The following is a 71,494-nucleotide window of genomic DNA, read 5'->3' on the forward strand; positions in this document are numbered from 1 at the left end:
CCCTAGCAGCCAGGAGAGGGAGAGGCAGGAGAGCATGCTTTGTATAAGCAAATTCCTGTCTCCCAGCAGCTAGGAACTCTTTTAAATGGAGAGAGAACCGAAACTCTCTGAAGTGCCATAGGAAACAAAGGATGCTGGGATGTGGGGGCTGTTGGAGGAAAAAGTGCCTGCATATAAAGTAGCAGAAAGGGAATGGCTGAAATATTATCTGTGGCACAGTTGAAAATAAGATGAAAGAGCATTCATTAGTACCTCCATTTAGTGAAAATATGGGCTCCTGAAAAATATTAGGCCCCATAAGAAAGTCTGAGTGAATTAATCACATTTCTTCAGGAAGTCTGGTAAAAAGTCAGTGCTGCTGTATTAAAAAAGCAAAAACAAAACCTGTCTCCCATAGTCTGAATCCCCAGAGTCTTGACTTTCCTAATTTAGTGCATACAGCCCCATGGTTACTCTGCAGAAGTAGGGCTGTTCTGAGAAATAAGCCGTCATCTACTGTGTATGGATGTGAAATGAATGGACTGAGATCTCCTTTTCCCATCTGTATTTTTCTTCTCTTCTTTTATTTCTATTTCTGAGTAGAGACGTACATTAAAAAGGAAATCGATCACAGTTCTTTAGCCCTTCCAATTCTAACAATGACCACAATGTGCGTTTACCTTCACTCTAACTGTAAAAGGGCATTATTGAACCAGATATTACTGTGTACGTGAACATCCTATTTTCACAGGTAAAATAAAGCAACTACCAATTTGACTCACCACAAGGTGGCACAATTCTATAACATTGCATTTCTTCACTATCATAGAAGAAGTTTTCGGGGCTGTTGTTATGTCTATCACATTCATATCTTATGACTATTGCAGTGACACAAATATTTCATTGATATATAACCAAACCAACCTCGCAGCAAAGCTTTTGGATGGAAAAGGGCACACCCTGGTTCTCTGTCGTAAAGCCATTAAGCAAGGAATTGTAGTCAGTCCAAACTAAAGCTTATGAGACTTGGCTAGCAACAAAAACAGGAATTCCAAGAAAAGTTTATTGGTGGGGGTAACAAGGATAAAATGTTGGCCAGATCCATTATTGTCAATGTACTTTTTTTCCCCCTGTTAACAACGCCTTGTACAAATGAACATGGCAAAAGAGATCTTGATATGCAGGATTTAAGCAGTCATGTTGTTGATTCTTGGTATAATCCTGGGAGTTCCCAGTCCTTTAGTGACTAGTACAGCAGAAATGCCCTGGGAAATGCCAGTGGTGGAACTGAAAGAATTTGTTTTTGAAAGAGAAGTGGGAGAGGAAGGTCTGCTGCTGATGACTGCTGCTTCCTCTATTATTCTTTGGGCATTTTCTTCCAGTGCCACACAACTGCCATCTCTGCCCATTCTCACACTAATTCACCAGCCCTGGACTATATCACTGCTATCATTTTCTGTACCCTCCATCTCAAAGGCATCCCCCTAAAAGCAACATGGGCTGACGATGAAACTTGAGGTCCAAGTCAGACAGTGTCCATGAAGGCTGCTTTTTTCATCTTATGAGACCTCCCATGTTTTAGTAGACATGCCCAATGTACATTTAGACTAATGAAGAGCCTCCCCCTACCCCTCTTAGAGCTGTGGTAGCACATAAGCGTGGTTCCTGTGGCTAGGTGCATTCTCTTCTCTTGTGGACACTCCTGCCCAGAGCAACAGATAACTTTCTGATGAACAGGGAATTGACAAGGCAGAAAGAAGAGAACAACTGAGGGAGGGAAACAAAACCAAGAAATGGATAAAAAATGAAAGCAAAAAAAAAATATAGAGAAAAACAGAAAGACAAGAAAAGAAAAAGCAGAACAGACAAGAAAAGAAGAGAGGGGGAAATGGAAAAAAGGAGAAATGGCAGCATGTCGGGAGAGGGATAGCCTAGTGGTTTGAACTTTGGCCTGCTAAACTCAGGGTTGTGAGTTCAATCCTTGAGGGGGCCATGGAGGGATCTGGGACAAAAATTGGGGATTGGTCCTGCTTTGAGCAGGGGGTTGGACTAGATGACCTCCTGAGGTCCCTTCCAATCCTGATATTCTATGATTCTATGTGTCCTAGGGAGTGGCAGGAGGAGATGTTGAGGGAGGAGAGGTTGCCCTGTTGCTTACTTTTCACAAAAGGATAGGGCTCAAGAATATAGGGAAACACAATGAAAAAATCAAGAAATAATGAACACAACAGTACAGAAAACTGGCTTCCAAGAAGTGCAATAAATGCCCCCAACAAATATCCACATTTACTTACTGTTCCCTACCCCATATAGCGCTGCAAGCTTTCCATAAAGTCTTAGAGAAAGGGGCTTGTATGAACTGCATGTGAAATTAGAAGTTAAATCCAAAGAGAACTACTTCCTTATTAAAATTAGCATTCTGGCTACATTTCACCTTGTTCAGACTCTCCAAAACAAAGTAATTGCAGTAACTCAGAAATGCACGAAAAGCAGCACACAAGACAATATTTCAAAACTTTTCCGTTTCCCGTTTCCTCATCTGTCACAATACAGACTAGCTTGGCAGTGGCTTTCACAGCCTTCCTTATCGAGTATCAAGGTTCCTTCGTGCACTCTGTTATATAAAGTGACAGCAATACAGCTGTTTTGCTGCATAAAGTAGGAAGGAGACAGGAATATAAGAAAGTTGAGATGTGTTGATATAAAGCCCTCCGAAATCTTAATACAGTGCTATGGTAATCAATATGTAGCAGAGGGGAAAAGGAGAGTGGAAATGTAGATAAGGTATTATTCATTCTTCACCTCTGTATTTCTTCTTAAGGCCTTAACAATGAGTTTCACATAGTGTATGAGGACTTCTCTACATGGTGCTTTAGTCCACACCAGAGAGGTGTACATCTTTGTCCACACTCGCATGTCATGCGCTAACTGGTCTGTATGGACTCTTCTGGTGCATACTAAGAGTTCCCTAAATTACAGGGCACACCAGCATGGTCCACACAGGCCAGTTAGTGAACGACATGCGAGTGTGGACAAAGATGTACACCTCTCTGGCGTCGACTAAAGCACTGTGGAAATAAACCCTCAGAAAATGACGGGTGGAGGGTTAGATTAGCTTTTTACCCCTATTACCATCATGAGCAGTGGGTTGGGCAGCCTCCCTTTAAACATTTGTGTATATCACAAGCCCACTTCAGTTTGGTACTATTGTTAGTCTCACTCTGAGCACAGTATAGCAGCTTATCATTAACCAGAAACAGCCATTTAGTGCTGGATCTTCCACAGGGTCCAGAACTCTCAAGAATACCCTGAAGGCTCATTGCTTAGGATGAGAGTTGAGGGCCCTCAGCACCTCCCAGGGTTGCACTGCTAGCATTTGAATTTAAGCACTGATCTAAGACATACCATAAAATATGAAAAAACAATTATTAAGTATATACCCACAGAGTGAGCATCATTAAAATATTGATATTTACTTGTTACTCTAATAAATACATTTCTGCTATATTAGCAGTATTTACACAGTACTGTATATCTTTATTTCACCATGGAATAACTCTGTATCTATTTGGGGCCTTTGGCCTCCATATCTGCACTGCACCCGCTCCTCCATCTCAACCACTGCACACCTCTCAGCAGCTTCCTAGCAGCTCAACTTTTAAATAAAAATAACCCACCACAAAAATGTTTTCTTTTCCCCCTCACGGGTATGCATCCTCTAAAAGCAGGGACTAAAAATTACATTGGTCAAGGGAACCCCATGCATAGGAACCCTATGGTTCCCCACCATAGGGTTAGGGTTCCAATGGATAGGGCACTAGGAGCTAGGGTTAGGGTGCCTACAGGTAAGGTTCCCTGCCATAGCGTTAGGGTTCCTATGGGTAGGTTGCTTGGAGCTAAAGTTGGGGTTCCTAGGGGTAGGGCATTCACAGCTTGGGTTAGGGTTCTCTGTCATGGGGTTAGGGTTCCTATGGGTAGGGTTCCCCACCTTTGGGTTTGGGTTCCTATAGGTAGGACACTTGGAACTTGGGTTAGGGTTCCCCACCATAGGGTTAGGGTTCCTACGGGTAGGGCACTTGGAGGCTGAGCTAGGGTTTGGGTTCTTATGGGTAAGGTTCCCTGCCATAGGGTTAGGGTTCCTATGAGTAGGGCACTTGGAGCTAGGTTTAGGGTTAGGGTTCCCATGTGTAGGGCGCTTGGAACTAGGGTTAGTGTTCCTATGCAAAGGGCAGTTGGAACTAGGGTAAGGGATCCTAAAGGTAGGGCTTCCCGCCCTAGGGTTTGGGTTCCTAGGGGTAGAATTCCTATGGGGAGGTCTCCTTGCCCTAGGGTCAGGGTTCCTATGTTTAGGGTTCCCCACCCTAGCATTAAGGTTCCCATGGGTAGGGCACTTGGAGCTATCATTAGGGTTCCCATGGGTAGGGGTCCCTGCCGTAGGTTTAGTATTCCTGTGGGTAGGGTACTTCAAGCTAGGGTTAGCATTCTTATGGGTAGGGCTCCCTACACTAGGGTTAGGCTTCCTATGGGCACGGCCCTTCAAGTTATGGTTAGGTTTCCTATGGATAGGGTACTAGGAGCTTGGATTAGAGTTCCTATTGTTAGGGCTCTCTGCCCGAGGGTTAGGTTTCCTATGGGTAGAGTTTGGGCCAACACAGAACTTTCCAGATGGAAGAATATGAAAAATAGCACCTAGGAAAATGTTGAACTCTCCAGTGCATTAGTAAAAATGCTAAACTCTCCCACATATAGGAAGCATTGTCCTGGGGCTAAGCTCCACAAGTGAGCATCATGTTGGGGTTCATTTTCTGGCTTCTGTCCCATGCTCACATTGTGATTTTGGACATGCCAATTAACTTCACTGGTCTACAGATTCCCCATCTGTTAAATGGAGATAATAGCATGATTCTTCTTTTGTTAAGGTTTATAAAATACTTTGAGATCTTCACATGGAAGGGGCTAGAGAAGTTCAAAGTATTATTATTTATGATAATTCCCCAAATAGTTTACCGTTAAAATAGACGGCATAACAAAATTCAGGCTGAAATGTGAGAGAGACAAGGTAGGTGTCATGATCAGGACATGGGCAGGCTGACTGGTGGCCAGAGCAGGAGTCAGAGCAGATCAGACACCAGGAGGTCAAAGTCCAAGACAGGCCAGAGGGCAAAACCAAGAGTCAGGCAAGATCAGGTTACCAGGCGATCACAGTCAGGCAGTGGGAGCAGATATGGCAGGGCAGGCAGCCCTAAATACAGAGAATCAAGTTGCATGGACAACTTCCTGTTATGTGCTTGGTTTAAATAGAAACTGGGAACCCAGCACAGCCCCCAATTTTCTGCCAATCAGCTCCGAGGACTGGAGTCCTCTTCCAGAGTTCAGGTTCTATTCTGACCGCCATTAGCAGGTCACTGGGTGTGAGGTTAGCACTTATTAGTGCCTAATAATCCCGTGAACCAGTGTTCAAGGCCTACAGTCCCTAAAAGTAGGTGAGGTAATATATTTTATTGTACCAACCTCTGCTGGTGAAATGTGCAAGCTTTCAAACTTCTCAGAGCTCTTCTTCAGGTTTGGGGAAGAAAACCAGTGTATCCCACAACATGTGTTAACCCCTTCTGCTTAATAATCCGTCCCCACTTGTATTTAGCTCTGACACTCTATTTTCCTTTTTCAGACTTGAAGAAAAGCTCTGTGAAGCTCAATAGCTTGTACCTTCCACCAACACCACCTCTGCAAACAGGATGGAATAGGATGTTCATAAAGACTTTATTACCATAAGTCTGGGTTGACCTTCAGAAATTGCCCATGCCTTTAATGCTCATGAGTAATGCAGCCATCCCAGACTGCCATCAATAAAACCTTTATAACACCCCATGCTGTCATATATTCTCTCTGTGTTTGCATACACATAAAAGAATCATTTCCCTTTCCTCCCTCCCAATTCAACTACAGCTGCTTTTGGGGGGAGGTGGAATATAGCAGCTATTTAATAGCACACAGCAAGATACAGAATTAACATTACAAGAGGGAAATGATTATTTTTTAATAGCATGTCTCACAAAATGTTAGGAGAAGGAATTACAGAAGTACAAGCTGCATTCAGTTTCTTAACATGAACTTCATTGTTGTGTCTCAGATTGGCCTGGTAAGCCAGGCTTTGAAATACTGCATTTGTTCCCCATGAAACACACTCTATTGTTCCAAAAATATGACCTAGAAAGATTTTAATCAACAAAAGTTCAAATTATGAACTTGGGCATGATGTTCTTTGGATTCGGAGGCCTCAACACATTACCAGCCTCCAGCTATATGCCACCTACATCTAGAATGATGCATTTGAATGTCTTCATAAGAGTTTAGCAGGGTTAGGCTGCAATAAACCCAGGGTCCTGCAGCGTGTAGTGTTCAGATATGTCTACACAGCTAGTGGGAGTGAGCCTCCGCACCTGGGTAGACAGACACATGCTAGCAGGGCTCGAGCTAGCAAGCTAAAAATAGCAGTGTGGACATTGTGGCTTGAGCAGTATTTTGGGCTTTCAGGCCCACCCAACCCCCTGGCTCTGAGCTTGGGTAGCTAGTCTGAGTCTCCTCTGGAGCCACAACAGCCACGCTGCTAGCATGCTAGCTCAAGCTCTACTAGTAACTGTTTGTCTACCAGGGCTGGGAGGCTTGCTCACAGCTGCAGTGTAAACATACTGTTAGTGACTCAGAGCCAGGCAGTGTAAGCTATCCACAGCCCTGTGCTAGGGTGGTGCTGAGCCATACCAGCCCATAGGGAGTTCCAGGAGGGATTGTACCTTTTTGATGCCAAGGAGAAGTGTAAATGCTGAACCATTTCTCAGGGCAGAGTAGCATATCCTTGACCACCTCTGCCGGCTAGAGCAGTGGGGTGTTTGCACTCTGAAGGGTACTAGGAAGGGCTCTTAAGTGCAAGGACCAAGACTGTGTCTCACACTATAGGGAGGTGTTAAGAGAGGAAGTTCCTTGCCCCCTGCTCTCCTTTGCACACTACTACAACTCAGGTAAAACTGCTCCCTCTGAATCAGCTACTGGTGTCCAGGCATAGGTGGTTGCTTTCTTTTGGATCATACTTAAAGGCCTGAAGATTTGCAGAGATTACAGAGTCTATCTGCTAACATAGGGGTAGTCACTCTTATGTCTTGGCTGAAGTACATTTGGGTAACTACTTAATATAGCTTATTTTTGTCTGGTACGGTTGCTAAGTGGTGTTTAATGGCTGTTGCCTTCCACCCAAGTGGGTCTTTATTTCACTAAGGGATAAAATAATTCCTGAATAATTTAAAATGGGTTTTCACAGACTGTGGAACTTTTCAGGATCCTTGAGTTAAAGTTGCTTTACAGATGTCACATATTGCTCTGAAATAAATGCAATCCACCAGATGCTGAACCAAATCTTATACACTACACCACAGTGGAGGTCCTTAAACACTTGCCAATTTTAATCCAAGGTAAACAAATATAGTTAACTCATCATATCAGTACTCTTCAGTTGTACTTCCTTATACTCACTATAGGACAGTGGTTCCCAAACTAGGGGCACCACTTGTTCAGGGAAAGCCCCTGTCGGGCCTGGCTGGTTTGTTTACCTGCTGCGTATGCAGGTTCAGCCGATCGCAGTCCCCAGTGGCCATGGTTCACCACTCCAGGCCAATGGGGGCTGCGGGAAGGGCGGCCAGGGGGAGCTGCGATTGGCCGAACCTGCAGATACGGCAGGTAAACAAACTGCCCAGGCCCAACAGGGGCTTTCCCTGAACAAGCAGTGCCCCTAGTTTGGGAACCACTCCTACAGGAAATAACATGATTCCTGCACACTGAAGTGAGCAAACTGATAGTCTTTTCTTCTCTACTGGTACGGCAACTAGCAAGTCTCTAAAATCATCACTGCATCAGAGCTCTGGGAAATACATCACTGATCTGTTTTCAGAAAAATGGACTCTGATCTTCTCCTTAAACCCAAGACTTTAGAATTTCAGTGCAAGTGGATCTGCTTGTCCTGGTACAGTATGAGAAACTATCACCAGCTGTTGCAGAGAAACAAGACTGCATTGTGACAGCCACTCACGGATCAATACGCTGAATTACAACAACAAAACACAAGAAGCAGTAAAACAAAGAATTATTTACATCTACAGCTTCTGGCAAAATCATAACTCAATTGTGTTGTATGAGGTCACAAGAAACCCTCCAAAGGAATATTCCTATGAGTGTCTCAGCAGCCTATCATGTATTATTCCACTATGAGTGACTTGGCTGTGTACAAATGCCGCAACCTCATCAAGAAGAAGAGCTTGATGATAAAAGATATTACCTCACCCACCTTATCGCTCTAAGATGCTGGGGCCAACATGGCTAGAACAACACTGCACAGGTCTTCATCAAAATCTGTCTTTTGGAATTACTCACTGTTAACTTGAGTGTTTTTACCCCTTTCACTAGAAGTGAAAATAAGTTTTCAGTGGGAAAAAATAGCTTTTTGTTCTTGTAATAATAATTTGCACATTGTCCGAATGCAGACCATCTAACCTGATTTACCTGTCGTATATCCATCACAGATACTTTATCAGCATCTAGCACCACATGGTTTTGGCAAGAGAGGGGTGTTTGTGGGTCTCAGGAGAAGAAATAGAGGAAACTAGAAATTGAAAATATAGTTCAAACCACAGCATTTGTTTTTATAAATTCTTCTGCTTGTACTCCACTAGTGCGTATAGTACATTAGCTTTTGTCCGTGAGAGAGAATAGACAGCAGAGTGTAACTGGGGGGAACGTATAAAAGATAGATGGGGAAAAGGAACAAGACATAGGGAGTGAGCCAGTTGAGGAGGGAGGTAAATGCCAATCCACCAAGGTTTCCATAGAAAGGAAAAATGCAAAATACAAGGAGAGGCATAGTTTCAGTGTCTGCTTTGCCTCCCATTATATAGATAGCTCATTCTTCAGGAAATGGGATGCAGCACAGGGCAGAGGCATTCACTTTAATGGGCTTTGGACTGGGCCCCTAATTTTTTCATTTCCTCTGCAAGCCTGGGACAGGCAAAAGGGGCCTGTTACCTTTGCTATGTAGGCCCCACCAGCAAAGCTGCTTAGACTCCCCAAAGAGGGATATTTAATCTCTAGGTTTCCCCCTCCCAACTCCCATATTCTTCTGTAAACTGGTATTCAAACATGTTGTGTAATAAACAGCCTCCCTACCTCTCAGGCACTTTGGGTTCATCCTGATAAAGCACTGTTATATTTCCTCATTGTAAAAAAAATTCTGTTTTGGAATAATGAGTTGGTGGAAAATGCCTTTCCCCCAAAACATCATCTATATGCATCTGAAAGGAAGGGTCTTATAATGGAATTATCAGCTCTCACTATAGCATTGTTAGAGCAACACTAATATCCAAAGCAAACATAAAAATCCAGTATCAGGCAATCTTTCCAAATCATCACTGGATATGGTACTGCACTAGTTTTGTTCACTTATGCCAAATGGCCACTAGAGGGCCATGTTACATCTATCAATTCAGATGGAACTTTGTCAACCGAATAGGCCCTGTTCCCGAAAACACTTGGCCATCATGTGCCTTGCACTCAGGCTAGGCAAACCTTTGTAATAACCTTGTGGTTATTATAGATCCTATGACACTTTTGGCAAAAGTTAGGGGTCCTACAGAGCCATGTAGAATTTTCATGAGGGAACTTATGACCTGCAGGGTTGCCACCTATCCAGGTTTTCCCAGCATTATTCCTTTTTTTGAGGTAGCTGCACTGGGAAATCAGTAAGAGTGCTCAGTGCACACTACCAGCTGTCAAGTTTTATGGGGTCAAGATCATTCCGGATACCCCATTTTTTTGTACCTCAGAGGCAGCAACCCTAATAATCTGGGGGAAATGCTCTGACTTGGTTTCTTCTCAATTTGAAATACAGGACATATTTACCAGCGTTTGGATGCCATACAAAACTCAGTCATTCTGCATGGTTTCAGATTGCTATGAGGCAAAACGCAGCAGTTTGGGCTCTTTCTCTTTGGAATTTGAAGCTTGTATTACAGCTGGTTAAAAAAAATTGAAATGTTTTGACAAAAAACATTGACAAGTGAAAAATTCCTCCCAGTTTTTGGACCAGCTCTAGCTTGTCTGTACTTTTATACTGAAAGCAAGGAACACCACAGAGCAAAAATGGGATTTGCAAGGATTTTTTACAGACTGCTGCATTTCACACAGTTCCAATGTTAACACTCGTATGGTGTCCTGGCCAATTTCCTTCTTAGGTAATTATGTTCTGCCTCCCTAATTCCCTCCTAATTTCAATTGGATATTGTATTCCTCAGTTTTACCCTAATCTGCTGTGCCTTCTACTCCATAAGTGGCTTCGTTTCAGGAATAAGTAATGTAATCCTTTCACCGTGACTGCAAGAAGCTCTGACAGACGTGCTGCCATATGTTTGGAAGTGCAGTGCGCCCCATCTTCCTTGAAATAGTGGTCACATTCCCAGCCACCCTGTTTGGGGTGCAGTTTGTACCACAATTCAGCCACAGGTGCAAATCAGAATATTTGTGCTTTAGTTACATAGTTGTGGTGCAAATCAGGCAGTTAGAGGTGGAAGTACTTTGATTTGCACCTGCAATTCATATTTACAGGTTCAAGATCCAAGAACAAACTTGCAAACACAAACTCCACAGCAATCAGAGAGCTAGGCCAGTTCTAGAAAATGTTAGCTCTGGGGAAAATCTAGCCTAGTATCTGCAGTTTAATTATCTCTGCAGTGGGTGTTTCTAGCTACATCCACTACAGACATTTTTCTGTTAGGTACATGGTTTGATACACATTGACATATGCAGCTTGTTTCTGTCATGATTATTTTTTTGTGTCTTTTCGCCTGTTCTGTACATTGTTATTACAAGGGGTGCCATGCTCAGAATCTCACAGAAGGCTTTTATAATTGTTAATGATTGAAATGTATTAGTGCATCAGACACTGCAGCTAAATTACCATTGTCTCTTCATTCTCTCCTCTGGCTCTTTTTCATTCACCACAGCATTCTGCATCTGGAACTAGATCATCACCCACTGCCAGGAGGATCCTCTGCGGCATAGAGCTAGCACAGAGGCTCTTAACATCAGCCCACTCCCTGCTCTCAGCATAGCAGGGTAAGATCCTGTGGTCAGAGCAAAGGGAGCAATGCATGGCCTGGAGGCCATGGCTGCAGGTTTAGCCTCTGGGGGTGGTTTTACATTTGGTATAAATTTAACAGCCTTTAGGTACTAACATCTGCCAGGGGACTGGCCCTGCACACCGTAGGCCCAGGCTTAATCCTTAATGGGAGTGCAATGGTGAGCTTTTCTCCCTCCTAACTTGCACCGTGCACAGCTTGGCTGTACAACAAGATCTGACCCTCTGTCTTTATTTCTTTGAGATCCCATCCTAGGTTATAGATGTGGCCCTTTTACCTCTCTCATGTCTCCTTCACTCCTTTCTCCTACTCAGCCTCATCTCCCCCCTCCATTTCACATCCTCCTTCCCATCCCTCCTCTACACTCTTTCACCCATGACAATCAGCGAGTTATCTCAAGTGCCTATACACAAATGCAAAAAGCCTGGGAAACAAGCAGGGAGAACTGGAAGTTCTGGCACAGTCAAGGAATTATGATATGATTGAAATAACAGAGACTTGGTGGGATAACTCACATGACTGGAGTACTGTCATGGATGGATATAAACTGTTCAGGAAGGACAGGCAGGGCAGAAAAGGTGGGGGATTTGCATTATATGTAAGAAAGCAGTATGACTGCTCAGAGCTCCTGTATGAAACTGCAGAAAAACCTGAGTCTCTGGATGAAGTTCAGAAGTGTGAGCAACAAGGATGATGTCATGGTGGGAGTCTGCTATAGACCACCGGACCAGGAGGATGAGGTGGACGAGGCTTTCTTATGGCAACTAACGGAAGTTACTAGATCGCAGGCCCTGGTTCTCATGGGAGACTTCAGTCACCCTGATATCTGCTGGGAGAGCAATACAGCGGTGCACAGACAATCCAGGAAGTTTTTGGGAAGTGTAGGGGATAATTTCCTGGTGCAAGTGCTGGAGGAACCAACTAGGGGCAGAGCTCTTCTTGACCTGCTGCTCACAAACCGGAAGAATTAGTAGGGGAAGCGAAAGTGGATGGGAACCTGGGAGGCAGTGACCATGAGATGGTTGAGTTCAGGATCCTGACCCAAGGAAGAAAGGAGAGCAGCAGAATACGGACCCTGGACTTCAGAAAAGCAGACTTTGACTCCCTCAGGGAACCGATGGGCAGGATCCCCTGAGAGAATAACATGATGGGGAAAGGAGTCCAGGAGAGCTGGCTGTATTTTAAAGAATCCTTATTGAGGTTACAGAGACAAACCATCCCAGTGTGTAGAAAGAATAGTAAATATGGCAGGTGACAAGCCTGGCTTAACAGTGAAATCCTTGCTGATCTTAAACTCAAAAAAGAAGCTTACAAGAAGTGGAAGATTGGACAAATGACCAGGGAAGAGTATGAAAATATTGCTCAGGCATGGAGGAGTGAAATCAAGAAGTCCAAATCACACTTGGAGTTGCAGCTAGCAAGAGATGTGAAGAGTAACAAGAAGGGTTTCTTCAGGTATGTTAGCAACAAGAAGAAAGTCAAGGAAAGTGTGGGCCCTTTACTGAATGAGGGAGGCAACCTAGTGACAGAGGATGTGGAAAAAGATAATGTACTCAGTGCTTTTTTTGCTTCTGTCTTCAAGAACAAGGTCAGCTCCCAGACTACTGCACTGGGAAGCACAGCATGGGGAGGAGGTGACCAGCCCTCTGTGGAGAAAGAAGTGGTTCGGAATTATTTAGAAAAGCTGGACGAGCACAAGTCCATGGGGCTGGATGTGCTGCATCCGAGAGTGTTAAAGAAGTTGGCGGATGTGATTGCAGAGCCATTGGCCATTATCTTTGAAAACTCATGGCGATCGGGGGAAGTCCTGGAAGACTGGAAAAGGCTAATGTAGTGCCCATCTTTAAAAAAGGGAAGAAGGAGGATCTGGGGAACTCCAGGCCAGTCAGCCTCACCTCAGTCCCTGGAAAAATCATGGAGCAGGTCCTCAAGGAATCAATTCTGAAGCACTTAGAGGAGAGGAAAGTGATCAGGATGGATTCACCAAGGGCAAGTCATGCCTGACTAATCTAATTGCCTTCTATGACGAGACAACTGGCTCTGTGGATGAGGGGAAAGCAGTGGACATGTTATTCCTTGACTTTAGCAAAGCTTTTGACATGGTCTCCCATAGTATTCTTGTCAGCAAGTTAAAGAAGTATGGGCTGGATGAATGGACTATAAGGTGGATAGAAAGCTGGCTAGATTGTCGGGCTCAGCGGGTAGTGATCAATGGCTCCATGTCTAATTGGCCGCCGGTATCAAGCGGAGTGCCCCAAGGGTCGGTCCTGGAGCTGGTTTTATTCAATATCTTCATTAATGATCTGGAGGATTGAGCTGATTGCACCCTCAGCAAGTTTGCAAATGACACTGAACTGGGAGGAGAGATAGATAGGCTGGAGGGTAGGGATGGGGTCCAGAGGGACCTAGACAAATTGGAGGATTGGGCCAAAAGAAATCTGGTGAGGTTTAACAAGGACTAGTGCAGAGTCCTGCACTTAGGACAGAAGAATCCAATGCACCACTACAGACTAGGGACCAAATGGCTAGGCAGCAGTTCTGCAGAAAAAGACCTATGGGTTACAGTGGACGAGAAGCTGAATATGAGTCAACAGTGTGCCCTTGTTGCTAAGAAGGCCAATGGCATTTTGGGATGTATAAGTAGGGGCATTGCCAGCAGATAGAAGGACGTGATTGTTCCCCTCTATTTGACATCGGTGAGGCCTCATCTGGAGTACTGTGTCCAGTTTTGGGCCCCACACTACAAGAAGGATGTGGAAAAATTGGAAAATGTCCAGCAGAGGGCAACAAAAATGATTAGGGGACTGGAACACATGACTTATGAGGAGAGGCTGAGGGAACTGGGATTGTTTAATTTGTGGAAGAGAAGAATGAGGGGGGATTTGATAGCTGCTTTCAACTACCTGAAAGGGGGTTCCGAAGAGGATGGATCTAGACTGTTCTCAGTGGTAGCAGATGACAGAACAAGGAGTAATGGTCTCAAGTTGAGGTGGGGGAGGTTTAGTTTGGATATTAGGAAAAACTTTTTCAATAGGAGGGTGGTGAAGCACTGGAATGCATTACCTAGGGAGGTGGTGGAATCTCCTTCCTTAGAAGTTTTTAAGGTCAGGCTTGACAAAGCCCTGGCTGGGATGATTTAGTTGGGGATTGGTCCTGCTTTGAGCAGGGGGTTGGACTAGATGACCTCCTGAGGTCCCTTCCAACCCTGATATTCTATGATTCTATGTTTTCCCAGATCTTGGGCTGGCAGCTGGCATTCATGGCCTCATGTTTCACACTTCCTCCCAGGCTATGTGCCAGAAACACCACACCATCCCCTCAGTTACTGAGGGCTGCTTCCCTCTGCAGTCCAAACAGCAGCACAGCCCCAAAGAGCTCACTGCAAGGGCAGGTTGAGGAAAGGCAGGCTGAGGAGGCCTTAAAACAACTTCAGCATGGTAGCTCAGAAACCAGCCTCAGATTCCACTCAGCCCTGCTCAAGAATGGGGGAGAGTTAATCTCATGATAGGGCAAAGAAAAGTTAAAGCAGTCACATGTTCCCCTAACTCACAGTACCCCAATGGCACAGGGAGTACAGACAATGTCCTCATTCAGTGCTAGCTGTGCAGTATTACAGCAGCGTGACTGTGCTCCTGTAACAACCGTGTAATACCCTTCTGACTCAGGTATTCTCCTATCTGAGCTCACAGCCGTCTGCTATTCATCTAGCTTGGAAACTGACTTGCTTCAGTGATGAATTCCCTTTCACAGTTATTTTAGCTGCTTAGGATGTATGAAAATCCAGACAAAGTCATGTCATGTGGCCTTCCTCAGATGGTGTGGTTGGATGCCAATCAGAAACACTCAACAGCTTTGAAAAAGCATTGATGGTATTTGCCTTAAAGTGCAATAAGGACATTGAGTGTAGGCTGCAGATTTGGGTAAGACAGATAAAGGCTGCTGGAAGGGGACAGTTGGCTATTACTACAAGGTTTTATAGGCCCAGAACTCTTTTCAAATTGCTCAGGGAGATGACAGTATCCTAGAGTAGGGAGAAGAGAGAAAGTAGCTGTGTTCTGATTCCAGGACAAGAGGATGGAATTTGGGAATACATTTAATGAAGAAAGCCATTATTTAAAATCTCCAAGGCCTGTTACACATCACATTAATTCAAATCAATGGGAGCTGGATTGTTTAGAGCCTCTGAAGAAAAAAAATCAGACCCTAACAATCGTGGGGCCCTGTTGTTTCCTCCCAAAGATAAAGTTCACAGGAGAAAAAAATGGATGTGAATGTTTCCATGGCTTTGCAGCTACACAAAACACAGGCACCAGATGCTAAAGAGGAATGACTTGCTGGCCCTGAAGAGTGCCAAGGGTTTAAGGTGACTGCCGGTCACCATAAAGAATACAGGAGTAGTGTGGAGTGCAGTCCTGCCGCATCTCCTCTTAGGGGAACTGCAGCAGTCTATGGATTTCTGGGGTACCTACCTGTGCAGGCACATAACTGTCCTGCCAGACTATCTCTGGGCAACCAAAATCACAATGAGTAGAAAGCTCTGTGTAACTCAGTGCTTTTACACCCAGCATGAATTTCTACCTATATTGTAAAAAGAAAAGGAGGACTTGTGGCACCTTAGAGACTAACAAATTTATTTGAGCATGAGCTTTCGTGAGCTACAGCTCACTTCATCTGTGTTTTCCAAGGGGATAATGCTGCACAGAAAGGTCATGCTCTGACACTGCTCTCTCCTTCCCTGGGCAAGTCCCACCCATGGAATACCAACTACATGGAAGGAAGGGGAGGGACAAAGTGGGGTTTCATTAGTTTTTGAATGCAGATTAATTTATACATGACTTACAGCATGTTAAACCCAACAAACATACTGTATGTGCCACTCTCTAGTTCTAGTCTTACAGCACTGCAGGAACCCAGTGACGATGGAAATTGAGATTTACGGAAACTTGATGGAGTCCCATTATTTGACTGCCTAACAGCTGGCGGAGATCTAATATTGAATGGCGCCAGGCTGTAGTTCGTTTCTGCAATGTGTGATCTAGTAAGAAAAACTCATCTAAATCTATATTTCATATGGCTAAACTCTGTCCTTACTTATACACCAGTAGTGTAAGCAAAGCTCCGACTATTCGCAGCTAGCATATGGGCCCTAGGGGACCATAGCCAGCTGGTACAGTTTAGAACAGCTCCCACACTGCTCTAAACTGCAACTGGCTGATTCGTTGGCCCCTCCTCTGCTGTGCTAAGTGCATTCAGGATACAATAGAAAATGTAGTCCATGCTCTATAAAATAAATAAAGAATTAAAACAACTTATGTCATGCACACAAAATTGCAATATCAGAGTATTTCCAGGGAGCTCCTATGCATTTTACTTGAAAAAATAAAGAGCTGTATGTTATTAATGGCATATTTTAGGTTTCTTTGCAATCCAGGAATGAGGCAAAGTCAATACAAATTGGGGGGCAGACATTTAGTGTAGGTGACAATATTCATTAGGAAACAGATCCACCTCAAAATATATCTTGAGCAAAGGTGCTTTTGTTTAAGCTATGTGGAAACAATTGAATAACAACATAGGAACTACCAGACTGGATCAGACCTGAGGCCCATCCAATCCAGGATCCTGTCTTTGACAGTGACCAGCACCAGATGCTTCAGAGACAGGTGCCAGAACTCCATAGGAGGGAGCTGTGGGATGATCTGTCTCATTATGATGGGCTTATTCAATTTGTTAATAAAAAAAACAAAAGTAGTAATTGAATTACCACGAGCCAGATTTTGTTTCACTTGTGTTATTTGAAAAGTACAAAGTACATTTTTAAAGAAAGACGCTTATCAACATATTATGGGCACTCACCTAACTGCCAGCTACAACCTGTATTTGGCTGCTAAGAACAAACTCTCCAAACTCAGACCCTCCCAAGTGTCAATACATTTCTTTTATTTATAGTTAGCAAATGTTTGCAGCAGAAATAAAGGAACAGAGTTTGCAGAGATAAAGAAAGTGATTCATACAACAACAAATTTTCCTGCATATCTTCAAGGTGAACTGCAAAAGAAAAATCTACCATTTACTTCTCCTTTAGGAGATATAAAGGCATTCTCAGAATGGTTTCTTTTAATCTTCTGCTATTTTTTCTATTGTTATAAATATCAGGTCTTTCTGGACTTATCTATTTTTGATGGAGAGCTCTTTGGAGGACTGAGGGAATATTGATATCACAAGCAAACACTTACTACTTTACCAGTCCTCAGTAAAGGAGTGAGGGGAAAGGTTGATGAGTCTTAGGCCTGTCTGCATTAAGGAATTGATCCCTTCATAGTGGACTGTGTGATAAAACTGGTTTAAGTATTAAGGGGTACATTATGGCCCCTTTGCCATGCTGATTTGTGATCTGACCTGTGCTGTTTTGCTCTTCCTTCTAAAACATTTTAGAACAGCAGTAGATTCTGAACGGCCGCAGGTTCACCGTAGGACTGTACCAGGGGAATTATTTGAATTACCTATGCTATCACCCTACCTACCTTAATCTACGCCAAAACTGAAACAGTTGAGATTGAAACAGCTTTGAAGCCAAACGATACCAATATCTGGCATGCACATCAAGTGTTGGGGGGCACTTCTGGCTGTTGATACAAAGTGCTTTACAAGCATTCTAACAGGAACAAAAACAGTAAATTTCTCTAATTCAGACAATGCTTCACACTGCTAACAGATTTTTCCTTTGCAGTTCACTTTTAATGCAGTTTTTTTTTGTAGGAGAACAGCATTGTGCCTCATCTGTTGTTACCAGATACAGGAGCAGTCTGAATCTATCTGGAAATGTAGGTCTAATATTTGCAAAGTAGTCAAAGCTACAATTTAAGGGCCCACTGAGGATTCCCCGTGGGTGCTTTGGGACTTCTATAGCAATTTCACACCACATCCTTACATGGTCCCTGGGGAAAAGGGACCTGGGCAGGACATCCATAGGCCTGATAATCCCTGGCTGCTGAAATGACCTCACAGCTCCTCTAATTTAAACATTCAAGATATACCGAATTAAACCAGGAGCTGGACCAGCCTCCAGCTGGTTTTAGGATAATGGAAATGCAAAAGTGACATTAATGGTCCCTGGTCCTACACTGAGCACAGCTTAGCCAGACCAGCACATCTGGGTGAATTCCTGTTAATGACAAGAATTAAAAAAAAAAGAGGAGGAGAGGGGTTGCCATCACAATAAAGTAATGTTATTAAGTCAAAGAAGTCCATTCAATTCATGGTGATGTAGATCCTGATGAAGCTAAAGCTGTTTGGATAATTCTTTGAACAGTTTGTTTCTTTAGAACAGTTGACATATTTGATAGTCAATGGACAGCTTGTGTATCTGGTATTTTATATGCCGAGATGCAACATGAGCACGCTTTGATCTTGGCTTTTAATCCCAAGGAATTCCCACCCCCCACCTCCATTTGCCCCTACAGTGTTTTAGAAAATAAGAATGGACATACTGGATCAGATCAGTGGTCCATCTAGCCCAGTATCCTATCTTCTGAGAGTGGCTGGTGCCAGATTCTTCACTGGAAATGAACAGAATAGGGCAATTACAGAGTGATCCCCTGTCATCCAGGCCCAGCTTCTGGCAGTCAGAGGGTTAGGGACACCCAGAGCATGGGGTAGCATTCTTGACCATCCTGGCTAAGAGTCATTGATGTATCTATCCTCTATTAACTTAATTAATTCTTTTTTGATCCCTGTTATAGTTTTGGCCTTCACAACATCCCCTGACAAAGAATTCCACAGGTTGACTGTGAAGTAGTACTTCCTTATGTTTGTTTTAAATGTGCTATTAATTTCATTGCGTGACCCCTGCTTCTTGTGTTATGTGAAGGGGTAAATAACACTTCCTTATTCGCTTTTTCCACACCATTCACGATTTTATAGATCTTGAAGATATTCCATCTTAGTTGTCTCTCCTCAAATGGAAGCTGTTCCATACCTATATTCATTTTTGTTCCTTTCACTGTACCTTTTCCAATTCTAAGATATCTTTTTTGAGACAAGGTGACCAGAACTCTATACAGTAATCAAGGTGTGGGCATACCATGGATTTATATAGTGGCATCATGTTCTCTTCTGTGTTATTATCTATCCCTTTCCTAACGGTTCCTAACATACTGTTAGCTTTTTTGACTGCCGCTGCACATTGTGGATAGCTCTCTGAGAACATCTGCTCAATAATAACTCAGTCTCCTTCTTAAGTGTTAACAGCTAATTTAGAACCCATCATTTTAGTGGACTTCTTGATGAGTTCTTTTTTTCTTGGAAGTTTCTAATGTTTCTAACTCTTGTAACACTTTCCTGCTTTCCTTTTCTACAGGTATAGGATTGGAAATTTATAAAAATGTATCTGTAAAATGGTGAAGGAAGATTCTATAGAAAAGGAAGCAAGGCTCTTTCTATTTCTAAAAATACAGCATGATGTGATTTTTACCAACAGCTGCTGACTTTCCCAAAGTTCCTCCATTTTCTCATGAAAGATGAGATATAAGGTGCAAGGGTTCCCTACTTTGTAGCCATGGGATATTTAGGTGTCATTGACCATTGATGGGAATAGTAATCATGTGGTCAAACTCTCCCCATGCAATGCTTTCAAAAGGTCTCTCTGAAAATCTAAGATATCTTGTAATCAATTATGACCGGTATTGTCAGTATTCTGTATTGAACTGAAATTTTCCTTGTACTAAAGGAAGACTAAATGTTTGCAGCTAACAGTCCATGAGACGAGTGCAGGAAGTTTGGGTTCTATGAATCACACTCAAGGGAACATAACCACTTGCTGAGAAACAGGCCAAATCTTCTGATCCAATATTTTCTAGTTCTTCAAAACATTTTGATTTGTTCTATTAATAGAAAGGTAGTCAAGACAGCAGCACTTCAGTCTGACGATTGCTCCGATATACACCACATCCTGGAGAGTGCTCAGACGGCGTTCCTGTACTGCTGCCTGCACGGTGAAATGGGAAGATAGTCAACGTGTACGTCGGGCCCTACATGCTCTGCTCCTTGGGGTGTGTTCCAACTGTAGCGAAGTGGGTAAGATGCTACTTGCGGGTGTTCCCAGGGAAATGACAGTGTGTTCCTCCCACTGACTGCCTATTGCACAAGAGAGTGCTTCAGGACTGATTCACCACACATCAGTTCTTCATATAAAGTCTTCACAGACAGCTTACGCTTTCAGCTAATGATTCCTTCCCCTCCTCCTGCCCCCATCCAACAGAGCAATGACGTTTTGTTTCCTGGGAACTCTCCTTAGGTGAATCTTATCTGCCAGGAGTTTGTATTTTGGACTTTGAATTCACTCAGTGCATATTAGGACTCTCTTGAGGATTTAATCTCTTAAATCTGTAGTATAGGTTCTATCTCCAGTTTGGGGGATATTCTATCCAGAGAACTGAAACCCAAGACAAACCTTTGTTGCTTTTTTTTAGTGCGTGTGTCGAAGCATATTTTACAGCAATAGGCTTGAAAAAAAAAGATAGGTCAGACTAGTTCAGAAATGTGCAATACTTTGGATAGTGATGTAATCTGCCTGCCAGAAGACAGGGTAGATATTTTGGTACCTGTCTCTAGCTAGCCAATTGTGCAGATGTCTCACTCAGATGCATTACCATGGGTCTGAATTTGACATAAAGAGAGATTCAGAGAGACTTCTCAATGGCTCAGAGAGTCCTCAGTTGTATCTCTGAGTTCACAGATCTTGTGGCAGTAGTTCTGGTTTTGTTTGAGCATGCAGAGTCAGGCAAAACTTTTCATATGGAAAAACATCCAAGAAGTGAACAACTCACAAGATATATAATTAAACAATAAAAAAGGCTCCCAAACCTGAAGTCTTCTTTACTTCATACTTAAGGCTTGTCTACACTTGAAATGCTACAGCAACACAACGGCACTGCTGCAGACGCACTGCTGTAGCACTTCAGCATAGACACTACGTATGCCAGTGGAAGGGGTTCTCCTGTCTGCAAAGGTAGGCCACCTCCCGGAGAGGCAGGAGCTAGGAGGAATTCTTCCAATCAACCTAGCACTGACTACTGGAGAATTTAGCTCAGCTCAGGGCTGTGGATTTTCACAACCTGAGCGACAGAGCTGGGTCAATTTAATTTTCTGGTGTACAACAGCCCTTACTTGGGCAAAATTGATGGACTTCAACTGGAGTTGTGCCTCAGGAAGAACTGAATGAAGAACTGAGGTTACACATACAGATTTAAAAGAGTTAGTGTTATGGGAGCAGACTCTCAGCTGGTGTAAATTGGCTAGCTCTACTGAAGTCAATTCGAGTCACCAGACTTGTGCAGAGCACTGAAATCAATTGATCTGTGCTGATTTACACTAACTGAAGATCTCACCGATTGTGTTCTGAAAAGGTGGATAATTTTGGTCTAGGGAAAAGGTACAAACTCCAGCTCACAGATGCTGTTAGCTGGCTATCTGAAAGGTGATGCTTAGAGGTCAAGAGGGATAAATAGACTTGGGGGTGGAGAAACCCTCAACTCCATCTTTTTCTGGCTGTTACTTATCCTGTTATTACAACAAACAGCACAATATAGCAGGGACTGCAAAGCACCTTCTTCATATTCTTCTCTGTGTACTGACTGGGAAGAGGTTTTTTGTTCATAGTGGAGTTACTGCAGCAACCGAAATGGCAGTGATACCGTGTCCTCCCACGACACAACAGTGTATGCAGAACACCCATTCACACCACCCAGGTGTGAGATTCAGATCCATTGTGTCTTACTTTCTCCCTGTGCAGTGCCACTGGCTGTCCAACCAAAAGGCAAGCGGAAGGGCAAGTGCTGCTGTTGCTCTGTAGAACACTGGCAACGTGAATTAACAAGAGTTTGTCCTGGCAGCAAGGGAAGGACTGGCTGGTCACATTCTCCATTAATTGCACAGCCTTCAAATAAGAGGAAGGGTGGGGTGTTCTTCTCATTTGTTTACTTGCTGTTCAATTCAGCTTCCTTCAGATGCTATTTAAAAAAAAAAGAGAGAGAGAGAGAGAGAGAGACAGAGAGAGAAATGAACTGATTTGTGAAGGTTACATAGCAAGTACCCAATTTCCCTGCCTGAGGTCCCATATGTTCATGTGCTTTATTTCACAGTTACAGCACAGATAAGTCAGCAAGGGGAGCTTAACTGTGTCATTCCTATTAGAGAACTGGATAACTTTGTTTTGCCATTTTAAAACTCTCTTTGAAGAAATACTTTGCGGGCAAATTAAGGGCACAATTCTGCAAGATGCTGATTGTCCCTGGGGAATGAAGCAGCTCAGCACCTCTTAAGACCAGGCCTTACATTTCCCCCTTCTCTAAGACACTGAATGACATAAAAATGTAATACAATGTAACGGACTTACACTTAAACATTTATATGTGTTGCAAGGCTGCCTGTAACTGCAGCCAGTTTAAATCTCTCAGTAAAATTATAAAATAAGGTTTGAACATTTCCTTTTTCAAATCAGGACATTTGCAAACAATTGATATTTTTACTGCATAAATCTAATTCAACAATCAGATGGCTTGCTTGGCTCTGCGCTGAGAACACATTGTACTATAGGTGAGCTAGGGAACTTTAGCTCACCTTGAATTATCTTCAACAACTGCCCAGCCTAACAGTTGTTCCTGTCTTGTATTCTTCACTTTTAATCAGTAACCTCCCAGTTGTGTTTTGTATGTTGCAGCTTTTTTCTCATACCCTGAGCACAGACAGAAAGGAGAATGATGCTATGAGAACACACGTCTGGCCTTGGTTTTGAAAGTGTCCTCAACCCTGCTCACACATTCAGACCCCCAATTTTGGGCGCTCATGTTTTCTGACATATCTAACCTCAGCGCTGTATGTGAAAATAGCACGTGTGTAGGCACGCTGATCTTGCTATTCTGAATATTTTGGCACCCAAAATGTTCATGTCCAATGTCATCAACATGAAAAATTATAAGTACAGATTTAAAGGCCTGTTCGATAATCTGCCTTGATAAAGTTCTGCTTTCTAAAGTCGCTTATTCTGTGCAAAGTTAATGACCAGCCAGACTGAATTCTTTGCTAATGCCTAAACCCAAACAGCAGGTGTGGATGGCCTCAAGGTTATATTTACCAACATTCAGACTGCAGGAAAAAGCTTTATTTGTGCAAGAGGGAGGGAGGGAGTCTTAGGGCTTGTTTACACTACAGACACTACAGTTGCGTCTCTAAGTTAACCTAAATTTTAGATGCAGACCAGCCCTATCTCTAGCTTTTCATGAGACTTCCCACCTTCCAGGCATATACAAGAACAAAAATCAGTGGTCCCTGACTGCTGAGAATTGTATAACTGGATCAGCCTAATGCTAATGAACATCATTGCAATTTCTTAAGCAAATGCCTTTCAACACCAGTTTCACTTACCCACACTACCCACTTGGGAACCAGGTGGGATGGTTTTTATCTACGGTATTTTTAAGGTGCTAATCACAGTAGGATCTAAGCACAGACATGTCAAAACCATGGTTGTCAAAGCAGTAGTGTACCCTATGAGTCAGAATCAAGTTCAAGGCCAGACACCAAGGCTATGTCTCCTTGAGCCTTTTTTCCCTTAAAAATTTCCACTGTTGCAGCAGGGCTAAATGACATAGTTGGTGGTGAAAACACCTGCTTCAGGTCTTTACGAGCGCTTCCACGGGTACAGGGCTGCTCACTGGTAATAAAGGGTAAAAAAATTGCTAGTGTAGGTGACTCCCATCTCAACTGTCAGCCAGTACAGAGCTTCAACAGTAAGGTAAAATACTGAGGACAAAAATTGTCCCAGTGCAGCTCGTGATTGGTCCTGAGGGTACAACTTAAATGGTCTTACTCAGATACCTCAATGAAGTCTTGTGCCTGCTTACAGGTTTTGATTCCACGCATAGGGACCTGGAGCTGTTTGTTGAGGTTTTGAGAGTATACAAGGCAGGTTGGGTTACCTCAAACTGCCTGTGGTGTTTCTGTGACACCTCAGTTTGCTTGCATACTCACAGAAAAGCATGTGAATAAGTTTATTTGTGAATAGCCTCATTGTCATATGCATACGTGTTAGCAGGATTGTGCCTCTAGGTAGGGATGGGTGTAAATACCGTAAGCCTCCAGGATTCAGATAAGTTACATACCTTATCTAAGTTACATCCATACCTTTTGCATCTGCTGGAGTCATGTAAGAAAAGGCTTCCTCCTTCCCAGATGTCCAGTGGTTCCAGGCAGGATGCAAACACCATGAGAACAGTCTTTCTTGCAATAATGTGCTATTTCTGATTGAACCTAGATAGTCAGAGACATGTGAAAATGAAAAACAAAGGCTAAAACCAGTATTCTAGCCTCTTTAGACCTCAAAACAAAATTTGGGGGGCAGCCCATTTTAACTCTTTAAAAAAATCAAAAAGCCACTCAAGGGTTAAAAGAAAACACAACAAAGCCACAGTACATAGTGTGCAGGTGTTTGTTATGGTGACATTTCAACAAGGAAATCCTTTTCACTCTGTAGTGCAGGAAACAGGCCTCCTGCAGAATAAGCAAATGAAATGAATACAGACAGAATATTTCACAACAGGGATATGTTTTTCTTTCTCTTTAAGGGCTCATCAGCCTAGTGCAGTGGGAGATGCCCATGGCTGAAATGAGACACTTACCAGCATGATTTATTCTGTGTGAAGTAAAATTATAAAGAGTTGTGCCTTAATGCATTAGCTCTGTAATGAGTTTTACTGAAGCATTATTAACTTGCAGGATAATCACAATTCTGACCACATCATTGTCTACTTCACACATTTTGGCCTGGAAGAAAAGCTCAGTCCCTCAAAGGTTCAGTTACAGATGTTGCCAATAACAATACGGATTGTTCTCTCAGTTGTTCTCTCTGGCATTTTTTCCCCCCCTGATACTGTGTGATGTGTTTGCATAACTGAAGCTATGGCACCGGTCTTTGTTACTGAAATCATTAGCTATTTTCCTTAGAAATGAGTCCTCTATGAATCATGAGGTATGGCTAATAAGCTTGGCAGCAATAATGCTCTGCACAATTGCCTTTATCATTCTGCTATATGCAGTGTAGTTGTAGCCATGACAGTCCCAGTATGTTAGAGAGACAATGTGGGTGAAGTAATATATTTTACTGGACCAGCTGCTGACTTTCCCATCTTCACCCCCACCTTGTGACATATATTTAATATTATGTTTCCCCGTGCTACAAAATGTTGCCCCAAACAGCTGATTCCAAAGGCATTTGTACTGAAAGGCCTTTTTTTCCAGGCAGTTTTTGCATTCACTTCATAAATACTGACATGAAGAAGCCAATGATTTACAAGAATTTAGGGGTTGACATATGGAACAGAAAACTGGTTCATCTAGGCCCAGATTTAGATCTCACTTACAGTGGTGTAAACTAGGCGCTATTCCACTGAAGTCAATGGACTTACATCAGTGTTGAACCAGTGTAAACAAGATTGGAATTTGGCCCCTTGTTTGATGTCCTGTCTTCAACAATGGCCAGTGCCAGATGTCTTAAAAGAAGGTGTAAGATCCTCACACAACACCTAACAGGGCATTACTATGACATGGAAGAATTTTCTTCCTGAGGACTCTGGGGAATCAGCATGTGCCCTGAACCAGGAGGGTTGGTAGCAATGATCATTATTATTTTAGCTAGTATAACTGCAGATGTCATTCTTTTCCTATAAATGTTTAATCCTTTCTTGTGAAGTACTAAGTCACATGTAAGCCATTCAAACACAACCACAAACCTCCATTTGTATTGCTATAAGGCATAGTAACTAGTCTAAGGCATACTGACTAGTCTGTTAGTACGCCTTGGAGAGGACAGTTGAAGTAGCTAATATTAAATTTCAGGAAATAATCATCTTCTCACACAGTTACTTTAGAAATTCTGCATTATGAATAGAGCTGATCAGACTCTACATTGCAAATAAACCACAATACAAATATATTCCTTTTTCTGTTTGTGAATCATTGCCAGATCAAGTCTGTAGTTACTATACATAAATATGAACCAAATAACGTGATGAACAATTTTCACACTATAGGTTGTTCATGAACTGTTCATTTACACTATTTGCTGTTCATTGTCAATGGTCTATGAGCAGTCACCTAAGTGCTGAGAATATGGCAATGTTTCTGGACTAGTGGATAAGACAATGGGAGTTAAGAGACTGAGTTCTATTCCTCACTCCTCCACTGATCTGCTTGGACAAACCACTTCACTTTTTGTGCCTCAGTTTCCCAATATTTACTATCTGTTGTAAAGCACTTTGAGATCTACAGGTGAAAAACGTTATATAAGAGCAAAGTATTCTTCTTTTCTGTGCTGTGCAAATGTAACGTTGAACCTCCAACTAACACATGACAAATAATGAATGGAGATGGCAGGAAAATGGAATTTTCATCCTGGGGAAAATTCCATCATTTTGACATTTGTTTTTCTCTCAGATCATGATGAAAAGAAGAAATACTGAAAAGTTCCCAAACGTTTCAATTAAGAAATGTCTAAACAAACAATTTTGACATTTTGAAACAGAATAAAATACAAAATGTTGATTTGGAACAAAATGTTTCATTTCAAAATGTTGCTTCTTGGAATATAAAAATTTAGTAAGCACTACATTTTCCAGTGAAAACACTTTACAATGGAAAATTTACAACAAGTTTTAATAATGAATAAAGGACAGCAAACACACAATCTGGTTTATTCGTAAATATCCTATCTGCATATGAAGAAAGGCCATTTCTTACACATTTTTGTAAACAAAAACACATTCAGAAGAACAGGTTTGAGAGTAGCAGCCGTGTTAGTCTGTATCCGCAAAAAGAAAAGGAGTACTTATGGCACCTTAGAGACTAACACATTTATTTGAGCATAAGCTTTCGTGAGCGACAGCTCACTTCATCACTTCATTCAGAAAAAGTTAATTATGAAGACTTATGAAGGTTATCAAACCAAAACCTATTTGGAATTCAAATGGATGTTCACAAATACTGTTTGTTCCGTATCTGATCAGCTCTTATTGTGAACTTAAGCGGAAATGATCATGAACACCTGAAACTGGTGGTTCATAATAACCCCAGGATGCTAAACATTGATGCACTTGTTGACAAACGACTGCACTCCAGTTACCAGACTAGCAGACTTTCAAGTTCTCTGTCTCACCTTTCCAGAAAAAAGGAGGTGCTAAACGGTTTTAACGAGCTTCAGCTGTTAAAGACTCTTCTGTCTTGCAGCTCTTGCTGAGGGAAGGGGGAAAATAATGGAGTGGAGGGTGGACTGAGAGAGATCTGAGTGTGCAATGTGTGTTGTGCAAAAGGTAGGAGGAGGAGAGGATTATATGTTCAAAATAAGAGACATATGCAGCAACAGGTCCAGATTAATGCACCTTCCCCTCGGTGATTAAGAAAGTCCCCAAAATGGAGGACCTCCTGAACCAAAACCCTTCAGTCAAACATCCCACATTTAGGATATATCCCATAGGTAGTGGGTTTAGACCTCTGAGGTAGGTGCCTTTACATTTTGGAAACCTTTACTCAACTTCATGTGTTTTGCTTGTGAATGTATCTGGGCTCCAGCAGCTGCTACTTCACACTGGAAGCATGTGGTGCTGTTTGCCCAGCATGTTTAAAATATTTGGTGCTTTGTAAATAGTAAAAAGGTTTTAACAAAACATTTAATGGGTGGGTTATAGGTAGGGTGTCTGCTTTTGGGTTTTAACTGATAAACAAACACCCCCAATTAATCAATAAATAAAAATGAAATTGGTGTTTATCCAATAAACACTGGAGAAAGAATGAGAATGGTTACTCAATTTGTGTTGACTTCACCCCTTTCCCAGGCCAGTTTGTTTATATGAGCAACGTCTCTGCTCCCGAACTTGAATCTAGGGGCTTGTTGACATGGAGCAATAATAAGCAGTACAGGGGTGTAATTTTTAAAGCACACTAACATATGGGCTGTCTCTTTAGCATGACCACAATCCATGGTACCTCGGGGTTACCCTTGAATGGACACTGAGCTATTGCCAACACCATGACAACACCAAAAAGAAGATAAAGACAAGGGTTATCACGCAGAAGATTGCTGACACATCCTGGGGACGTGATGCATGCATGCTTTGATCGTCTGTCCAAGCCCTGGCCTTGTCAACAGTGGAGCATTGCACACCAGTTTGGTGCAACAGCTCCCACACCAATCTCATTGACACTGGAATCAATGCTACTCTCTGGATTGTTAGCGGTTCTCTTGGGTCTATGCCAATACTGTAGATTTCAGTTTTGGTGGGCATCACACCAGCCAACATCATCAGGTGAGATACTGCTGTGGTCCAGGAGTACAACAAAATCCTGGCTGCCTGCAGATACACCAAGATCTCAACTCAGGGCCACCCTCCTGACTCAAATCCAGGAAGCCTTTCTGGATGCACCCATCAATGCTACAGGCCAACAGAAAGGACACCAGCACTCACTGGCTTGAATTGCGGGCTGCTCATGACATCCCAAACAAAGACCTGATTAAAGAGCCAATGAAAGAATTCCTGGGATTCTGCCTTTCCCATAGGCAGTGGATTGTACTCAACCGCGTTCGGACAATGCACAGAAGGCGTGGGAATCTCCTCCACAAATGGAAATTCAAAGACTCATCGAATTGTGACTGTGGTGAGGTACAAGCCATGCAACATAACATGGACAAGTGTCCTGTTCATGCTACAGTGGTGGCACAAGGGGGAATCCACCTAGCTACCCCAGAAGCATTAGAATAGCTTTTGACTCTCAAGATTCAATTATAATCCAGCCTATTGTTTTTAAAATGTCATACAAAAGACAATGACTAACACGTTGTACATTGGTTGGTTCGTGTAGACCCTGCTGGTGTGCACTAAAGGTTGCCTAGTGTACTATAACGTAGTGCAGTTTGAAACAGTATTGTGTGTACACACAAAGAGAAAGCCCTGAAACACGCTGGTGTTAACATAGAACTCAAAAATTGCTAAAAATACACACACCCCCAATGAAATTAATGTCCCCCCAAAACACAAGCCCCAGCTGTAGAGTTTTTATAGAAGTAATATAGAAGCATTGACTGCCAGATGCAAACATCCTCAACAGCTGGTGATAGAATATTAGACAAGGAAGACTGAGTTACTACAGAGAATTCATTCCCAAGTGTACGGCTGTTTGGTCTCGCCAACGTGTTCAGGGTCTAACTGACTGCCATATGTGGAGTGGAGAAGGAATTTTCCTCAGGTCAGATTGGCAGAGACCCTAGGGGGTTTCGCCTTTCTCTGCAGCATGGGGCATGAGTCACTTGCAGATTTCAACTAGAGTAAATAGTGGATTCTCTGTAACTTGAAGTTTTTCAGTAACTCAGCCAGAAGTTATACATTTTTTACAGGAGTGGGTGGGTGAGGTTCTGTGGCCTGAAATGTGCAGGTCAGATTAGATTATCATGATGGCCCCTTCTGTCTTTAAATTCTATGAGTTTATAAGGTGAATTTATAGATAAACTAGCAGCGATGCCCATCCTGGAATGCTTAATTTCACAGTGTATAGGCAGATAGGTTCGTGTCTTTAAGGGCCCTGGCTCCATGTACAGTGGTTGCACACTTACTCTCTTCTTGTAGTTTACTGTTTATTTTATTTTTTTCTGTGCATTTTTTCTCTTTTTAATGTTTTTATTCTTTTTTGCTCTCCCTATCCTAGTATTCCCTCTACTCTACCCCTCCCCATCTACTGTTGGATCTCTACCCCTCCAGGCACCCAAGTATGACAGCTTCTAATACTAACATGTATAGTAGGGCAAAGAAAGGAGAAACAGTGCAACCAGATTCAAAGAAATTGTATGAGTAACTAGGGGCCTTACCCAACTGCTCTTACACATGTGAGAGCTCCATTGAATAAGGGACTGCTCATGTGAATCAGTGATACAGAATCAGGTCCTGGATTAGCAGATGGAACCGAAAGATCAGTATCAACAAGTGTAAATAAGTTAGTCTGGGAGTTAGGTTATTGCGGAAAACTCATCTAGCCAGAGTGTGGCAGCACAAAGAGATAAGATGCTAAATTTCATTAACAGTGGGGCAGGACATTAGTGCATAGACAAGCTATTGCCTGGAAGTCAGTGCTGGACAGGAAAGCAAAAGAGAAGCCAGATTTGCAAAAGAAGTTATAACGGAAACTGGGCATATTCTTATTAATAGAAAGGAGGCTTTGAGGTTGAAGTTTTCAAAATGTGAATCTGTTATATTCATTTTGCTATTTTGGTTAAGGAACGAAAGTGCTTTAAAACAAATAACGAAACTGTACTCTCTCCTAGAGATGTGAAGCATATAATTACTGTACCAGTGTTACAGATGCGCAGATACACAGAAGTTAAGAGACTTGCTCAAGGTCACTCAGAGCCAGAGTCTGGTGAATCCTGATCTTGATATGTTGTGTCAGCATCATCAATGACAACTCTGCTCACACTTCTGGCTTGGCAGACAGTTAGCAGGAGGGATCTTGCTGTATGGACGAGTGATTGATTTACTCCTTTGCCCCTCTTAGGCCAGCCATTCAGCTCAGGGAGCTCATGCCAGCAATGCAGGTGGAGGGAGAAAACCAGAATAAACAGATTGTCATAGATTCTGACTCGCCATCCTAGATGAGAGAGGGGAAGTGGTAATTCAGGTTTCAGCCTTGTGTCGCCCTCCAAGAATTGTGCTGATACTCTTCAACAAAGCAAGGGGAGTGAAGATATAACATCCCTGCTATTTCAACTATCAAAGCAAGCAGAACAGCGATGCAGTCTTAATGTGCCCTAACCCCCAGCGAGGTGCAAACGTAAACATGTTGAGTGTTCATCACAGTTGATCTTTAACAATAGGCAAAAGGCTTTCAAACAAAACAAAAAGAAAAGGAGTACTTGTGGCACCTTAGAGACTAACCAATTTATTTGAGCATGAGCTTTCGTGAGCTACAGCTCACTTCATCGGATGCAAGCTCATGCTCAAATAAATTGGTTAGTCTCTAAGGTGCCACAAGTACTCCTTTTCTTTTTGCAAATATAGACTAACACGGCTGTTACTCTGAAACCAAACAAAACAAAAAGGCTCATCTGGGCTATAACAAAAATCAGCCCCTCACATAGCTTAGCCTGGCTGCCATCCCTGCAGCCACCTAGCTCCCTACCATGCCTTTCCCATCTGCCTACAAGTGGCCTGCTTTTAAAGAGCTTTTTCATTATGTGATTTTCTTGATGCTGAGCACCTAGAGCTCGCACTGGAGTCAATGGGAGTTACAGATGTTGCCTTTTAAATCAAGTAATTAAGTTCCTTGGTGCCCTGAGGTGCTCTGCTCCACAACCTCAGGGGCATTTTCTGGATCCAGGGTAAGCTCTCTGCACCTTGTCACAGCTTGATATTTCCCAGCACTTATCAGCTTGGCTCTGAGCGGCTCAAACAGCAATGCTGAAGTTATCAGCTGAAAACAGTGCAGTCATTATCTTTATGCATTTTTAGCATGCATTCTAGCTTTGGGCAAGCAGAGGCCTGATTCATCCCCACCCAGCTACTTTTTAACCGGCATGGCAAGTTGTCTGAAGTTTTCTTCTAAATGAGCTCATCTGGTCTCCTGAGTAAATAATATGGCATGATTGTCTGATTTTGCATTTCTTCGTAAATTGCCTCATCCCCTACAACCAGGGAAACAAGAAAGTTAGAGCAAAAAAATCCCTGAACAAACCACCAACAAAAACTCTGGTTACACTTGCACTGAGGGTCAGAACAAATCTCAACTTATTGACTTCATCTGAACGGGGTTTTTCAGTTATACATTTGTCAGAGATAGTTTTGTAATCACATTGTTGGGTTTAAATCAGCAGTTTTGTTCTTTCTGAAGCAGAACAACAGGCTTTCCAATCACCAAGTCCCAGTTCAGCCTTTGTACAGCATTGGAGGAAGGTGGTGCGAAGTCACCCTGGCTTTGTTCCAATCTTTGGACTGCCAGATGCCAGGCCAGTCCGCAATGGGATGTAGAGCAGCCTGAAGACTGCTCCATCTTGCGCTAGCAGCTCACAACCCTGGTTGGTCATTCCAGCAGCTGGGGATCACTGGGAGATAGGAATAACCCAACCAGTGTCCCTTTTGTACTAGTCATGCCCCTGTACAGACCAGAAAAGGGGATGGTGTAAAAGCCAGGTCTACACCACCTGCATAAGAAGAATTCTCAAGGGGCCATTTCAAGTGTGTTAGTAGATGCTTTCCACCATCAGAGTGGAATCTGTTGCTCAGATTTTAAACGTGGTAATGTCAGCATGGTCGAGGGGTGTCTGCTGTTGCTTGGTCATTCCAAGGAAAGAACAAAAGCTTCCATCAACAGATCATTAGGCTGGGCTTCCATCCACAGATCATTAGGCTGCAAGTAGTCAGGTAAGATCTTAAAGACCAAAATGCTATACAGGAAGGAGATAACCCGAGTGCACAGATTTCCGGATATTCCTAGGCACATGGGGAGCAAAGGGGGCAGATACCATTCATTTTCAGTTTGCAAAACTGAAAGTTCTCCACAAAACTTTACTCTACAACTTGTGAATCCGCAAAAGAGCACCATTTCTACCAGTAAGCACAATTTTTTTGGCATTAAATAATGGTGAACTCCCACCCCCAAAGCATGGTATTATATTTATGTGCCAGAGGTGAGAAGTCACCATTTTCACAGAAAAGATGATTTGTAGAAGTAAAAAGCATTTTTGTTGTTTTGGGTGGGTGGGGGGGAATGAAAAGATCAAGAAACATAAGGTGCATCTGAACAACACTAAGGGCCATTTGCTTGGAAACTTTCTAAACAATAAATACTAGTTTGTACTAAAAACACTGTTTAAAAAAAAGCCATACACATTCTTCAACACTGGAAACATTTGCTCTGCATGTTTAGTTCAACTGATGGACTCAAAATGCTGCAGCAAGCTCTATATGCATATGTGCTTATCAGAAAGTCCTAGAATTAGAGCACTCCAGTAATCTACTGTGGTGGTCTCAAAGGCATGGAATATATAAATCTGTTATCCATAAATCAATGTGTGAGCATTCTGATGGTATCCATATGATAATCCTAGACTGCAAAATGAAGATTCAACTCTAAAACTACTATGTTTCTTGAACTTGAGCACAGGGCTCACATTTTCACCTTCTGCAGTTTCAGAATCACCTCTGAAGTGACTAGATTATTTCAGATATATTGATAGACCCTAGAAATACCAGGGGCAGAGAGAGATATTAGAGAATTGTCAGAGGTTTGGCTCAAGGAGCACCCCAACTTTGTGTTCTTCTTCAAATCATAGCTGAACCTTTTGGGTCTTCAGAGCTGGGCTGGAAGTTTCACAGGAACAGCTTTCCTTGTCACATTTTTGCCCACTCCCTTCCAATCTTGGCTGTCACCAGGTAATTGAGGTATGTTTGGAAATGAAAATAACTGCAGGAAAAGTTAACTAAACTATCTTAAACCTCAATAAAGTTTATGTTTTGTGCCAAGCTTTGAGTCAGCGAGCGTTTTAGCCGAACAGTCTTGTTCTTCCCTTATTGTTTCACACAAAGGAGATTATTTCCGTCACCTGCCTTGTACACAGAAGGAGTTCAGATTACTATGTACACATAGACTTTACAAGAAAAAGAGTAGCCAAGCAGTGCAGGAAAATTGAGGAGATTCTTTCAGAGGATAACTGATACATCTTTAATCGAATAGAATACCCAGATTCCTCAGGGATGGGGTCTCCACAAATTAATAAAAAAGAATAAAACCAACAGTAAAATAATAGCAAGGCTAAAAATATCGGGATTTGAAATTGAATTCAAAGGAATCTTAAATATAAGGTAATTTTTTAAAAAACGAATAGGAAATAACTGGCTACAACCTTAAAAAACAACAACAACTTAGATGAGCTGCTTTTTCTTGCACATGAAATCTTTATTATATCTTGCTTTCTTGAGTGCATCAAACAGCTCTGAGTCATCTAAACCCCATCAGACAAGTTAACATTATTGAGTTTCCTGAAGAAAGGTGTGGAGGATCAGATATAAATCTAGGCATCAGCTTCATATAATAATCCACAAACGTGGAAGCAAAGGATGGAAGTCTGAAAAACCACATCAATAACAGGTTTCAGAGTAACAGCCGTGTTAGTCTGTATTCGCAAAAAGAAAAGGAGTACTTGTGGCACCTTAGAGACTAACCAATTTATTTGAGCATAAGCTTTCGTGAGCTACAGCTCACTTCCGATGAAGTGAGCTGTAGCTCACGAAAGCTTATGCTCAAATAAATTGGTTAGTCTCTAAGGTGCCACAAGTACTCCTTTTCTTTTCACATCAATAACGAAAAGTTTGAGGCCAACACAGAGCACGCTGGGCAACTTGGTAACTCAGGAACAAAACTGAAAAAGTAATTAGCATACATGATGCATTTGTATGTAAGGACATTTAAATGGAGGATACGCAGCAAAGCATTTTCTGTCTCAGATCACTTAGATATTTTCCTTGTAGATCTCCAGCTTGATAAGTCTTGCCACAACACTTGAACTGTAAAATGTCCTTCAATTCAAGGTAGAATCTAGCAAAGCACTCCATTATACTGCACAATGCAGAATCTAGCGAAGTGTTCCAATAGACTGCATTCAGCTTCAGCTTATATTCTTGTCAAAAAGGGGATGCTCAAAAGGTCAATGAGTATATGGGACTTGTGTAGTACCCTATCTAAATGTTCTCTTTTGGGTACCTATTACTATGTAACTGAAAGGAGAGGATGTCTCCTTAGTCTGTAAATTCTTTAGACCAGAAAACATTTTAACATTCTCTGTGTGTACATTGGCCAGCACAATGGAGCCAAAACTATGAAAGTACGAGACTGTAATATTAATGCAGGCCTCTATGACCTATCTAGAGATACAGTACTACAAAGTTATAACAAGAACCACTGACTAGAAGTTGATGCTAATCATCTAATCATTGTAACATGTACAACTGATGACATGTACAACAAGTACAACTAATCATTGTAACAATTTACCAAAGGCTTTAGTGGTTTCTCCATCACTGCTAATTTTTCAATCAAGACTGGCTTTTCTCTGTGCACGCTCTAATTCAAACACGAATTATTTTGGGGAAGTTTCGTGGCCCGTGTTATAAGGAGGTCAGACTAGATGATAACAGTACTCCTTTCTGGCCTTAGAATATATGACTATGACAAGAATATACAGACTTTTTATGTGCAACTTAACTTACATATAAATATGTCTGAAACCTGATTTTATTATCTGTCACAAGGTAAACCTATCGTAGTCATAAAGCAATCAAATGTTTGCTCTACAGAAAACATTGTCCTATGGCGGGTGTCCTGGATGTATCAAAGTTAGCTGTTTTCTGGGTTAGGAAGCACCATCTTTGGAGCCAAATGCAATATCTCTTTGTGAATCATCAACAGGAAATGCTGCTCATTTACTGAATGGTGTCATTGACCTTTGTTTTTCTGCAATACTTCTGTGATAGGTTTCAGTGCCACCACCCAACATGGCCAAAGTATGTTCCTCAAAGGAGCCTATATTTTAGGAATATTATAGTTCAATCTAGTGTCTGCTACAAGGACTAGAATCTGAAATGGAATGGTAGAATGGGTCTAGATTACTGTGCCCTGGTACTTCATTGTAGAGGTCTGGCATTTTTTATCTCCTGTTAGCAACAGGTACAGTATTTTATGTGCTTCGTTGTGCAACTAAGAAGCCCACAATAATTGTCTATAATCATGTCGATATCACTGGGTGCTGATCTGGGATTTGGCATATAAAGGGTTAGGAAGGAGGGTCTGGAGGATAAGAATAACATGTGTCTGAAAAGGAAAAAATGTTTCAACTGATTATTTACCAGTCGCACATCCTGTGTGCTAAGGACACTTTGTGAAACACTGGCAGAGACAGCACATACTGTACAATAGTAGCTACCACATATATAAACCTTGCTGTAGCTTTACAAAGACATATAATCAGAGGGTTTCTGGTTCAATGCCAAGGGTCACGGTCATTCTGTAGTTTTAAAAATAAATTACAAAAAGACCTGATGCAAGAATTTGTGCCTAATATGTCTGCAGCAGGCAGGGCCCCAAAGAAAGAAAGCAACTGGCTGTAGCAGTTCCAAGAGACTGACAGGCACTGCTCAGAAGGGCTTTTTTATTTCCCCCTTTTACTTTTTTCCCTGCTCAGACCAGGCACAACAAGTCAGACCCAGTACCCACTAAACACATTTCTATAGAGAAGAACTGACTTAGACCCTCACATGGAAATGATTCCCAGGGATTAGGTAACCCTAAAAGTAAAGGAATCCTCTAGCTAGTCATTTATCTTATAATAGTTTTAACAAAATGTATGCCTTCCATCAGGGAGAACCCACGCCTGCTCCGGGATCCCCATTTTAGGTTGCCATTATTATACCATACAAATGACGAAAAGCAAATATTAATTATTGAATTATGCTTTAGGAGAGACATTATGGGATGCTATTACTGCTTTTCCTTTCAGGAAGAGAAATGATTGCTTCATGTAATAGCTAGTCCCTTGTGGTTCCTTTGTGCATTTCCATTTGCTGCTGTTGCTGGAAAATCACTGGCTTCACAGGAGAACCATTTGCTTTGACATTGTTGTATGGCTGCCTGCAACAGTAAATCAATACACTGGGAATTTTTATTTCAGTAGGTTGTAATGTAGTCCTGAGCTGTTGCGCATAATGCATTAATTTGGTTTCAGTGGGCCTGAAAATACCATTCTCACCCTGCTTGCCTTTGGAAACCCTGGCTTAACCAATTTTCCTAGTTAGTTAAAATCCATAAGGCCAGTATCCTCTCCTCAAGGCTGACTTAAGGAGCAGATGAACATAGTTCATGCAACAGCACTTTATCTGTTTGTAAGGGTGTAATAAAAAATAATGGTTGCTATATAGCTACATAGATGCAAAGACTTGACTTTAGCCTTCTGTGCCTCACCCTTCAGATGTCATTTGTCTTCTTAGGTTGTAAGATCCTCAGGGAAGAGACACTGTATGTATTTGCATAGCACAATTGGGTTCCAATCCTGATTAGGGCTTCTGGACACTATTGGAATATAAATATGAAAGAATTATAATTATACAGCATTGCAGGGCATGGTAGCTTTCTGGAGAATTAATCAGAGGAAACATGGAGCAGGCAGTGGCCAAGAGATCCAGATCTGAAATGAATCAGAGCTTGCAAAAAGAGTTTGTATCTCTGACACTTAAAGAGATTGCTGCCCGCAGGAAATGGGCTTGAGAGAGGGATCTGTGAGAGAGTTAGAGACTCCAGATATTTAAAAAAGCCAAAAGATAAATGGTGGAGGTTTAGGATTACAGGGATCCATACCAGGTCTAGACATGTTCATCTGGTGAGACGGATTATTTTAGTTAAGCTGGTGTTGGTTTGTATTGTGATAGTACCCAAAGACACTAACCAGGATTGCAACCATGTTGTGCCACACACCATACAAATGGTGTGAGAGACAGCGCCAGCCCAAAAGCTAACAATCTAAGAGATGTATTGTTTCTGGATGCATTGGGTTACACAGGATGACTGACAAAACTTGGGTTAAACACAGTACTGCCAACCCAAGTGTTCAAAAACCATGAGAGACACTGGCCCAAATAAAAAAATCATGAGATTAAAAAAACACACTGCAGTTTTTTAATGCCTTCTGGTTTTTAAGCCTTTGGGGTGCACAGGTCACTTACTTTTTTTAAATGAAAGCTTGAGATCCCTAAATAATCACATGGCTTCAGAAGCTAAGGCTTTAAGTGAACCACAAAATATTGTGAGACTTGCAATAAAACTGCAAGAGTTGGCAACCTTGTAAACACTGTATAAGCAATTGCTGCTTTTGAAATGGAGGAGAGAAGAGACTGCATAAAATAAGCAAAGGCACAGGATGTCAGAGCGTTCCTAGGGAAAATTCAGGTTGGTGTAATTGAAGGCTCAGGCTAAGGTAAAGTGAGTAAAGCCCTATAGAGATGGATGTGTATAGCATGTGTAGACTGCTAAGAAATTAATGCAGGCTGAAAAAGCAATGGTGGTGTAATAAACCGAGGAACAAACAAAACAGCAGTTGATTCAAAACTCCTGCACAGAACAAACTGCAGCACTACTGTTTTCAGAGATCTGCTCTCTGGAATCACAAGACACTACATCATTTTTAATAAGACATAGTTAGAGTTAACCCTGTATTAACCCACACAAGGAAGCTCTGAATTAGAAGAGACCATGTTATTCCTGATTCTCTAAAATAGTTCCTTTCATGCATGTTTTTGTTTCTAGTGAGAATTAAAATAAGTAGAAGTTGCCACACATGGAGCAAGACCTCCTTTGCCTTTCTGGTCATACTGTTCTGTTCTTTGCCTGGATCAGAAATAAATTGGAGTACATTCCTCCCTATAAAGGAAACAAACCCAGAGTACTTGCCTCTTCTTTTTCAGGTAGGTTTCTTCAAGGAGAGCCTGCTGGTGGAAAAATTCACAGAGGAGAATGCAGAGGACAAACACCCCTCATTCCTTTAGTAGCAAGTTGAGTTGCTTTATAAGAAGCAGTTATAATTAGCATGTTAATAGAAAAGGAGGACTTGTGGCACCTTAGAGACTAACCAATTTATTAGAGCATAAGCTTTCGTGAGCTACAGCTCACTTCCTCAGAAGAAGCTACTTCCTGTAGCTCACGAAAGCTTATGCTCTAATAAATTGGTTAGTCTCTAAGGTGCCACAAGTCCTCCTTTTCTTTTTGCGAATACAGACTAACACGGCTGTTACTCTGAAACCTAGCATGTTAATGTGTGGCTTCACTCATTTTTCCACTGAGCATCCTTTTTGTAAGAGTGAGGGACAGAGTGAATAAATGCCTAGAGTTGTTCACATAGATATCTATACCTATAGACATAGATATATAACAAATTCTCTGTTCCAATTTGCAGCTGGAAGACCAGGGAAGAGAGAGATGATTCATGTACTCCCTATGCCCTCCTACTTCCTCTCCCGGGGTGATTTTTTGAAGAAAACACCTTCCTCCCCCAAAGAGGGAACTTTGGCAGAGGTGTTTGGGAGGGAAATCTGGGCTGAGCCACTTTTCCCGTAGATACTGGGAGTAGTCAAGGGGTGTGCATGGATAGGGGCAAATCCTCATCCCCTTCTTCAGGTATAGAGGAGAGATGGGAAGGCGCCCTTAAGACTAGAGCTGGTCAGAATTTTTTTTTTTTTTTTTTTTGCCCCAGAGAATTTTTTTTTCTTTTCAGCCAAAAATCAAACATTTTGATTTGGAAATGCTGCTCAGGAGTTGTAGCTCGGGTGCCTCTGTGCTTCCCCATTCTCCTTTATGAGTCAAGCTAGACTGCATCTCCCACGATGCAGCACAGTCTCCTCTCTGGCTGAATTGCTGCCATTCATCATGAAAGTCCCATGTCCGTGGTGCATCTTGGGAGATGTAGTCCAGCTGTCAAACCTGGCCTATAGAGAGAAATGGGGACATGAGGCACGTGAATTATAAATCCAGTGACACACTGCAGTGGCATTGCTGAACTGAAATTTTTAGGTTTCACCCAAAAGTTTTCCAGGTGATGATTTTTTTTTTTGTGACAAAATGTCAAACATTTCCATACAAACCAAACACTTTTTGAGAAAAATGTAGTTGTGTTGAAAACCATATTTTCTGCTGAAAACCCATTTTGATGGAAAATGTTTGACCGGCCCTACTTGTGACCTTTCCTAATCTCAGGGGGCGGGGAAGAGGAGCTGCTAGGAGAGCAGAAGGATGAAACACCCACTTCCCTCATCGCACCAAAACAAAATGAATAATGGCAGAGTGGAAGACATCACTGCTGGGAACTCAGTGGCAGAGTTCCCAGTCTTGAATGCAGAGCTTCCTGCTCCCTGCTGCTACTGCTGCGGGGCGGGGAGGAGACCTCCCTGAGTTCCTTGCCAGCAACTCTTTGATCTGCTGCTCAGGAGGGAAGAGGAGATGGGGCGTGAGACTCTCCTCTCACAGAAGGTCCTGGGACTAGAGGGTTGTCTCCACAACTTACTTTACTTTTCAAACAAGAGCACACAGCCATATTGAACATCCTTGTCTGTAGAAACATCAGCCCTTAAACAACTCCCAGCCGTGACGTCCACATATCAATTTGCTCAATGCCAGAACATTGTTCTTTAAAGTACTTCCTGGTAGAGGCAGTGTTTCAAAGGTGGTGACAAGAAATGACAAGCCTCCCAGTGTTTTAGGCAAATATAGGCAGGCCAAATCCTAAGACATTTTACCTACCCCTAGAAAGCCCAAAAGAAGCTTAAAACCTGAGAACTGCTGTGTGGCGGTGAAGTGTGAGAGAAAGCAGTGAAAACCCTGTGCATGGGAATTCCACAGCCTTGTCTTATGCAGCAGAGGTCTCTGACAGATCTCTGCAGTTCATCATGTTGGGGGCAGGAGCGCCATTTCAGATGTTGGGGGGAGGGGGGAAGGGGCAATTTTAACCGTGATTCCAATGGCTACTTAGGCACCTGAAAACTCTAGGGTTTTTTTTGCAGATAACTTAGAAATTAGCTGATAGGACCACTGTATCTAATTCCTATATATAAAAAAAAGAGGATTTAATAAATATTAGACTCACTGAGCTCTAATACTAACATGTCGTTACATCTTGTGTCAAGTCACTTAAGTAACACTAGTTAGGTTTAAAATTTTAATGTATATTCTTTGTTACTAACTCTTGAATACAACAATTAAAACAATTGTAGAAAAATCTAGATGAACTGCAAAAAAGTGTTAGAACGGCAACAAGCTTGGAATAGATCATTTAACTTCGGAAACATCCTACTAGGGCAAGGCCCAAAAAGTTTATACTGCACCTGCCTGGGGCTCTAGAGGTGTTACGTCCCTACAAATAATAGACTAGAAACTAAACTTAAACAGGTTTCAGCGTAGCAGCCGTGTTAGTCTGTATCCGCAAAAAGAACAGGAGTACTTGTGGCACCTTAGAGACTAACAAATTTATTTGAGCATAAGCTTTTGTGAGCTACAGCTCACTTCATCAGATGCATGCAGTAGAAAATACAGTAGGATGATTTTATATACACAGAGAACATGAAATAATGGGTGTTACCATACACTGTAACGAGAGTGATCAGGTAAGGTGAGCTATTACCAGCAGAAGAGAAAAAAACCCAACCTTTTGTAATGATAATTAAGGTGGGCCATTTCCAGCAGTTGACAAGAACGTGTGAGTAACAGTGGGGGCGGGGAGAGGAAGGGGGGAAATAAACATGGGGAAATAGTTTTACTTTGTGTAATGACCCATCCACTCCCAGTCTCTATTCAAGCCTAAGTTAATTGTATCCAGTTTGCAAATTAATTCCAATTCAGCAGTCTCTCGTTGGAGTCTGTTTTTGAAGGTTTTTTTGTTGTAATATTGTGATTTTTAGGTCTGTAATCGAGTGACCAGAGAGATTGAAGTGTTCTCCAACTGGTTTTTGAATGTTATAATTCTTGATGTCTGATTTGCGTCCATTTATTCTTTTATGTAGAGACTGTCCGGTTTGGCCAATGTACATGGCAGAGGGGCATTGCTGGCACATGATGGCATATATCACATTGGTAGATGTGCAGGTGAACAAGCCTCTGATAGTGTGGCTGATGTTATTAGGCCCTATGATGGTGTCCCCTGGATAGATATGTGGACACAGTTGGCAACGGGCTTTGTTGCAAGGATAGGTTCCTGAGTTAGTGGTTCTGTTGTGTGGTGTGTGGTTGCTGGTGAGTATTTGCTTCAGGTTGGGGGGCTGTCTGTAAGAAAGGACTGTCCTGTCTCCCAAGATCTGTGAGAGAGATGGATCATCCTTCAGGATAGGTTGTAGATCCTTAATGATGCGTTGGAGAAGTTTTCGTTGGGGGCTGAAGGTAATGGCTAGTGGCGTTCTGTTATTTTCTTTGTTGGGTCTGTCCTGAAGTAGGTAACTTCTGGGTACTTTTCTGGCTCTGTCAATCTGTTTCTTCACTTCACAGCAGGTGGGTATTGTAGTTGATAGAGATCTTGCAGGTGTTTGTCTCTGTCTGAGGGGTTGGAGCAAATGTGGTTGTATTGTAGAGCTTGGCTGTAGACAATGGATCGTGTGGTGTGGTCTGGATGAAAGCTGGAGGCATATAGGTAAGTATAGCAGTCAGTAGGTTTCCAGTATAGGGTGGTGTTTATGTGACCATCGCTTATTAGCATCATGGTGTCCAGGAAGTGGATCTCTTGTGTGGACTGGTCCAGGTTGAGGTTGATGGTGGGATGGAAATTGTTGAAATCATGGTGGAATTCCTCAAGGGCTTCTTTTCCATGGGTCCAGATGATGAAGATGTCATCAATGTAGCATAAGTAGAGTAGGGGCATTAGGAGACGAGAGCTGAGGAAGCGTTGTTCTAAATCAGCCATAAAAATGTTGGCATACTGTGGGGCCATGTGGGTACCCATAGCAGTGCCGCTGATCTGAAGGAATACATTGTCCCCAAATGTGAAATAGGACAAAGTCACAAAGTTCAGCCACTAGGTTTGCTGTGACGGCCTAACCACATCAGCCACACTATCAGAGGCTCGTTCACCTGCACATCTACCAATGTGATATATGCCATCATGTGCCAGCAATGCCCCTTTGCCATGTACATTGGCCAAACTGGACAGTCTCTACGTAAAAGAATAAATGGACACAAATCAGATGTCAAGCTCACGAAAGCTTATGCTCAAATAAATTTGTTAGTCTCTAAGGTGCCACAAGGATTCCTGTTCTTTTAACCTTAAACAGGAGTAAAACTGATACTTTCAAGTCATTTTCACAGTATTGCCAATCAGAAATGTTCAAAAATCATGAGATTGGCTTTAAAATCATGAGATTATGTAAAAACAACAGATTTGGGGTTCTTTTTATTTGCCTTCTGCTTTTTGAGCCTTTGGGGTGCACTGGGGTCACATTTTGAAGCTTTCTCCACAGCCATGAGGACTAGAAACTTCATTTTTCTTTAAGAATGAAGGCTGAAATCACCACATATCACTTGAATCCAGGAGCTGGGGCTTTAAGGAAAACAAAAATCATGAGAGTTGGCAAAACTGCTTTTACTTCTGTTTAAAGGCAAGTTACTTTCCAGAAGGCTCTTAAACACAACACTGCAGCAACTGAGTTGCAGCTCTCACAGGAGACCACTTAAAGAAAATTCTATATTTTAAAGTTGAGAAAAAATTGAGACATCAGGGCCACTGCAGGCAGGAAATGAAAATAAACAGGCACAGGAGCTCTGGGCAGCTCATCCTTTAGAAAGAAAGGTCGAATCGTCTGGTCCTTTATCAACTAAAACTTCTATTGCCATCAGTGCCTCCACTCACAGATATAAACATCAGAGTGAACATGTGATAATACGTGTGGTCAATAGCTATGCACTTCAGACTTAAATATCTGAGCCATCTTATCCAGAGTTACACATCTTATGTGCATTGGCTCAGGGACTGGATTTTCTGGCATATTGTGAACAGTGCCGAGCACAGAGATGGTGCTCAGTGAATAATGCAAATAATGACAATAGTAGTCGACTTTATGGACTCTTTGGATGCAGTTTCTGTTCTTTGTTCTGGAATTGGCCTGAATACAGCTGAAACCCTGAGTATTTGAGGCATAAACACATCTGATACTTTCTCATTCCTTCCTTTTCTCAAACTCAGAACAAAAAATGACTGAACAAAATGATATTCAGTTAAAATGTAAAATTGCAAAGCAGTCATTGCTGTACAACCCAGCACGGGGCAGAACCTGCCACCCTTTGGGAGTTAAGTGATCTCCTCTCATCTGACTCTCATTCTCCAGCCTTCCTAATCATTGTACTGCTTTTCATACTGTCAACCATGACATCCATCCTGGGACCATTTGCTGGAGTCTTAGAGAATGGCCACCTTGGTTTTGCTCCCATCTATCAGAGTCCTCTTTTTTTGCAGCATGCAGGAGTGAGAGAGAGGTTGGTGTGCTGGATAAGGAGCTAGCCCTGAAAGACCTGAGTTCTACTCTCCCCATGCACTTCCTCTCTGACCCCAGACCAGTGCCTTAAAGACAGAATTTCAAAGGTTTTTAGGGACCCAAAGATGCAGCTAGATATGTAGTGGGGTTTACAAAGCACCAAACCTTCTAAGTGCATTTGAAAATCTCACTAGGTGCCTAATACCTTTGAAAATCTGGCCTTTACTCTGTGTGTGCCTCAGTGCCCCATCTGTACAATGGGGATAACAGCATTGCTCTACCTCACTGAGGAGCTGGGAGGAGAAATAGGTTAGACATTGTGAGGCCCAGGCTTAGTGATGGGGATGGGGCCCCATTAAGTACCACAGGTAGAGTGGGAACTTCTCTGTACACTCCTAGCCCTGCTCTGGGTTTGACCGCCTTCTTTTCACCTACGCCCCCAAATCTCCCCCTTTTCTGAATGTAACCTTGGATCAGTGCTTGGCTGTATTTTTTCTTAGTCCCCTGTATCAAAAATAACCTCTCCCCCTTCCACAGAGGGACTCCTCTTTTACAGGCTAACTTCCAGATCCTTAATTTAATCACCAGCCCTATCTTATCTTAATCACCCTGCCTCTCTTTGTAAACAAAATACTGACTCCCTGCTCCAGGGGCACCTCTCCTCTGCAGAACTTACATTTCACACTAATGCTGTGCTGTAGTTAAGTGGTCCATCTGGGAGCTTGCACGCCTCCTGTATGAAACTCGGGGGGGGGGGGGGCTTCTACTGTCCCCTGCCCCTCCCAGTTGGCACCCGGGGGCCGGGGAGGGAGGAGGACTATGGGCATGCTGGGTGAATCTCATGGGCATGGATAAATAGTCCACAACTGGTATCGGTCTTGGTACTGCCAACACCAAATGTTCAAAAATCATTGTTATTCTATTTTATGCTTCTAGACCAGAAGTGGGCAAACTACAGCCCACGGGCCACATCCGGTCTGCGGGACTGTCCTGCCCTGCCCCTGACCCAAGAGGATCCCCCCCCCCCCCCCCGCAGCCATGCCGTCATGTGGGCAGTACTCTGGGTGGCAGGGCTGCCCACTCATGCAGGGCAGCATGTCTGGCTCTGGCTGGGTGGTGCAGCAGCCAGATATGCTGCTCTGAGTGGCATGGTAAGGGGGCCAGGGGTCCCAGGGGGCAGTCGGGGGACAGGGAACAGGGGACAGTTGGATGGGGCAGAGGTTCTGGGGGGGCAGTCGGGGGTGGGGAGGGAATAAATAGGAGGTGGGGTTTCAGGGGGTGGTTAGGGCCGGGGGTCCCAGAAGGGGGCGGTCAGGGGACAAGGAGCAGGGTGGATTGAATGGGTGGGCGGTTCTGAGGGGGGCAGTCAGGGGGCAGGGGCACAGGTTCCCTACCCGGCCCTCCATAAAATTTTGCACCCCAATGTGGCCCTCGGGCCAAAAAGTTTGCCCACCCCTGTTCTAGACAGTTCTGTAGCATTCTATAGGTCATAATAGGTTTAAGAGCTTGCAATCTAGACACGTAGTATGGGGAAAGAGCTATAACATACAAGTAGAGTGAACAATGTGATGATTTTCACTGACAGATTATAATTAGTCTAATTAGTATGTTCATGTCAAGATTTCAGAAAGAATATTATATATATATATATATTAAAAATGAACAGTTTAACCCCACCCCCTGCCATCCCAAAACCCCACCTCATTAATATCCACCTGGTTGCTTGTTTCCCTGCCCTGACTGTACAGTCAGCTTCTGCATCATAGCTATCAGATGGTATTTTTTGGTTGATTGCTGCATGGTTGGTTGGTTAATGTGTCTATCCATTTGTTTGGGCTTTTTTAACAGTATACTTTATTTTTTATTAAAAAATAACATTTCACAAAATGCATTTCTAGACTGAAAAATATGAATTGGATTTCTTATTTAAGACTGCTAATGAATGCCTCTACATGGTTACCCTTGTTACTAGTCCTTTAATTTTTTAATGAATATTTGAGTGGTTGCCTGGCAGCCATGAAGCTTAAACTATAAGGACTGATATTTCATTATGATTTTGTTCTAAATGAAAAAATGGGTCTTTTTTTCCCCAATGAGCTGTGTGGCAAAGTAACTAAACTAAAATGAGACTAGCTGATGATTCACAATGTGCTGCTTCTACATTTTATAGTGGATAATGCATCAAGCAAAATTCTTCTGCATTAGCGTTCATTCCGTAGGGTACCCTGAAGGCACAGCAACAGTGTTAGTGGTGCTAAGAACAGTGGCTATGATAGGATGTCATTTCCTCAGTGTTCACAATTAGACAGTCTTCTTCCTTATCTCAGTAATCCTTCATTTGCTCTCTTCTGCATCAAACAAAACTTTATGCAGCCAGAAGGGCGGGGCCAGATTTCCAATTTGGCACAGTAGGCATGTGCCTTCGGGTGCCATACTGCTCTAAAACTTTTTGCAACACAAAGGTCAGCTGCAGGCGGGGGGAGCTGAAGATGCTGTGCCTAGGGGCACATAAGGTGTAAATCCACCCCTGCAGGAAGGTGGATATAATATGCAGAAAAGTGTAATGGTCTCTGTTTACAACCACTGGCCATAGTGGATGGACTATATCAGATCGCCACAGGTGTTCTTTCCATAGCTAGTGGAGATCTTCTTTTAGCAGAAATCACTCTCTTTTAGACACTGATTCTTTTGGAGCCATTGTGAGTTCTATTTCAGATGCTAGTAGTATGTGGTTAGTGGAAACTATGGTTTTTGTGTGAAATGACACTGATACTTAGCATGTATGTAGTGCTTTTCATCTCAAAGTACTTTGTAATTATTAACCAATTATTAATCATCAAAATCCACTGGAGAAGTAAATAAGTATTATTTCCATGGATCAACCAGAAGAAATGGCCAAGAAGAGGGGAAGTTCACACTCTTTCCCAGCCCAAAGGAGTTCGTTCCTGAGCCCTAGGGTGATACTGCTGCCATTCCAATGGGCCAGATAGGTAGTTGCTGAGAAATGTCTGAGTCTCTTAGCAGCACCTGGAGCTATTTGCACTTTTTCATCAGATACTGCTCCAGTCTTAAGAACCACAGTAGTGGCGAGAAGGCTTTCATGATTTCTATGAAACCACAAAACTAAAAGATAATTAAACTTGGCATTAAACCTCAAAAACAAGACATCAAAAAACATTCAGAGTTCAGACTGAAACTCAATCTTAAACCAAACAAAAAACTTTGGTAACTTAGAGTTATGGTTTCTGATATGAGAGTTACACTAGCAAAAATTAGACTAGGGCGGGCAAACTACAGCCCGGGGGCCGCATCGGGCCCTTCAGATATTTTAATCTGGCCCTCGAGCTCCCACCAGGGAGCAGGGTCCGGGGCTTGTCCCGCTTCGGTGCTCCAGCCAAAGAGCAGGGTTGGGGGCTTGCCCCCACTCCACACATGCCATGGCTCCACATGGCTCCCGGAAGCAGCGGCACGTACCCTCTCTGGCTCCTACACTTAGGGGCATCCAGGGGGCTCCATACGCTGCCTCTACCCAAGCACCACCCCCACAGCTCCCATTGGCTGGGAACCACGGCCAATGGGAGCTGCAGGGTTGGTGCCTGCAGATGGGGCAGCACACAGAGCCACCTAGCCACATAGCCACACGTCCATGTAGGAGCCGGAGAGGGGACATGCCACTGCTTCTGGGAGCTGCTTGAGGTAAGCGCCTCCCGGACCCTGCACCCCTGCCCCTCTCCTGCACCCCAGTCCTCCTCCCGCACCCCAGCGCTGATCCTCCTCCTGCCTTCTGAACCCCTCGGTCCCAGCCTGGAGCACCCTCCTACATCCCCAACCCCTCATCCCCACCCCAGAGCCTGCACACCCAGCCGGAGCCCTCACGCACACACACTCCCACACCCCAACCTCCTGCTCCAGGCCAGAGCCCCTTCCTGCACACTGAACTCTTCATTTCTGGCCCCACCCCAGAGCCTGCACTCCCAGCCGGAGCCCTCACCCCAACCTCCAGTTTCATGAGCATTCATGGCCCGCCCCCATATAATTTCCATACCCAGATATGTCCCTCGGGCCACCCCTGCATTAGACTAACAGTCACCCGCACACTAACGTCAGCTCCCGTTCCTTTCCATCCAAACATCATGATACCAAAATAGAGTCTGAGAATCTGAAGCCACCACACAAAGCACACGTCTATTTCCTCACACCCACATTCAAATGAAAAATCTTAACTCCAGACTCAGACAGATGATGATATTTTACTGATAGATACACCTGGTATAAGTCTATAATTTGTTATTTCTCCATGAGGAAGTTAACATCAGAATTAAGGTTTGGTATACTAAAATGGAAAGGGAATGCAGTTTGGAGTGGTTTGTTTGGTTGCTTGGCAATAGCGAAGGGGGAAAGGCAGACGCATGGTGCTCAGTTTGAAAACTGAATGATTTTAAAGTTCTCTAGCAAAGCTTAGGAAGCATTTTATCTAGAAAACATCCTAGAAAATTCAGTTGCCTCTGGAAAGAAGTTGTAGTAAATGTGAAGACTAAATTCAGTGTGTGAGAGAGGGATTTTGGTTCTGTTTCAAGTAAAAAGCTTCCCACAATCTTAATTACAGAATTATTACTGAGGCTTGCGAAGTTTAGCCCCATGTGCCTAGATAAAGTAGCACATTTGGAAGATATATTCAGTGGACCAATAGATACTGAAAATCAGCAATTAACACTGGAACCATTTATCAAAATTCAAAATAATAAGAGAAATAAGTTTTAAGAGTATGGTTTGGCAACTAAAATATACTAAGGAGGAGGACTAAATTGTGGCTTTTCTACAAGTCCCATGGATAGGGCCATATGTAGTTACTTTATGCCCCCTAATTCCTCTGCACATAATTAGATGGATCAAGACCTGGCTATAAAGCAGCAATAGTGCAAAGACTTGTTGAAGGCCACTGTATTGTTTTAGGGAAAAGGAAGGGAGTTAATGGTTGTTTTAACGTTAACTGTTTAAACAATATATTTTGAAAGAAGTCTGGGTGTCCTTTAAGTTTCATTCAGTTGTTACCATGTAATCTAGGGTTAGAAAGACTTTGGTAGATGTTCACTTATATAACATGACACGGAGAATCTTGGAGTTTTGAGCTAAACCTCCCAATAGTTTACCAACTATTGGTTTCTTTACCAACTTTTACTACTCCCTCATCCAAACAAATCAAACACAGCTGCAGGTAGCTGGGTGCTGCTTCTCAAGAGCTACTCAGGAACTGAGGGAAGTGCTTGCCTCTCAGAAGATGCCCTTCTCCCCCCTATTCATAGAAGGCTCCCTAGCTAATCCCCTGCTCCTCTCTTTGAAGGTGTTGGCTGGTGCTCTCACCAGCTTCCCCTCCCTCTCTTTTACACCAAAGCTGTGTCAGAAAGAGGCCTGAGAGAGCAGTATTTTGCCATCAGACACATTGCCAAGGAAAGCAGCATGTATGGGGAGCTTGTTCCACTGCTGCCATGCTGCTGGATGAAGAAGCTGTGACAGCATGCCAGGGCACTGCCTGGTTCCCAGTGAATGAGGAGTTACTCAGGTCAGCTTTCCCCTGCCTTAGCTCAGGGCCATAGTAATGGTTGTATGGGAAAGAGAGGGGAGTTTGCCTTAGGCTCTCCACTCTGGGGTTACTGGACTAGATGAACCCCAGTCTAGATGGTTTTCCAGTTTTACTTTCTGCATGTGTTAAATTTTTTACTTTCTTGTTACAAACACTAACTCTCAAGGGAGAGACACTGCTGATTGCTTTTCTGGTGAGTCACTCAAGGAGAATTCCCTTTCTTGCCACACCCTGAGACCTCTGACCAGCAACCACTCCCAGACTGGGACTCAAGGTAATAGCATCCTCAGATTGCCAATAGCAATAGACGTCTACCTACCCTCTTTCCCAACTCTTAACTGAGACTCTCAGAGGACAGTGGCTGAGAGAGTAAGGGCTTGTCTACATGGTGAAGTTAGTGTGCCTCAAGCTAGGGTGTGAATTTACAGTGCACTGGCTACTCTGCGCTAACTCACTATGTGGACATGCTTACTGCGCACTAAAAATGCCTTCTGTGCCCTGGAACTCCTTTTCTGCTGTGAGGACTTTGAGAAAAATGCTAGGTCAGCAGCCAGACACAAAGTGAGGAGAGATACTTACCAGAAACCCCTCATCCCTGGCCCCACCCCGGAGCCCGCACCCCAAGCCGGAGCCCTCACCCAATCCCACACCTCAACCTCCTGCCTCAACCCAGCCCAGTGAAAGTGAGTGAGGGTGGGGGAAAGCAAGCCACCAAGGGGTGGGGAATGTAGTGAGCCGGGGGTAGGGCCTCGGGGAAGGGGCGGGAAAGAGGGTGGGGCCTCGGGGAAGGGGTGGGGCTAGTGTGTTCGGTTTTGTGCGATTAGAAAACTGATAATCCTAAAGTGAATCAGTATATCAGTATCATCCCTGCTCACACAAATCGATAAAGCAGAGGGACAGCAAGTGTGCTCATGAACAAAAAAAAAGAGCTAATAATTCCAATTTTAGACTCCGTATTCTGGATAGTTCCCTTTTACACTAATACCTTTAATTTAGCCAACTTCCTATTAAAAGGCTCATAGAAGTCTTGACTCTGACTTTGGCAATGCACTTTATTTCTCAAGTGAAAGTCTCACCATTTACCCTCAATGCCTTTTTGAAAAACTCCTAATAGCCCCATTCTGGTCAAGGTCCATCCAGAAACTTTTCAGCTGTTTAATCTTGCAATTTAATAACATTTGCTAGTAACAGCCTGATAACAGTACCCAGAGGGAAGTTAGACAAAGCTGGACTACATTCAGCATTTCCTTCAGAGCAGAGAAGGCCAGAAACAGAAAACTTTTAAGAATGTACGGCTCTCTATTTACCTTCTTACAGGTCTGCTCAATTGTGTGTGATAATACAAAATGGCTACAATTGCCTGGGCTAAATTACCAATGACATTGAGTTACCCTTTCATTCAAATACATGCAATAGTAAACAGTAACAACATAACTAAAGCTGTAAAACAGCTGAATTTTAGCAATAATGAAAAACAATAAATACATTCAATCCCATGAACTAACAGCCTCCAGACTACCATCAGATTGGTACACAACTATTACAGATCCTGATCCTGTCTGGCCTTCTGCAGCATATCATATTTACTTAAAATTTGGCATCTAATAGTGTCTATGCCATATAGTTTTCTATTTTAGGAGGAATTGGTGCTTAGACTTTTACTTTTTTTGTTTGTTTGTTTTGTTTAGTGTAACAGATTATTTGATACATATACTCCTTTTCTGATTATGCAGTTGTGGGTAAAGCCACGCCATCCCATCTAGAATGGAATAGTAAATCATTCAGACATTATGCAGAACTTCACTGGTTTTTTTTTAAAAAGATGTAGTTATGGAAGATATTTCACAGTTTGAAATCTACAACTCAGCTGGACCTTGGATTTTACATGTGAAACAAATTACAGGTGACAGAAAGTTACAATTCTGCCTTATGTGTCATTCACACCAACTGGCAGCTCATTGCTACAGATACTAGACCACCAGTGCCAGCTTGAATGGATTATTTTCTACCACAATTTATAACTTGCATGGAAAAAATGTAGCAGTGTGGAATTATTCAGTTGACACACGTCATCTTGGATTTAACATTCTGTTAAATTAGGCCAAGCAACATTTCTTAATTGTTTTATTACTTATTTTTTAAAAGAGTTTCATTTTCTAAAATGTCATAGACTCATAGACTTTAAGGTCAGAAGGGAACATCATGACAATCTAGTCTGACTGCATATTAAATCCATAAATAATTTTCCAAAATACTGATAACTATTAAAGTCCCTTATTTGCAGAGAGCTTGAATAAAATACACAGCCCCATCAACCATTAGATTTTTTATATCGGTGGGAGTTGAGAACTCATCACTTTACACATTTTAAGTGACATATACAGATCTCTGTGTTTTATTCTCCACTCACCTTTCTCCTATTACTGGGATTTTAAAAATATATATTACCAAATCATTCTGGAGACAGAGAAATACATGGACATTTTGATCTCTTTCAGCAATTAGTTCCAGAATCATGATCCAGCTACAAGAGATCTGTCTCCCATACTCACTAGCCTCACTCTTGTGTTTGGTAGTTTAATTATTGCAGAGGAACATGACTATCACTGCAGGTCATGACTGCAGAAGCCTACTCTTTACTAAGACTCAGTCCCAGATTTTTAAAGGTATTTAGTCATTGCGCCACTAAGCTTTGCAAGGCCTAAGTTATTTAGGGGCCTAAGTCTCATTTCTAAAGGTGACAGAGGCACTTAGGATCCTCAGTCTCATTGAAAGTCTAAATACCTTTATAAAACTAGACCTTAATTCCTAAATGTTTCCATCATTGCTACCATGTAAAGGCCAATTTGTTTGGAAATAGCTGGAGAATGTTTAAAGTAATGTTTTCAGGAAGAGGGATTTTCTTCTTGCTTAAAGAAAGCAGTCAACCCCTCTTAAGTTTGTGCCCTTTGTTTCCAGTGGGGATGGGTAAGCACCAAGGGAGGGAAATGGAGCTCCCACTAGAAATACAAGATCTATCTGAAAGGATCCAAGGGCAGAGGTCCTTGGTTTCAGCCGGCTTTGAACCTAGGACTGTGGGGTGCCTAGGTCACCGAAACTCCATCACCCCCACAAATGGAGACAGATGAAGCAGCAACTCACTCATCTTGGAAGGTAAAGCCCCACAGAAAGCACTGTGAGAACATCTAAGGCCTGGGGCATCTGATTTGCTCACATCCACTATTGAAGCCAGGAAGTGACCCAGATGAGTTGTTTGAGCAACCGTGCAGGCTCCCCGTTGCTGCTGGATCAGACGCCGCTCTTTGCCGGTCTCCTAGGATGTGTGTCAAACCCCATTCCTGAATCCTCCTCCACTCCTGCCCCCGCTTCTAGTTCCTCCTTTACTCCTGCTCCATGCCTGATCCTTGCCTCGTCTCTGGTTCTTGCCCCTGAGCTTTTCTCCTGACCCTTGGCTTCTACTACAGCTTTGACCCTTGCCTTGACTCTTGACTCTGATTCCATCTCTGATCAATGGTGACTGGTGGTGAGCCTACTTACAAGGGAAGCATTGGACTGGGCTTTGTCCCTCTTAGAAGAGGGCAGCGCAGTTTTCACCAACTGGGACACTTTCATACAAGCATTCTCTGCTACATTCGACGACCCTCACTGAGCCCATACCACTGAAGTGGCACTGGGGAAGTTCTGGCAAGAGCAGGGACCCGCTAAAACATAAACCACTCACTTTCAGTGACTGGTGGCAGATGTGGAAAGGAATAAGGCAGCCCAATTACACCAAATCTGGTGAGGCTTGAGAGAAGAGATGAAGGATTAACTGTCCCATGTCAAGAGCCTCTCCCAAATTAATGCTTTCATTGACATAGCTCTCTGAATTGACGCCCAATTATGAGAAAGAAAGAAAGAAAGAAAGAAAGAAAGAAAGAAAGAAAGAAAGAAAGAAAGAAAGAAAGAAAGAAAGAAAGAAAGAAAGAAAGAAAGAAAGAAGTGTGGGTCCACCCCCATCACTGTATGTTGAACCAAAGCCATGTGTACCAACCCCTGAGGCAATACCGATTGACCTAAGCTGCCACCTGACCCTGGAAGAAAAGGCACTGATGATATTAGGGGAACTTGTATATCTATTGCATGAACTTGTGTATCTACAGGGGGGCATCTAGACACATGCTCACCTCTTGCTTGATCAGAAAGCTGCCAGGAAACTTAACAGGCCCAGGCAAGGTAAGGGGAGCTGGCTTGGGTAAGGGCAAGGTAAAGGGAACTGTTAGTTTTCACAGTACGATCCTGGTACTACCTCCTGACTGGGCACCCAGACGTGAACTGAGACCAGAGGGGCTTCTCCTCATATCTAAGCTCTGATACAGATGTGTCTCCTGGATCTAGACACACCCTTCCACCTCCAATGATTGACTCCAGGGCTGCAGCAAATTTCAGCAATGCCGAGGTAACCTTGTGCAGCCCCCTCCAGCCCAAGAGTGGGCTGTATCCTGTCAAAACTATCTATGTGTCCCTTGTCTTCAGGGTTGGTGACCTACAAAACTGTGCCCTTAGATATTGATTTCTAGGGACACTGAGAGGTTATGCAACTAAATGCAATCCATTCAGTGCACTTCCCTGATTCTTGGCATTGCTTGGTGGTGCAGCATGACCCCATTATTTCCTGATGGAAAAGATCAGTTTTTCTTTCAGTTACTGCCTGCAACCCACTGAGTCCCATTCTCTAGCCCTGTGTTTAGAGCTATTCCCAGGACTGTGACACTTGGGGAAAAAAACCCAGGCCTTGGGGCCTAGCCCACAGAACACCGTCCCCCAGCTCCCTAGCAATTATCAAGACTTCTTGGAAGTCTTTGAAGAGAAAAATGCAGACATTTTATCTCCACAATGGAATTATGATTGACACATAGATCCACAACCATGTTCCCTATGGGTGGATATACCCTATGTCAGAACCATAACTGAAAGCCCTTTGGGCCTACGCATCCAAGAAAACCTAGTGAAGGGCTTTATCTGGTTAGCCACTTCCCTGGTAGGGGCCCTGGACCTTTTTGTGATAAAGAAGGATGGAATGCTATGCCTCTGTGTAAATTATCAAGCTTTGAACCAGATAACAATCCAAAACTCACAGCCCCTGCCCTTAATCTCAGAGCTACTGGACTGAATGTGATCCACCAAAATCTTTACTTAATTAGACCTCTGCTGGGTTTACAATCTGGGGAGGGTTTAAGTGGAGGACAAAAGGAAGATAGCATTCTGGACTCATTGGAGGCACTTTGAGTAGGTGATCATGCCATTTGGATTAACCTGTGCTCCCACCCCCTTCCAACACTTGGTATGACATGTTCAGGGAAATCTTAGTCATCTACCTGGATGATATTGATATTTTATGAGGATCCCTAACATCACAATAAACACACCTAGTTCATCCTGGAAATATTACAGAAATGTGGACTATATGTGAAACTCAAAAAATGCATGAGTGACCAGCCATCCACTGAGTTCTTGGGGTATATCATCTCCCTGAAGGGTATCATAGGGACCCTCAGAAGGCTGAAGCAATCCACAACTGGGAAGCATCCGAGCCCATCTGGGAGCTGCAGATCTTTCTGGAATTCAACATTTTTTAATTGGCGATTCATTCTGAATTTCTTGGGGCAAAAGGCCTCCCCAACTTCCTTTCTCCGCAAGTCTGCCAAGTTCATTTAGTCACCTGAAGCACAGTGAGCCTCTGATTAGCTCCAGATTGCCTTCATAACCGCCCCCATTGTGACACATCTGGGTGCCACTCAGCCATGCATGGTGGAAGCAGATGCTTCAAGCGTGGCTCTTGGTACTGTCTTGTCCCAAAGGCTTGGGCCCCAATTGGTATTGAACCTTTACACATACTAATTTCACAAGCTCACACCTGCTGAAATTAACTATGAAATACTATACAGAGAACTGCTTGCTGTGAAATCCTCTTTTGAACAGCGACAATTCTAATCTGTAGGCAGCTTGATGCCCAGTACAGGTCTTCACCAACAATAAAAACTCTGAATATCTCTGGATGGCTTAGGCACTGAACCAAAGACAGCCCAGGTGGGCACTATTCTTCTCCCAATTTAACTTCATCCTTTCATACCATCCAGGAACCAGAAATGCGAAAGCAGATGCCCGATCACATAAACGGGAATATTACCAGGGAAATGAAGAGCCCAACTGGAATCACCCCATATCTCTTGAAGACCTGTAAATTCATTAACACCTGACCTCCCTGGACATGCCTGCAGACAGCCACCTCTGCTGAGAAGACTCCCAGAGAAGGGAATGGCCAAAGTGCAACAATCCATATGGAACAGGGTGACACACATCACAGTTACACATTTAATTACATTTATGCCATGACACCTTGCTCACAGGCCACTTTAGTCACCTCAAGACTTTTTTCACTCTTGCTCATTTCTTCTGGTGTCCTGGTATGAGTACTGAAGTCTGAGACTGTGTAGACTCCTGTATTACATGTGTTTGTACTAAGATGCCTCATGGGAAACCCCTTGACATCCTAAAACCTCTGGAGACTCTGGATCTCAATCACTTTGGACTTTGTTTTGGAACTCCCAGGCTCCAAGGGTCACACTGTAGTCCGAATGCTCATAGACCAACTAACTAAGGTGGCCCACTTCATTCCCTGCAGCCATCTGCTTTTGGATGAAGCAGCAGCCCAGCTGCTGGTGGTGCACATCATCCACCTCCAGAGGCTTCCAGACCAAATCATCTTTGATCGAGAGCCTCAATTTGTCTCTTGCTTCTGGCAGGAGACACTCTGCCTAATGCATCCGCCTCTACCATATATCACAGCCATATCGACAGGCATTTGGTGAGGGTCAATCAAGTACTGGTGCTTTATTAACTTCCATCAAGACAACTGAGTTTCCCTGATACAATATAACAAATTCTCTTAAAAATAATACCTATCATCTACACAGGACAGAGCTCCTTCTTTTAAAATTATGGATATCATCCCCATTTCCACACTGCATTATCTGGAGGCTGTCAATTGGGTCCAGAATTCACTATATCCAAGATACTTTTCCTCCAGAGTCACCTGGAAGAGGCTAAAAAGGCCTACAAGTGATTCTCGGACAAGCAACCCCAAATGTCAGGCATTTGCTGTGAGCCAGAAGGTCTGGTTTTCCAAAGAACACCTTGGGACAAGCAAGCCTTCTCAGAAGTTAGACCATCAGTTCCTCAGTCCCTTCCAAATCTACCAGCTGGTGAACCCAGTAGTGTTTTAAGTTGCAACTTCAGTAGTCCCACTTCATCTATCCAGTATTCCATACATCACACCTCAAGCCCTATATAGAGAATCCCTTTCTGGATCAGCTTCAACAAACCTCTCCACCAGTCGAGATTCAGGGGCACAAGATTATATAGTACACGGAATCCTTGAATCCCATCTGAGGCAAGGTTGCCTTCAGTATCTCACAGTCCCAAGGAAAGATCCTGCGTGCCTATATCCATGTCCCCAAGCTAGTGGAAAAGCTGATATCATCCCAGCAAGCCAGGCTCAGTGCCACCCTGGAGGAGTGCACAGGCAGTGTAAGGATCAAAGGGTGCAGGTTCCTGGTTTCTGTTGGTCTAGAAACTGGAACTGTTGGGCCCTAGGTCTCTGATACTGCCTCGCTGCCACCAAGGGAGACAGACAAAGGAGTACCTCACTAATCTTGGAAGGTCAGGCCGCAGAGGAAGTCCTATTGGAACACCTATTGGAAAGCCAGGAGTACCTGATTGGCTTGCACCCGCTTAAGCTAAGATGTGATCTGGGTGGTTTCTCTGAGCAACCACACAGACTCCCGGTTGCTGCTGCATTGGACCCTGTTCTTTGCCTGTCTCCTGTGTTCTGTAACCAAAGCTGTTCCTGCTATGCTCCTGTCCTGTTCCTGCCTCACTCCTGCCCCAACTCCCTGTTCCTGCTTTACTCCTGCTCCATGCCTGATCCTTGTCTGGTCTTTGGTTCCTGCCCCTATGCCTTGCTCCTGACCATCAGCTCCAATTACACCTCTGATCCTTGGCTAAACTCCTGATTCCGGTTTCTGCTCTGACCATTAGGAACCAGAATGTAGACAGGCTGGCCTAACACTGTCATGCTATTAAATTAGTACATTTTGGGTGCTATTGCAATCTAAATTATGATAAGCGCTGTACACATATAGGAAAATTGTGTCCCTACCACAAAGAACTCAATAATTAATAGTAAAGCATACTAATTGTTTAACAAAGTCTTTGTGTAATACTGGTACTAATATTCAGGCTTGGAGAAACAAAACAGAATGCATATTGGCAGAATGAACTTTTTGTTCGGCTGCTGACTTATGATTTATTATTTGTTGAGTGCCAACAGTATTCTTCATGACATATAAATAGATAAACAAAAGATTGTTTCTTCTGCTTTCAATGGAACTTAGCAGAATAGCAGTTGGCATGAAGGACCAGCAGTGAAGTGGTTAAACTACTTGCAGTGCTGAAACATGAATATGCTTAGCAAATGCATTTCCATCTTCAAAAATGAAAAGCCAACATAAATACACAAATAATGTTTACATAATGGGGAATGGATGGGAATAACTATCAACTGGTAATTCTTCCAAACAAAGAAAGCTTTTCTGTGACTCAATAATCCTCTTATGCACCAGCTATACATAATTGATACTTCTCAATTATACACCTGCAAAAGCAGCATATGATTATCCCTTGTTTAGCCAGTTTTGAATCCAGCATGCCAGCTTTCCATATTTTCCATGACTCCACACCTTATATTTTGCTAATGCCTTTGATAGGGAACTGCATGTACTCTAATTATGGCATACAGTGCCTGTCTGCTCTATTTCCCCCCCTGCTTTGTCTAGCTGAGCAGCATGGTATCAGCTAAAATTCCATTACATTATTCAGGTATGACCTTCCTTTTCTGAAATCAGATTTACCCTCCCTTAATCTGTAATTTTCCATTTCCTCCCCTATGGGTCTTGTTCAGAGCTCTGATCTCTCTTTCTTTGAGCTACCATGTTTACATCAGATTGAGCCCTTTCAGTTTCACGAAGGCAAAAGAGATAGTTACATTATAAACAACAAAATTGGCAGCATAATTTAACCCCTTGCTTCGCTCTAGTCAATCAACAATCAAAAAGTGACTTGCGCATGGTAGGTTTCAGAGTAGCAGCCGTGTTAGTCTGTATTCGCGAAAAGAAAAGGAGGACTTGTGGCACCTTAGAGACTAACCAATTTATTTGAGCATGAGCTTTCGTGAGCTACAGCTCATGATAGTGTGCTTTGCATCTGCAAGTAGCTTGGAATTTCTGAGCAGCTCTATGGGGGGCACACGAAAATGTCTGCCTCCTCCTGAGGTGTGGTGCACTGCTCAGTGGGAAACATGTATGGATACACAGTCATGGGTAATAAATAATAACTGTAAAACAATAACAAGTATTTAGATAGCATCTTGTGCAGTAAATGGCTTCCAAGGAACTTCCAATGGCATAAAACATCTTCACCTCCTACTGATCTCTAGGTCCCTTGCCTGAATGCGGGGGGCGGGGGGCGGGGGGAGTATTTTCTTCATCTGTGAATACCCACAGACGACTGATAGCCTTTGGTTAATTAACCTAGAATAATGTTTATCTGACCCATGTGCCAGGGACTTTGCTTTGGAGCTCTACAGTTGTGCAGAAAGCCCTCCATAGCCAAATCCTCCCATCAAATACACACACACACACACTCTGAAGTCAATGGGAGTTGTGATCACACATGTGAGGGCATTTTGAGGACATCTGTTTTGCACAAGGGTGTTGTCCGTGATTGTGTTGGGGTCAACACTTTTGTTATATGTTGGTGCAGAACCAGCAGAATGAGACTTGCATCCCCACTGACAGGTGGTGTTTCCACTGATGCACAGCTGTGCTGCCTCTCCATAACCAACTGCTCAACAGAACAAGTCCTACTGCATTGCCTTCACTTATTTGTGAAGTGCCAGACCACTGGAACATTGCAGGTGGTAGGCATCATTTGTAAACTAAGGCTGGTTACTAGCTGACATCAGTGGTGCAGCTTATGTTTCCACCCAGAGCAGTAAAGTACATGATTTTATGTAATTGATGTCACTGGATGATTGCACTGAAGTCCATGACAAAACTCCTATTATCTTCAAAAGGCCAAGATTTCACCCACTGTCTATATTTTTCCTTTTGGAGCACTGATACCTTTAAACCACTCACACTGTTACCTCCACACTTAAGTATGTGTTCTCTTCTGAGAGGAAGGAGAGTGGTAAAATGCACAATAGATCTTGTACTTTTTCTCCCACACGCCTTTCTTTCTGTCACACTTCTATATGTCAAAGGGGAAAAACCAGAATCTAAAAGTAATGTCATGTCCTGTAGTGGTGCTAGGCATAAATACCACTGTTCTCTATGAGGCCTTTACAAACAATAACAAAAGTGTGTGGAGGGGGGAAGAGGGATGCATTCAAAGTGAGCCAACTACTTCCCCTCCTCCGCCTACAATGCTTTAACCATTTCATGAGTCTCTCTTCAGTTGTCAGGATCAGCACCCCCCGTGCAAATGAACTCACCAGAGATCAGGTCCCAGAACAGGGTTCCCAAGTCTGTGCTCCAAAAGGATTTGAGGTCCTTATAGGTGGGATTGCAGAGCAAAGCTTCTCACTGCTGCTGATAGAGAAAAGGAAATGAGAAACTGAAAAAAATGGATGAAAGAGTCAGGGCCTATCATTGTTTTATTTCCCCTGCTAGTTCAGACAAGGTATTCCGTGGAGCTGAGACAGTCATTGGAAAAAAGTAATGATTTGGTAACTCTGATAACTCAAGAAGCCAAGACACTACTTATCTCTTCTACACAGCCCTGAGTCAGTGAGACAGAATCAATTCCTTGGTGAAGCAGTTTCTTCTGAGTAAAGCTTCACTCCATATTTGGCAATGCATTTTAACAAATAAACAAGAAGCACTCAGCTAAGCAAGCTGCTAAAATGTGTTTCACTGTAAGGGGCTTACTCATTTCCTTTGAGCTCTCTGCCACATATTGTTTACAGAACAGATACCTCTCAAGCATTAGGGTAAGGCTAAAAAATGTGAGCTATGATTTTTAAAATTCTTTCTTCTACACACATGGCTGGTTAATAAATAAAGCAGTGGAATTCAGAACCAGACAATCCTGAAAAAATGTTAAATGTACCATGTGCTGAGAGTGACTTGGAAATAAACTTTTGAAAAATTTGGAAAAAGTCTTAGAACATCTGACACTCACTCTCTCACACAAAAATCCTTAACAGATGCCAACATCTTCTACAGTACAGTGTTTAAACTATGTTCTGCTTTCATCAGGAGATTTATAAACAGTGCTTTTATCATCAACAGAAATGAAGGGGCTTGTTCCTTTTAAAGAAACTAAGCTGTACTGTGGGCAACAGATTCATGAGACTTAAAGAGACAAGGATCTATTTTTAGATCTGTTTACAGTTCTCTCTCTTTAATCTCTCCTTGTTTGATCTCTCTATGCATTCATTTTTAACACTAGCAGTAGGAAAAAAATTAATCGGGTTTTTAAAAATAACCCTATTCTACTGACCACAGTGAGTTGGACAGAATGAAAAGATAGGAGGAGAGGGGAAAATACATCTGTAGCAGAGATAAAACAAGTTAAAGAGTTTGCTAAATGGAAGGATATGGAAAAAATTTACAATAGTACATACAGATGCAGAAATTTTACCCTTGTCACAGCATTTAAAGGCTTATTAATGAATGTTGGCTTAGTGCCAGAGCTGCAACATCAGTATGTAACAGGAATAAGTCTGAGTCTTTTTCTCCCAGTAGCTGAGGGCTGTGATGGTACGAGGAGCCTGGGAGATATTTGTTACAAGTCCCTCCTGCAGGAGGATTCCCTCTGGCTGCCTCAAAGGAGAGCGCTCACCTGCTTTGTGCAAGGCAAGCTACAGAGAGCACAAGAATAAAATATTGTTTCCTAGATCATGGCAGGGATACTCAAAGAAAAAGACACAGGCCAAAGCAAACACAGACACTGGAACTAGAATTTTCAGAAGGGCTCAGCACCCTCAACTGGGCCAGTTTTTCAAAAGAACTCTTCTCCCACAGAACCTAAATAAAGCCTCATTTGTAAAACCTGTACCAATAACCAATGTGCTGAGCTCTTTTAAAAACCTGGCCCTGAGAGTGGGTACTGAGTGCCTGAAAATCCATCCCTGGAACAGTATTTACATGGCCCATGCTTCCCAGACCTCAATCATTCACTGTTGGACTTAGGATCATTATAGAGAAGAATTATGCTGATATTTAACACATTTAAAAAAAGGTCACCACGAGTTAACCTTATACCTCCGCCATATTATTGGATAAAGATTCTCAGAATGTAAAAATACAAAGGCTATGAATGTGCTGCTCATTAACTTTAAACACTAATATTAGGCTGAACTATTCCATCTGAGTTTCCTTGAGGAGGAAAAGCACTTTATATCTGATTGAATTGAGGGATAAACTCCAAATATGTCTAACATGTGGATTTCCTTTGTGTTCAGAGGGTTTTTTTGCTAGGCAGCTTAGATTGTAATTATTTCATCTGGTTTTATTCATGCTTGGGGCCAGGTCCTGACTGTGCAAAAGAGCCATAAAGCCAACATATTCAGGAATTTGAAGATTCCCCCTGCAGGAGGGAATCCCTACTTTGTATACAGCCAGCATAGCGGATCCACATTAACCTGCCTCAGCCCTCTCCCCAGCAGCATATGAGGCATTTGGGGCATAGACGAGGAAGGTGTCATGGCAGAGTACTGTTGTGCGCTAGCAATCCAGCAGCCATTGTAAAAAGTTCCTGGGAACTGTTGCAAGCCAGCAATAGTTAGCACAGCCTCATGAATGCTTATGCCAGAGGCCTAACTGGCCTCAGAAGACTTAGGCAAATGGGAGATTGTAAAGGTGGGCTGGACTCAAGTATTAGGCCTTGGTGTCCATGTTCAGGTTTAAAACCAAGTATTGAAATTGCATATATTTCAGTCTCCAAACAAAAACTTCCTGGCTATATAGGAGCATAGGTTTTTCTATAGCTAGTTACCCATTGATTCATAATGTCTGCCTTCCTCCCCATAGAGGACAAGAACTGATGCATCAGACAGATGTGAAGCCCTCATGTACAATTCACATAATTCTAAATTCTGGTCTCTGTTGCACCAATCTGACTTCGGCGGTGTTACTCTGATTTACACCAACATAAAGCAGAACTTGGCCCTTCGTGAATTGTGCAAAAATATATGTTCCCTCCTGACCCCTACAATCAGCTTATTCCCTGATGCCTTGAGATTTAATTTCTGTTGCTGGTTATAGCTAAGAATATTTATAACTTACTATAAAATTACCTATCCCTTCAAAAGAAAAAAATCCATCCATAGTATTTAAATTCAGGTTTCAGAGTAACAGCCGTGTTAGTCTGTATTTGCAAAAAGAAAAGGAGTACTTGTGGGATAGTGAGTTTGTGTGTGTGTTTTTTGGAGGGGGGTAAGGGGGTGAGAGAACCTGGATTTGTGCAGGAAATGGCCCAACTTGATTATTATGCACATTGTGTAGAGAGAAAAGGAGTACTTGTGGCACCTTAGAGACTAACCAATTTATTTGAGCATGAGCTTTCGTGAGCTAGTTTAGTTTTCGTGAGCTAGTTTAAACTTTCCTTAGTTTAGCTCACGAAAGCTCATGCTCAAATAAATTGGTTAGTCTCTAAGGTGCCACAAGTACTCCTTTTCTTTTTGCGAATACAGACTAACACGGCTGTTACTCTGAAACCTGTCATTATGCAAGGCACTGCATTTAGCCGTATGGAGTGGAAATCTATCAATTGCATGAAGATCCGATGAAGTGAGCTGTAGCTCACGAAAGCTCATGCTCAAATAAATTGGTTAGTCTCTAAGGTGCCACAAGTACTCCTTTTCTTTTTGCGAATACAGACTAACACGGCTGTTACTCTGAAATTGTGTAGAGAGGTGTCACTTTGGATGGGCTATTACCAGCAGGAGAGTGAGTTTGTGTGTGGGGGGGTGGAAGGTGAGAAAACCTGGATTTGTGCTGGAAATGGCCCAATTTGATGATCACTTTAGATAAGCTATTACCAGCCCGACAGTGGGGTGGGAGGAGGTATTGTTTCATGTTCTGTGTGTGTATATAAAGTCTGCTGTAGTATTTAAATTCTGTGATTCCACAGGTTGATTATAGGCTGCGAGATTTCCTTTTATTTGTTCTAAATTTACTGAGCATTAATTTTATATGCTGATTTTTGTAGGATAATTTGGGAAGTGAAAGAAGGTGATATGGAATATGTTTCCAGAAAAAAAAATAATAAAAAAGTATTACAGTATCCATTCTTTGTCTGCACATTGCCATTTTCCTAACCAGTAGAAAATTGTGTGAATCTATGGAAGCCAAAGCATTAAACTGTAAATCCTATATAGATGACAGTGTTTCCTGTTTCTTCTTCACTGTAGATTTTCTAATCAGATTTTTTTCTTAGACATCAAAGCAGAAGAACCTACTATTCAGCAAAAAGAAAAAGGAAATTAGCTATTTAGTGAAAAAGATGTAGACATACCAAAGGAAAATATTTTTGTATGCTTTTTATAGCAATGAAAAAACAGTCAAAAAGAGCAATTTCCCTAAAACCTATTTTTTACCATAAGTAAATTTTATGAGATCTTCCACAGTCTGCAGCCATTCTGTTGATTTGGGGCCATATTGATAAAACTGGCAAAAGGACTAAATTGATAGAAGCATCTTTTTGGCTGTTTAAAATATTTTATTTTGTTGATGGAGAGAGAAGGAGAGAAGTCAGAAGGAAACACCTATATATAAACACACATGTACTAAAAAAATACTAGTGATGGGCCCAAGCCAAACCCCTAGTCTCGTCCCCCATCCCTAGAGCTAACCTTCCATTTCTGGATGGACCTGTGAAAATAATTTTTGACTACTCCAAGCAGAAGGATAACTGAATCTAGACACCAGGATCTCACCACTATATACAAGGCTGGCCTGTGGTGGGAGACGTTTAGCAAGTTTATTTGATAGTTAATACCTCAAATTAACTGATTTTTTTTAAAAGTCTGTGTATTGAAGGATCTACATCTATTTTGAAAACTTTTGTTTACTGAAACCCCAATTTTCAGTAAGAAAAGATGGGTTTGGGTAAATTAAAAAAGTTACTAACTATTTAAAAACTATTTTTTTGGGGAAAGGGGCATTTTTTTTAAAGAAATAACTTTGCGCCAGAAATTTTGGCCAGCTCTAATTAGAGACCACATTCTACTTCCTCTCAATCCTGGGCTTAGCCCAGCAGCCCCTGGTGCATCTCACATTGCGGAGATGTCCTACTTGCGGTCAGGCTACCCTGTAGAGGAACAAGCACAGATGCAGGCAGCTGGCAGGGAGGGAACTTGTGGCAGCGGGCCCCTCTCTAATACAGACTACATTCAGTAACACTGTGAACAAGATAAAACAAACTTCTGATATTCTGAAGGGAAAAAAGAACAGCATATGCACATCACTTTCTCCAAGCCTTTATTAGCCATAATGATCTAGCTAGAAATATAGACCACACTGTTTCAAATTCCTTTCTTGTCTTTTAGACAATAAGAAATCCTTTTTCAACTGGCCAATCTACTCCTCCTGGCATAGGAGGCTTCAATATTCAAGCCTTCAGCTGACTTCATTTTGTTCCTGTATATTTATTTTGGCAATTACCAGTGCTCATAAACTGTGTAGCATGAGGAGCAGTTGCTCACAATTTCTGAGCCAGAGCAAGGCATGACACAGTCGAAAAGCCTCTGGGATAAATTCTTGCCTTGGATACATACACATAACACCCATTGATTTGAAATGGGATTATACATGCCTATCTGTGAAGGGGTTCACTCACTGCAAAGCATCCCTTCTGGCCAGGTGGGCATAGTAGCCATCGGTCTGGCCACCGCCTGCCAATGGTCACTCTGTTGCTGTGGTCGTCCCTCTTCCCATAACTTGGCCCTCCATCCAGGTCACGATTTAGTTCTCCCTTTTTGGGGTAACGAAAGCCCAACATAAAGCAGTCCAGTGTCCTCACAAGAGGGTCTTTGGTCCCTGCCTCTGGTCTTCATTCACTTGCCTCAAGGGTTTCTAGTGTCCTTGTTTCCTTTTCCAGATTCAGGTCACATTACCAGTGACTGGTAGGGGAACCCAATCCCTCTCACTACACCAGGTTCCAGCCCATGGACCCTACAAATAGCAGCCCAGGTCAGAAGTGGCAGAAGCTCCCTAAAAGTGGGGGACCAAGGGCACCCAAACAATGGGCCAGGCCCCCCCACAGTGCCCCTTCCCTGAGTCCTGCTCCTGCACTGCCTCTTCCCACTGAGGCCCTGCTCACTCCTCTCCACTCGCTCCCCTCCTCCCCCATCACTCACCCTTATGGCTGGTAAAAAGCTATGCCCTCCCACTTTTAAAAGTGACGGTGCCATGGCCCCCAGATTCCCCCTGTTCTGGAGCCCCTGGCCCAGGCCTGTGCAAATCCACTCCTTGCTGCTGTTTCCCTGGGCACTTTCCTACCCAGCCTTGCCCTTTAAGCCTCTTAAGTTCTCCTTACTCTATTCCTCCACAGAACACCTCCCAGGACTTGCCCTCTCCCTGGCAGTCCAAATCCTGCCCTTGATTCAGGGCACACCACCAGGGCCTGCACCATCCCCAGTAGCTGCTTTATGCTTCCCAGGCCGCTTGCCATCCTTCTCTAGTCAGGCTAGGATCCCAGGCCATATTCTCCCCCTGGACTTCCTCCTCACCACCTCTCTATCCCATAATGTGACCGCAGACTCTCTTCCTGCAGCCCCCTTCTGCTACAAACTTCCTCTCCTTACACTCATCAGCTTGGTCCTGCCAGCTGTGCTTTATGGTCAGTTAAGCCTGGCTCTCTTTCCAGGTGCAGCTAGATAAAATAACTGGCTTCTCAGGCTCACACTAAACCATTCCAGATCTATGCAGGGCACACAAACGCACCACACTGTCCCAGGGCTAAAACTGGTTCTTTATCAGTGAACCTCATTGGGCTGAGGTTTCCTTAGTTTATATTCTACCTCCTTGTTCTTGATTATTAATATTTTAGATCCAGCCTTAAGGAATGTCAGATACTTTTCTCCTCAGGCAATGTCCATGTAACTCCAACAAGCAGATGGTGATAAACAGTTTGGCTTGATTATTATCTGAGTATGAAAGCACTTGGCCATTTTTTAAACTCAGTTGCCAGTTGTTCCCCCCCCTTTGCCTTATCACTTGTTTTTTCCCTCCACCCTTTGCTATCTTAGCTTCTAGCCCACTTCCTCACCACCAACCTCTCCCTCTTTCCTCCCTACCTCTTAAATTCTCTCAGACTTTACACTGCCTCTATTACTACTGTGTGAGTAAGTACTATTCAAGATGAGTAACAGCAGCAGAAAAACAGGCCCTTAGGCCCAGATTTTATTTTTTTTAAACAGATATTTAGGCATTGCCTTACTTATCTATGCAATACCTAACTGATTTAGGAGTCTAAATGGGATTTAGGATCCCAAGTGGCTAAACGCCTTTTGTAAATAACACTTAGGTTCCTAAATCAGTTATTGCAACATTCAGTGGAGCAACACCTAAATATCTTTCAAAATCTGTCCTTAGGGCCTCACAGGCAACTGAAGTCAATGAAAAGAATCCCATAGGCTTCAATGGGCTCTGGAGTAGAGTACACACACATTGTGAGACACTTCTGCTCAGGGCTGCATTACAGGGAAAGATATTAAGGAGAATACTTTGGGTGGTAAGTCTAATACAAGGTGGTGCTCCATAAATCAAGTATTTCACTTCATCAACTCCATAGCAACTACTGATAACACCACTATTTCTGATTAGAGGTGGATAAAATTTAAATTGGCATCAGAAAATAAAAAGGTTTCAGGGTAGCAGCCGTGTTAGTCTGTATTTGCAAAAAGAAAAGGAGTACTCGTGGCACCTTAGAGACTAACCAATTTATTTGCTCAAATAAATTGGTTAGTCTCTAAGGTGCCACAAGTACTCCTTTTCTTTTTTAGAAAATAAAAGGAGCAAGAAAGGATTAGAAACATCCTGGTGGCTAGGAATAATCTATTCACCAGCCTTAATATAGGCCTGGAGAAATAATCAAGAACTACGAAACAGAATCTGCAAATAAACTGCAGTAATTAGTGAGCAGTTAACTGAAGCTCCCTTATGAGCTGCTTTTTCTCTGTGTTGAAACAGGAAATAAGGGCTATTTTTTTTAAAGCCAGCCTTATAAAGGTGAATAAGCCATTTGAAATGCAGATAGTAAAGACAAGAATATGAGTATACCAAAGAAGAAATGGACCAATGTCAAGAGCAGATTTAAGTGATTTAATTGGTGGTTTTACTGATGTTAGAGCCAGCTAAGCCCAGAGAACAGGCAGTTTCATGAAATATTACAGTCCATTACACCATATTTAAAAAGGACAGACTGTTCTTGGCAACTAACAAGTTAACATGATCTCCACAAATGAGTCCAGAGAGGAGTTATGAGAGTTAAGTCAAAAACAACTTCCGTGTTTGGGAATTAAATGATTTGACATTAGGGTTGCCAAATTTATAATATTTTAAAACTGGATGCTCCAGCAGGAGTGCTGGAACCTCCCAAGCCCTGCCCCTGCCCTGCTCCTTTGCCCCAAGGCCCTGTCCCTGTGGCCCCACCTTTTCCCCCAAGGCCCCACACCCCGTTTGCTCCTCTTTCCCCCACCCCCCACTTGCTTGCTGCTTTTCCCTCTTCCCCCCACCCCCACCTGGGTCAGGAGGGACTCACCTGCAGAGCCGGGCCTGGGAGCTCCAGCTGCCCAATGTAGGTAGGAGGTGGCCCCAGCTGAGTAGGGGCTGGTACAGGTGATGACCCAACACCTCCCTGCCACCCCTGCCAGCAGTAACAGGACTTTGGGTGTCTGGTCAATGGTACTGACTGGATACAGTCAGGTTCCCTTTTTGACCAGACTGTCTGGTAAAAAACCAGACACCTGGCAACTCTATTTGATATGGGGGTAGATGTGAGCAAACAGTGGAAAGCAAGTGTAACCCACACACCTCCTGGGTGTGGTGTTCTGCCCATCTAGTGGCACTGAGACCACTTAGAGAGAGAGTTAATGAGTCTGTTCTACAGCCTTAGCTAAGAGCCAGTTGGCTTTTAGCTCATGCGGCAGAGGCTCATTCACTAAGCCCGAGAGGTCCCCAGTTCAATCCTGCCTGCCAACAGATGACAACCAGGGTCTGTTGGTGTTACACAAGCACTTGTGTAACAAATCCACCACTCATTCAGGGTAAGTGCAGTACTGAGAATGAACAGAAACAGTTTCTTCTTTTTATAATGTGGACTAAGCAATGCAAGGACTCAGTGCTGGAACAGATATTTAGATGATTTCAGAACCTTTTAATGAATGGCTCAAGTCCTTTTGCAAAACTCAGACTTATTTGTTGTGTATCAGCAGGAAATTTTCAACAAACGCTAGAGGAATTACCAGCAATTTCTCTACTGTGGTCTGTTACTCTAAAAGGTAATGAGAATGCACAACCCTTATGGAAAAGTCATATAGAATTTAATAGAGAATGACAACCTTTCTAAAGAATTTTTAAAATCACTTATAGCAGAGCTATAACTCTCTATCAAATCCCATAGGATGTTTGAAACATGTTATGGAAAGAATATCATTCTCTTAAATTTTATATGTTTTCAGATTGATTTCTATGTAATGTCACTTAATTTCTACAAAATCCTATTACAGGAGTGGGTGAGCGAGGTTCTGTGGACTGCAGTATGCAGGAGGTCAGACTAGATGATCATGATGGTCCCCTCTGGCCTGAAAGTCTATAAATTAAATTCTGTGTAAATAAATCTTCACAATAATAAAAAATGTTGCTTGTATATAACCTTAACTATAGAAGGAAGAAACTGCATCATCATATCATGGCTTATGAAAGAAAGCTGTAATATTGAGAAGTCACTAAAGAAATATGACAGTTGTGGAAAAAAACCACAACGCAGCTTGAATGAGACAGGCACAGGATAGATCTAAGACCTAAAGGCTTGTGATAATACTCTGTTCACAAAACAAAGACAAATAGCAATGGCTCCAATTAAAGCCACACTATAGTGCACCCAGATTAGAAGAGCTTCTGTATACTGGGTGTCACAAGTCCCTACTCCCAATCATTGGTTCTAACTCCAGGCCATGGTCTGGCAGCTGCTAAGATGACCCATTTTTTCAGGTACAGATTTATATCTAAACATATTACCCAGCAGCCAATGTTTTGGAGTTTATTCCTTTGAAGAAGAATCATCTCTGCTTATTTTAAAGCTTTATAAAAGTTATTTTCATTTGCCAAGAACATACCTGTATTAACAGGAGCATTGTACATAAGGCACATACTCTACTCAGCACTGGGGAGCCCCAGCTGGAGTACTATGTCCAGTTCTGGGCACAAAAATTTAGGAAGGATGTGGACAAATTGAAAGAGTCCACTGGAAAGCAACAAAAATGATAAAAGGTTTAGAAAACCTGACCTATGAGGAAAGGTTGTAAAAAAACTGGGCATGTTTAGTCTTGAGAAAAGAAGACTGAGGGGTGACCTGATAACCTCTTCCAGTATGTTAAGGGCTGTTATAAAGAGGATGGTGATCAATTCTTCTGCTTGTCCACTGAAGGTACGTCAAAAAGTAATGTGTTTAATCTGTAGCAATGGAGATTTAGGTTAGATATTAGGAAAAATTTAACTATAAGGGTAGTTACGATCTGGAAAAGGCTTCCAAGGGAGGTGATGGAGTCCCCATCGTTGGAAGCTTTTAAAAACAAGTTGGACAAATACGTGTCAGGAATAGTCTAGGTTTACTTGGTCCTGCCATAGCTCATGGGGCTGGACCTGATGACTTCCTGAGTTCCCTTCCAGCCCTACATTTCTAGGATTATCTATCTGAAAATAGCCAATGGCAAAGAGATCTGTAAACTTTAAGTTCTAGGAGACAGAGATTCTACTGGAATAGTGTATTCAAGGATAGAATCAAGACTGGAAAACACGAGCTGACCATGATTTCACCAAGAAGTTTGTGAAGAACTTTATGAGAAGTTGGGCCTCTTGGGGCGGGGGGAATCTTACTGCACTGCTGGTCAATTTAGCACAAGATTTTTTTGGCAACATATGCAGAGCGGAATTGATACTTTGACATACAGCATCATTTCTCATACCTTCAAAACAGAGCACCCTGCAGGCAACCTTGACTACTCTGTACAAAAACAGAAGTACTGAAAATGTTGCATGGGATTTTAGCTGCACAAGATTTTGAGAGGGATTTGCACAGACTAGAGCAGAAAAAGAAAGCTAAACCCTAAAGGAGCTGGATCCTGGTTACCTAGAGATCATCTCTCTGCTTAATGTGTGCCGAGATCATCTGAAATTAGAGCAGTTTTATCTTAAATTAGTTTAATCCAAAGGGCTCTGCACTTCATAGACATGAGATGAAATCCTGGTCCCACTAAACTCAATCTGTGGACTTTCAGGTCAGTCTCCTCCTAGGGAGCACAGGCAAATCATACTTAGGCCTGCTGCATGACAGAGCATTATCAGGCCATCCCC

At 42.7% G+C, this 71,494-nt stretch overlaps 1 long non-coding RNA gene across 1 annotated transcript; it reads right to left on the reverse strand.

The window, feature by feature from the left end:
* Positions 1-22,799: 22,799 nt before the first annotated feature.
* On the reverse strand, positions 22,800-60,465 carry LOC311523459. Its single transcript, XR_014712341.1, has 3 exons — positions 60,406-60,465; positions 24,336-24,461; positions 22,800-22,887 (listed from the first exon to the last, which is right to left on the reverse strand). It is a non-coding gene; the product is annotated as an uncharacterized lncRNA (long non-coding RNA).
* Between the last annotated feature and the right edge of the window lie 11,029 nt (positions 60,466-71,494).

The sequence above is a fragment of the Lepidochelys olivacea genome (assembly GCF_965140295.1).
Source record: "Lepidochelys olivacea isolate rLepOli2 genome assembly, chromosome: 7".
NCBI lineage: Eukaryota > Metazoa > Chordata > Testudines > Cheloniidae > Lepidochelys > Lepidochelys olivacea.